The sequence below is a fragment of the Solanum dulcamara genome, chromosome 11, assembly GCF_947179165.1.
Source record: "Solanum dulcamara chromosome 11, daSolDulc1.2, whole genome shotgun sequence".
Classification (NCBI taxonomy): domain Eukaryota; kingdom Viridiplantae; phylum Streptophyta; class Magnoliopsida; order Solanales; family Solanaceae; genus Solanum; species Solanum dulcamara.
Window position 1 is genome coordinate 40,861,860 of NC_077247.1, and position 62,511 is coordinate 40,924,370.

The 62,511-nt window shown below is 33.3% G+C and overlaps 7 protein-coding genes and 7 non-coding genes across 15 annotated transcripts; 2 read left to right on the plus strand and 12 right to left on the minus strand.

The window, feature by feature from the left end:
* Positions 1 to 13,174: 13,174 nt before the first annotated feature.
* On the minus strand, positions 13,175 to 14,624 carry LOC129874498 (pectate lyase-like). Its single transcript, XM_055949791.1, has 3 exons — positions 14,318 to 14,624; positions 13,638 to 14,214; positions 13,175 to 13,549 (listed from the first exon to the last, which is right to left on the minus strand). The coding sequence occupies exons 1-3, from the start codon at positions 14,622 to 14,624 to the stop codon at positions 13,240 to 13,242; spliced, it is 1,194 nt and encodes a 397-aa protein (XP_055805766.1). The 3' UTR covers positions 13,175 to 13,239.
* Positions 14,625 to 17,302: 2,678 nt separating this feature from the next.
* On the minus strand, positions 17,303 to 21,371 carry LOC129874174 (probable pectate lyase P59). Its single transcript, XM_055949418.1, has 4 exons — positions 21,187 to 21,371; positions 18,981 to 19,384; positions 18,345 to 18,856; positions 17,303 to 17,530 (listed from the first exon to the last, which is right to left on the minus strand). The coding sequence occupies exons 1-4, from the start codon at positions 21,369 to 21,371 to the stop codon at positions 17,303 to 17,305; spliced, it is 1,329 nt and encodes a 442-aa protein (XP_055805393.1).
* A 5,868-nt stretch (positions 21,372 to 27,239) lies between these two features.
* On the plus strand, positions 27,240 to 29,960 carry LOC129874947 (mitochondrial outer membrane protein porin of 34 kDa). The gene is made up of 6 exons (XM_055950345.1): positions 27,240 to 27,394; positions 27,618 to 27,685; positions 28,207 to 28,317; positions 28,815 to 28,901; positions 29,001 to 29,209; positions 29,328 to 29,960. The coding sequence occupies exons 1-6, from the start codon at positions 27,346 to 27,348 to the stop codon at positions 29,632 to 29,634; spliced, it is 831 nt and encodes a 276-aa protein (XP_055806320.1). The 5' UTR covers positions 27,240 to 27,345; the 3' UTR covers positions 29,635 to 29,960.
* A 343-nt stretch (positions 29,961 to 30,303) lies between these two features.
* LOC129874946 (hypersensitive-induced response protein 1-like) lies at positions 30,304 to 34,866 on the minus strand. 2 transcript variants are annotated; one of them, XM_055950343.1, is made up of 6 exons: positions 34,758 to 34,866; positions 34,204 to 34,397; positions 32,034 to 32,154; positions 31,772 to 31,863; positions 31,582 to 31,678; positions 30,304 to 30,889 (listed from the first exon to the last, which is right to left on the minus strand). In XM_055950343.1, the coding sequence occupies exons 2-6, from the start codon at positions 34,390 to 34,392 to the stop codon at positions 30,516 to 30,518; spliced, it is 873 nt and encodes a 290-aa protein (XP_055806318.1). In that variant the 5' UTR covers positions 34,393 to 34,397; positions 34,758 to 34,866; the 3' UTR covers positions 30,304 to 30,515. The 2 variants fall into 2 exon arrangements, with proteins under 2 accessions (XP_055806318.1, XP_055806319.1); XM_055950344.1 differs by lacking the exon at positions 34,758 to 34,866 and having other exon boundaries at positions 34,204 to 34,710.
* A 1,469-nt stretch (positions 34,867 to 36,335) lies between these two features.
* LOC129874945 (uncharacterized) lies at positions 36,336 to 43,861 on the minus strand. Its single transcript, XM_055950342.1, has 16 exons — positions 43,613 to 43,861; positions 43,397 to 43,522; positions 43,254 to 43,313; positions 42,624 to 42,737; positions 42,459 to 42,546; positions 40,770 to 40,915; positions 40,595 to 40,696; positions 39,927 to 39,998; positions 39,755 to 39,854; positions 39,583 to 39,665; positions 38,870 to 38,947; positions 38,655 to 38,753; positions 38,503 to 38,553; positions 38,336 to 38,392; positions 38,181 to 38,222; positions 36,336 to 36,609 (listed from the first exon to the last, which is right to left on the minus strand). Exons 1-16 carry the CDS (start codon positions 43,745 to 43,747, stop codon positions 36,535 to 36,537), a joined length of 1,428 nt encoding a protein of 475 aa, XP_055806317.1. The 5' UTR covers positions 43,748 to 43,861; the 3' UTR covers positions 36,336 to 36,534.
* A 698-nt stretch (positions 43,862 to 44,559) lies between these two features.
* On the minus strand, positions 44,560 to 47,120 carry LOC129873343 (uncharacterized). The gene is made up of 3 exons (XM_055948421.1): positions 46,309 to 47,120; positions 45,402 to 45,669; positions 44,560 to 44,860 (listed from the first exon to the last, which is right to left on the minus strand). The coding sequence occupies exons 1-3, from the start codon at positions 46,852 to 46,854 to the stop codon at positions 44,796 to 44,798; spliced, it is 879 nt and encodes a 292-aa protein (XP_055804396.1). The 5' UTR covers positions 46,855 to 47,120; the 3' UTR covers positions 44,560 to 44,795.
* Positions 47,121 to 49,844: 2,724 nt separating this feature from the next.
* On the plus strand, positions 49,845 to 51,489 carry LOC129874938 (uncharacterized). The gene is made up of 2 exons (XM_055950332.1): positions 49,845 to 50,179; positions 51,100 to 51,489. The coding sequence occupies exons 1-2, from the start codon at positions 49,961 to 49,963 to the stop codon at positions 51,403 to 51,405; spliced, it is 525 nt and encodes a 174-aa protein (XP_055806307.1). The 5' UTR covers positions 49,845 to 49,960; the 3' UTR covers positions 51,406 to 51,489.
* A 199-nt stretch (positions 51,490 to 51,688) lies between these two features.
* LOC129875360 (small nucleolar RNA SNORD18) lies at positions 51,689 to 51,769 on the minus strand. Its single transcript, XR_008763157.1, has one exon. It is a non-coding gene; the product is annotated as a small nucleolar RNA SNORD18 (small nucleolar RNA).
* Positions 51,770 to 52,433: 664 nt separating this feature from the next.
* LOC129875383 (small nucleolar RNA Z199) lies at positions 52,434 to 52,511 on the minus strand. Its single transcript, XR_008763177.1, has one exon. It is a non-coding gene; the product is annotated as a small nucleolar RNA Z199 (small nucleolar RNA).
* A 1,275-nt stretch (positions 52,512 to 53,786) lies between these two features.
* LOC129875395 (small nucleolar RNA snoR74) lies at positions 53,787 to 53,922 on the minus strand. Its single transcript, XR_008763185.1, has one exon. It is a non-coding gene; the product is annotated as a small nucleolar RNA snoR74 (small nucleolar RNA).
* A 33-nt stretch (positions 53,923 to 53,955) lies between these two features.
* On the minus strand, positions 53,956 to 54,058 carry LOC129875371 (small nucleolar RNA R24). Its single transcript, XR_008763167.1, has one exon. It is a non-coding gene; the product is annotated as a small nucleolar RNA R24 (small nucleolar RNA).
* A 503-nt stretch (positions 54,059 to 54,561) lies between these two features.
* LOC129875385 (small nucleolar RNA R64/Z200 family) lies at positions 54,562 to 54,649 on the minus strand. Its single transcript, XR_008763179.1, has one exon. It is a non-coding gene; the product is annotated as a small nucleolar RNA R64/Z200 family (small nucleolar RNA).
* A 69-nt stretch (positions 54,650 to 54,718) lies between these two features.
* Positions 54,719 to 54,806, minus strand: LOC129875384 (small nucleolar RNA U54). The gene has a single exon (XR_008763178.1). It is a non-coding gene; the product is annotated as a small nucleolar RNA U54 (small nucleolar RNA).
* A 201-nt stretch (positions 54,807 to 55,007) lies between these two features.
* On the minus strand, positions 55,008 to 55,085 carry LOC129875382 (small nucleolar RNA Z199). Its single transcript, XR_008763176.1, has one exon. It is a non-coding gene; the product is annotated as a small nucleolar RNA Z199 (small nucleolar RNA).
* Between the last annotated feature and the right edge of the window lie 7,426 nt (positions 55,086 to 62,511).

The window sequence follows — 62,511 nt, forward strand, 5'->3', positions numbered from 1 at the left end:
TGTTTAAAGAGCTGGAAATTATAAACTACAAAACTTGTGCTCATACACCTCAACAAAATGAAGTGGCTGAGAGAAAGCACATGCATCTTCTTGAAGTGGCCAGGGCTCAAAGATTTTAGGGTCACATTCTACTTAAATTTTAAGGACGTTGTGTTCTTATAGCAGCTTACATCATTAGTAGGTTACCCTCACACACTCAAGAAGGTAAATCACCTTATGAGATCTTTTTTGAGAAAAAGCCTTACTTTATGCATTTGAGAACACTTCGTTGTTTATGTCTTGCAAGCACCTTGACTAGAACTGATAAATTTGCCCCAAGAGTTGTGAGATCAGTATTTATGGGGTATTCTAGCATTACCAAAGGCTATATTTATTTTGATCTTCAACATCATAAGTTAATTTTGAATAGGGATATAGTCTTTCTGGAAGATCACTTTCCCTTCATGAATAATTCTCCACATTCTGCATCTTCCTCTAAACTTCCCTCACTTGATACATGTGACCTTAATAATACACCATTTTGTAACCCTGAGCCTACTCCTGTTACACCATCTTCACCCTCTTTGATCACCACAGATTCACCTACATCAATCCCTGATCCTCCTAATGCTCAATTACCATCTAATTCTACACTTGTTCCCTCACCACTTCCTAATGTTCCACCTCAGTCACTTAGAAGGTCCACTAGAATCACTAAACAGGCACTCTGGTTATCAGAGTTTATTTCTAAACCTTCTGCCAGTAATATTCTATATTCACTTGCTACTAATCTCTCCTATGATAACTTGTCCCCTTCATATCTTAGATATTTGAAGGCATTTTATGTTGTCCATGAGCCTACCTCTTATCAGGAGGCTGCTTCAGATGTCAGGTGGTTGGAAGCTATGAAATCTGAATTGCAGGCTCTTTAGGATAAATATACATGATATTTGGTTTCACTTTCTAAAGGAAAGGTCCTCATTAGTTGTAAATAGGTTTACAAAGTCAAGTTGAAGGCTAATGGTGATGTTGAAAGATTTAAGGCTAGGTTGGTGGCTAAGGAATATACTCAGAGAGAGGGTCTTGACTTTTATGAGATTTTCTCTCCAGCGGTTAAGATAACCACTGTCAGGACTATCTTGTCTCTTGCTACCCAGCATAACTGGCATATTCATCAACTAGATGTTTATAATGTTTTTTTATAAGGTGACCTTCATGATGAGGTCTTTATGTAGTTGCTTGAGGGTTTTGCAATTCAGGGGGAGCAAGTCCTTGTATGCAAACTTGTCAAATTCCTCTATGGACTTAAACAAGTAAGCAGACAAAGAAATTTGGAATTGAGTGAAATATTGCTGAAGTCAGGTTTTGTATAGAGTAGCTTAGATCATTCCATATTCATTAAGAGGAAAGGATCAGACATGGTGGTGGTTTTTGTTTATGTAGATGACATGTTAGTCACAAGTAGCAGCTTGACTCTCATAGAGCATACTAAAGATATCATGCACAAGGCATTCAAAATCAAGGAAGCTATCATGCACAAGGCATTCAAAATCAAGGACTTTGGTGACTTAAAATTCTTCCTTGGGATGGAATTTAGTAGATCTGCTAAGGGAATCCTGATGAATCAAAGAAAGTATGCTTTGGAGATCATTTCAGACCTAAGATTAGGAAATTCCAAGCCATCTTGGACATTACTTGAGACCAATGTGAAGTTGAAAATTAAAGAATTGGATAGCATCATATGCAACTCAGATGATGAGCCATTTGGAGACAAAGAACAGTATCAAAGGTTGATAGGTAAGATATTGTATCTGACCCTAACAAGACCAGAAATTGCCTACTCAATCCAGACACTTAGTCATTTCTTACAGGAACTAAAGAGGTCCCATTGGGAAGCAGCTGTTAAAGTGATGAGATACATTAAAAGAGAACCAGGACTTGGAGTATTATTGAGCAGTAAAAAATCAAACAAACTGACTGTGTATTGTGATGCAGATTAGGCATCTTGTCCAAATACAAGAAGATCAGTATCAAGTTTTTTAGTTAGATATGGTGAGACATTATTGTCATGGAAGTCAAAGAAACAAAATATGGTCTCAAGAAGCACAACAGAAGCTGAGTATAGAAGTATGGCCAATTCAATCTCAGAATTAGTTTAGATAACTGCTTTATTGAAGGAACTGGGAAGTGAAGTTGAAGAACCGGCTATAGTATTCAGTGATAGCAAAGCAGCCTTGCAAATAACAGCCAATTCAGTGTTTCATGAGAGAACAAAACACATTGACATTGACTGTCACTTTATTAGACAGAAGATACAAGAAGGACTGATGAGAACAGAACATATAAGCTCCAAGGAACAACTTGCTAATATATTAACAAAAGGGTTGCCTAGATCACAACATGAATATTTGGTAGGCAAGCTTGATGTGTAATGTGTTTTCACCCACTATCTTGAGGGGAGTAATGAAATAGGAATCAGTTCACTGGATGTATAAATTCTGTTAAGAGGTGGTTAAGTAATTAGTTAGGTTGTTACATAAAGTAGTTAGTTAGTTGAGGAATTAACAATGTATAAATACACTTCATTGTTACATTGTAAAGGCACGATTATCATTTTCCAATTTACAGAATAACAGCTCCTCTTCTTACTCTCTACTTTGCTTCATTGATTGTCCATTAATAGTGAACTTGGATTGATCAAGTTGCATATAATTTCCACATCAACAATATAATTCTAAACACAATATTAATGATTAATTGCAACAATCTTCTCCAACACACTAAGTACATACCTAGTGACGTCTTTTTAGGAAATGTCATAAGTAAATAAGTAAAAAATTGATAAAATTAATTCATAAAAACATAATTGGAGTTAATAACTAATGCATTTATCAACTCAAGATATCTTGGCCAGTTCAAATTAAATCTTATAAGTTCAACTAAAAGTTGAGTTGATTTGAGCGAACTCTTGTCAAAATATATATTTTTTAAAAATTCTTTGATATGTACATTTATAAAAAAAAAATATTCTTTTACTTATTTTATTTAGTAATTAAATAAATTATTAAAAAAACAAATAAGAAATTTTTACTTTGTATAGGATTGATAAATGACTTATTTGTTGGTTCAATTTATTTAATCCACTTAAATTTTGTTCAAATTGCTCAATTTTCACCCTTACTTTAAGATATCAATCTATACATAGGGGTGTTTACGGGTCGGTTTGAGTCGATTATTTGTCAAAATCAAAATCAAACCAATTTAATCGGTTTTAAAATTATTAAAACCAAAGAAAATCAAATAAAATATACACCCATCGGTTTAGTTGTTATCGGTTTTGATTTGGTTTGATTCAGTTATTCGGTTATTAACCATAAACAAAAATAAAAGAAACGATTCATTCAAAAGAGAAAAAAAGATAATAATTCAAAAAATTATCTTTGTACCATTTTAAAACTTATTATTTTTATATCAAAACTTTAATTATATTTATTTAATCAATTTGATTTGATTTGATTTTTACCTAAACCGTAAACACCTCTATCTATACGTATGAGTGCCTTATTAATACTTCCATTGGTCCCAAAAGTATTCGTGCTAAACAAATTAAATTTATTTCAACATATATATTTTTACATTTATTTTTGAGTAAAGCTGTCTGGTAGCAACTTTCAGTTTTTTTACTTTGTTGATCCCAATAAATTAGGGACAAAATATAGAGAAAGATTCCCAAGAGTTTGAGTGTTACGTTGTTTATATATCTGTTTCTTGTCCCACATTGAAAATCCCACAGTGTACGCCCTTGGTTTACAATCCAAGGTTTTCTCACAAGCAAATTAGTCATTGTAATCTGGTGGTCGTTATTGCCCTCTCTAAAGAAATACCACCAACATTGCGTGAAATCTCAGCTGTGATGATAAACAGGTCAAGAAAATACAATTTGAACGAGTTAATGATTTATTTATTTATTTATAATAAATTTATAGAAATTATTATAGTTTGGTGGTTAATTAATCTCTCCGTTCTTATTTACTTGGTTAATATTTTTTAATTTGATTTTTTTTTTACTTGTCAATTTTGACAAATTAAGAAAAGATAATTTTTTTCTTTTTTATTAATGCCTTTAAAAAATGTAGTGAGTAAATATGTTTAAAATTCTATCAATTAATAAGATTAAAATGATAAACTCACTGTGTCAAGTCAAAATTTGACAAGTAAAAAGGAACAGGGAAAGTATCAAATATAACTCTATTGTTCATTATTTATCATTTGTAGCAAATTTGTCGTTTTGAGGCGCCTATATCCACGGTAGGGGTGCTTATCGGGCGGATCGGACGGATTATTATGCTTAACGGTTTAACTTAACGGTTATCGGCTTTTAAAAGTACTAATCCACTAGCCAACCTATAAGATATCGGTTGGTTCGGTATCGGATTAGCAATTATCGGACGATTATCGGGCGATGTATCGGTGGTATGGTAACATGTAAAGGAAAGACAAACAACAAAAAGTAGTCAAATGAAAATGACATACACAAGGGTTGCCAACAAATTCTTAAACAGTGAATGAAATCAATTCAAATAAATTAAGGAAAATTAACTGTGAACCAAGTGGAGCAGCAATACAAATCCAACGTTGTTAAAAAAAAATATCACATATATTCATATATCTTAAATGCAGAAACAAAAGCTAATCTAAATAGATCACCAACACGTGATTTTTAGAAGATGAAATGATAGAAAATAATATCATGAAATAATGGAGGACAAGATGAGTGAGAAACCAATAATAAAAGAATAAAGACAATTTAACAATGCATAACTTATTTGAAGATTAAAAAAAATTAGTAAACTAGTCACTGAAAATAGACTTGGACAAAAATAATAAAATTAAACTATAACAAATATAATCCAGAATATCTAGATAAACACAAATCTTAGAAAATAAATACATATTTATAATATCTACCAAACGAAAAAAAAAGAATTTAGAAAGAAGATACCTGACCCATCTGGTTGTTTTGTGGTGTAACAGGCACGGGTGGGCAGAAACGGCGCATAGCCTGTTGTTAGCCGGAGTTTGGAGCCACAACGTTTCTGTTGACATCTTGGAGACCAATCAATGCTCAAGCAACATCAAACTAGTTTAAATTATTTCAAGCCACCATGGCAGTCAAGAAGAGTACACAGTATACACAACTTAACACTACACTGAGCTTTGAGAGAGAATGAGAGAATAGAGATGAGTATACACAACTTAACACTACACTGAGCTTTGAGAGAGAATGAGAGAATAGAGATGAGACAGAGGGCAACTGGCAAAGTGGCACTCTGAATCTCTTATACTCTTATTTAGGTTTAGGGAAAATTATGTTTAGTAATTAGTTGTTGAGTATACTTTAAATGGGCTTGGCCTGTTTAATTAAATGAGTTTGGTCTATTGAGGCTTATTTTAGATTTATAAATTATAATTATCATACATATTTTATATGTTTAGGGATAAAAATATAGTAAAATATAATAAATTCTTAACGGGTTAACGGTTTACCCAATAACAAAATTGAGTAATCCATTCCCCACACCGATAAGCCGTTAATTATAAAATTTAAATCCATTCCCCACCCGTTAATCCGATAACTCAATACCAATAAGCCAATAAGCCAATTTTGCGGTTGGGTTATCGGTAGCGGACGGTTTTGAACAGCCCTAATCCACGGTGTTGGTTCACTCAACGAATACAATCAAGGTCAATTATATAGCAAAAATTAGCCCCCCCCCCTCCTCCCCCCCCCCCCCCCAAAAAAAAAAAGCCTTTACAAGTTTTTAAAAAACTTTTTTATTTATTAAATTAAAAAAATAAAATTAGAATTATGTTTGATATCCGTAACTCCTCCGTAATGAATTATTACAGAAATTTAAACATACAAAACATATGTTGGTGGGCGGAAAACTAATTTACAAAGGGTAATATACCATAGTGGATTTCACTTTATACAAATTCTCCGGACTCTTTATGAAACTCTTCTCATTAATCATAATTAACAACTTATCCTATGAATTAGTTGAAGCATACACAATTAAACGATGGCACACCAATAAAGATTATGATAGAATAGTAAGTATTTATGTATATTTAATTAGATGTATGTTTCAAAGTTAGGTTTTGGGTATGATTTATTTTTTTTTAGAAAGTACTAAATTATTCTTAATGAGAAATTTTTTAATATAATTTAAATATAGTCAAATCCAATATAAATACAGAATATCGGAGGAAAATAAATTAAACGAAGACACTAGCTACCATTGTCATAAGGAATTTTCTTGAGAAGAGTGAAGGCAAACGTGCTGCAATGTATCTCACCCATTGCTTGTCTCAATAGTTGCACCTGAAATGTTGATGCCTTTTCTATGCATTAGGATACAAGGATCATATATATATATATATATATATATATATATATATATATATATATCTTAACTGCTATGTTCCAAGTTTTAACTATAATTCATCGTCACGTGGAGGCCCATGCTTCTTCTTGACATGGCTGCACAATTGGATAAAGTTTCTTTTTAGAAAGAAAAAAAATCCATTACATTGGCTAGGTTTGATAAAAAAATAAAATAAAGGGAAAATCAAAGAGGATAATATGATTCGAAACGCACTTGCAAAATTTTGTATGAGAAGTACTTATATATCAATTTATACTTGGCCCAAATCAACATAACTTTTAGAAAGATGAATTTGAATCGATGGCTGCACAATTGGATAAAGTTTCTTTTTAGAAAAAAAAAATCCATTACATTGGCTAGGTTTGATAAAAAAATAAAATAAAGGGAAAATCAAAGAGGATAATATGATTCGAAATGCACTTGCAAAATTTTGTATGAGAAGTACTTATATATCAATTTATACTTAGCCCAAATCAACATAACTTTTAGAGAGATGAATTTGAATCGGTCAAAATATGATGAGGTCATAAAAAAATTTGTATATGTATAGTTGTCCATCAAAATAATAATAGAATATATATATATATATATATATATATATATATATATATATATATATATATATATATATATATATATATATAATACATAATTAGTGCCTATTTTTTATATTTACACCTACTAATATTACTGGGTTATATTATTATGTGAAAAGTCACTTCCGAGAAGGAGGAGAACACAATGTCCCACAGACAAAGTTAGGAAAAAACATGTTGCAAAAAAAAATAATGTAGAGCAAGCTGTGAGTTTGAGTTGATGCATAAGATTTTATTAATCGACTTATATATGCTCGACTTGATTTTAAAAAAACACGTTTGTGGAGGCAAATGCGTATGGCGGCTGGGTTAAATTTGAGCATATGAAGCAAATCAATTCAATGGATATGTCATAATTCAATTGGTCCAAAATCTGTTCGAATCAAAATTAATTGAATCGAGATCTATACCCCCCGCCCCCCATCCAACATGACAACCTCTCCTCATTTTTATGTTGTTGTTTTCTTTTTTAAAAAATACAACTGTGAAAGCGCGTATATATATATATATATATATGTGTGTAGAAGTAACCATTGGAAAGCTTCTAAGAGAATTGATTTCTAGAGAGAAGATTTTTGAGGAAGAAGAAGAAGCAGTATATTGAGTGAGAGAGAAAGAAATATCTATACAACCCTATCTTATATTTAGCTAATTACACTTAATCACCTAACTTTCTTAATTAGTGTGGGGCCATAGCTAACTAACACTGCTAACTAACATTACATTTACAACACATTATTTACACATGTTATCATCCAATACTCCCCCTCAAGTTGGAGGGTGTAGAATAGCCAACACTCCCAACTTGGCCATCAAGTATGAATGTTGCTGCCTGCTAAGCCCTTTCGTCAATAGGTCTGCTTGCTGATCACTTGTGCTTACGAACTCAGCTCTGATTGTTCCTTCTTTTATTTTATCCCTTATGAAGTGGTAGTCGATTTTTATGTGTTTAGTGCGTTCATGATACACTAGGTTCGCAGCCAACTGGATTGCTGCCTTACTATCACTCCAAATTTTTACTGGTTGATGTACTTGTACTCCCAGCTCCTTGAATAGTCCTAGCAGCCATGTGACTTCTGCTGCTACTGTTGCCATGCTCCTATACTCAGCTTCAGTTGAGCTCTTTGACACAGTTTGTTGTTTCTTTGATTTTCAGGAGATCAAAGATTCTCCAAACTTCACTGCATAGCCTGTAATGGACCTCCTTGTATTTGGGCATGCTGCCCAGTCTGAATCACACCAGCAAGTCAGCTTCTGTGTCTATATTGATCTGAAGATGAGGCCCTGTCCTGGTGCAGTTTTAAGATATTTGACCACTCTAATGGCTGCCTCCCAGTGTGACTATTTTGGTTCTTGCATAAATTGGCTCAATGTCTGGAGAGCAAAACTGATATCAGGTCTTGTAATGGTGATGTAGTTGAGCTTACCTATCAATCTTTGATATTTTGAAGCATCATCTAACACTTCATCATCTCTGGCTCCAACAATCCTGTCATACTCCACAATGGTCAGCTTGTTTCCAGTTTCTAATGGTGTGGCAGCTGGTCTTGTGCCTGTTAGGCCCATTTCTGATATGAGTTCCAATGTGTACTTCCTTTGATTGAGGATGATCCCAGGCTGTGATCTCATGATTTCAATCCCAAGGAATTATTTGAGTTCCCCCTGGTCCTTGACTTTAAAGTCATGATGCAGAATCCTCTTGGCTTCTTCTATGAGGCTATTGTTGTTTCCAGTGATTAGTAGATCATCTACATACACTAAAATAATCACAATATCAATACCTGATTTCTTTGTGAAGAGAGAATAATCATGTGCACTCTGTGTGAATCTTGTAGCTACCAAAGCATCAGTCAACTTTATGTTCCATTGCCTTGAAGCATGTTGCAGGCCATATAAGGACTTCTATAGCTTGCATACTTTGGTCTCCCCCTGTCTCTTGAAACCCTCTGGCAGCTCCATATATACTTCTTCATATAGGTCTCCCTGTAGAAATGCATTATATACATCCATTTAATGAAGGTTCCAGCCCTTTGATGCTGCTAGTGCAATCACAGACCTCACAGTGATCATCTTTGCCACTGGAGAAAAGGTTTCATGATAGTCGAGGCCTTCCTTTTGACTATACCCTTTTGCCACTAACCTTGTCTTGAATCTTTCAACATCTCCATTTGTTTTATACTTGATCTTGTACACCCATTTGGAGCCTACAACATTCTTCCCACTTGGGAGGTCAACAATCTTCCAAGTAAGGTTTTCTTCCAAAGCTTTGATTTCTTGCTTCATGGCTTCTATCCATCTGCTGTCTTTTGAGGCCTCCTTGAAGGTTTTTGGTTCAGCTAAATCTGAGAATTTAGCTAAATAACTCTTGTACTGATTTGTTGTTGTTGCATGTGACACATATCTACTTATGGGATAGTTGCTGGTTCCATCATGACTAGTATTGGAGATATAGTCATTCAACCATCCAAGCCTCTTAGTAATCTTAGCTGGCCTTGCATTCAGAACTGGAGGAGCAATAGCTTCAGCATCATCACCACCATCATCATCAATTGCAGGTGCATGTGCAGGTACAACATCATCACCACCATCATCATCATTAGCAGGTGCAGGTGCAGGTGCAGGTACAATATCAGCACCACCATCATCATCATTAGCAGGTGTTGATGGCCCCCTTGCTCCTACTGGTGTGAATATAGGAGGAAGAGGATTGACTTGAAATTCAGAGTATGTGGCAGCTTGAGCTGGTGGAAGAAACATGTCAGGATCTGATTCTGAGGTATTGAGAAAAGGAAACTCAGCCTCTCTGAAGACCACATCCCTGCTAACAAAGAACTTATTAGTAGTTAAATCAAGAACAATGTAACCCTTTTGTGTTTCAAAGAATCCCATGAGAGCAGTTGCTGTGGCTCTGGAGGCAAGTTTGTCAGATCTTGATAGTGTGGTTACAAAACACAAGCAACCAACAACTCTAAGATGATCAATATTAGGCTTCTTGTGAAACAGTAGTTCATAAGGGGCCTGACCTTGCAAAACAGCTAATGGTAATCTATTCATGAGATACACTGTAGCCTTGACACAAAACCCCCAATATTTAGTAGGGAAATGGGCCTAAAATTTAACTGCCCTGGCCATTTCTAGAATTTATGTTTGTTTCCTTTCAACTACTCCATTCTGTTGAGGAGTGTATGGACAACTGCTTTGATGAACTATCTCTAAGTTATGAAACAATTCATAGCATTGTGAGTTGAAGAATTCAGTACCATTATCAGATCTAATAATCTTGATCCTACAATTGAACTGAGTGTCAACATAAGCAATAAATTATTTTAAGACAACAATTACTTCAGTCTTCAACTGTAACAGATAGATCCAAGTGTACCTTGTGTGATCATCAACAATAGTGAGAAAATAGTTTTTTTTATCTAATGTAGGGGTTTTGTAAGGACCCCATAGGTCTAAATGTATCAACTCAAAAGGCTTATCAGCTCTAGAAGTACTTAAGGGAAACTGTAGTCTAGTTTGTTTTGCCATGGGACAAATCTTACAATGATTATGAGTATTGACATCTATCTTATTTCTGAATTCTGGCATGTGCTTCATGGTAGAAATAGAGGGATGACCCAGTCTCATATACCATAAGTTGCATCTCTCAACAACAGCTGCTAGGTAGGCCTACTTTACACTTCCTTTCTGCCCTGCATATTCATCTGATCCTTGAAAAATGTATAAACCTCCTTGCAATCTACCAATCTCCTTCACCCTACCACTGTACAGATCCTGAAAGACACAGTGATCAGGGAAGAAATTGACTGAACAGCATAGCTCCTTAGTCAATTTTGACACTGATAAAAGATTATATTTAAAATCTGGTACAAACAGCACATTTGAGATTTTTTTCCTTTCCAAATATCTCAATGCATCCTGTGTGTGTGATTGGTACTGTGTCTCCATTTGGCAAATACATCTTTAAACCTCTACTGGTATGTGTACTGAATATATTCTTTAGTAACTTCTCATTTGCAGTAACATGGTGGGATGCACCAGAGTCAACTATCCACTCACACTTGGCTAATTAAGATAGCAAACAAGTTATAGTACCTGTCATATGAGCTTGATACTCATCAGATTCCTTGCCATCTAAAGCATAGTGGCCACCCTTGCCATCTTCTCTTCTATTATTCTTAGCACATTGACTTCGGTTATCAGTTGTGTTTGAGTGTTTCTCTTGAGATAGACCTACATTGTTAGCAACTGTATTGTGTGTGTCTCTTCTCCAACCTTCACCATTGTCTCTTCTGTATCTATCCTTGTATGAGTCCTTCCTCCAACCCTCATAGTTACCTCTCATTCTTCTGTTGAACTTACCATCTCTTTCTGCAGGGTACCCAATGATCTTGTAGCAGTTATTCTTTGTGTGGTTTCTCATGTGACAGTGCTCACAGTACATAGAACTTCCCTTGTAATTGTCCCTTTTCTTAGACTGCATTGCCATTGGATTAGACTTCTAAGTGTTTGCCTGCTGACTCTCATCCTGTACTATCAAGGCATATGCCTGATTCACAGTTGGTGCAGTAGACTTCATCAAGATTTGCCTCTTGGCCTGATCATATGACTCATTCAATCCGCTTAAAAACTGCATTAGCCTTTGCTGTTGCAGGTACTCAATGTAGTCCTTTGATTTTGGACAGCCACAATTTGGAGAAGGGGCTATCACATCAGATTCATTCCATAGTTCCTTCAACCTTGAGAAATATACAGCCACTGGATCAGTTCCTTGCTTAAGATTCATCATTTCTGTGTGTATTTGATAGATTCTCACACGATTCACCTTATCAAAACTCTCCTTTAGGTCTTCCCAAACTAGATGTGCGTTTGACGCATAGACAATTCCACTGAGTAGATTTTCTGACACTGTGTTCATGATCCATGAGAGAACTATTGCATTGACCGTCTCCCACTGTTCATGAAGCGACTCATCAAATGAGTCCTTTGTGCATGTGCCTGTTACAAATCCTAATTTCTTCTTAGCCAACAGCGAGATTCTCATGGCCCTGCTCCAAACTCCATAGTTTTCAGATCCGGTGAGTTTCACCGGTGCAAGCACGCACCCCGAGGTGTTTGATGGGTGCACATATAAGGGATGCCCATGCTCTACAACCATCCTTTCACGCAAAGAGTGCGATTGCGAGGAGTCTCCTGGCGTTGCCAAGCGTTGACCTTCCACCATTGCTCTTTTCGATGTTCTTCAGCTCAAGCTCTGATTTAGCTTCGATCTTCTATTGTTGTTTCTCAGTTCGAACTTCAATAGTCAGTGAACTCCTCGCTCCTGCTCTGATACCATGTAGAAGTAGCCATTGGAAAGCTTCTAAGAGAATTGATTTCTAGAGAGAAGATTTTTGAGGAAGAAGAAGAAGTAGTATATTGAGTGAGAGAGAAAGAAATATCTACACACCCCTATCTTATATTTAGCTAATTACACTTAACCACCTAACTTCCTTAATTAGTGTGGGGCCCATAGCTAACTAACACTGCTAACTAACATCTAACTAACATTACATTTACAACACATTATTTACACATGTTATCATCCAATAGTGTGTTTTTTAAAATTAATAGTATAAGTTGTTCAAAATTTTATTAAACCCGATCTTCAAATTTGTGTGTGTTTGAATTCGGCTTGCATTTTGACCAGTTTGATTAGACTATACGTTCAAATGAGTCATTTCGTGTTCGATTAATTAGATCAAGTCAATAAATACAGTCATAACTCAATTCATTTAAATTTGGGATTGAACAGATTAGTTACTTATACAAAATGGTTCCTCTGAATTTTGCCATGGAAATGAGAGCATCTGTTATTAGATTGCACTCAGTAGTAGTTGGAAATTTAAATAAATTAATAAGATATGGAAGCTAGCGATGATCCATGAAGAGAAATTAAAATAGTATAGATATCAATACGAAGATACCAAAAACGAACCTTATTATAAACTTAAATCTACCAACAAAATTAAAATACGTTGCAGATAATCCTCTTGACCACCTCAAATCCTTCCACAAATTAAGGGACAAAAAGAAAACAGAGTTGATCTCTGTTGGGACATATCTCTTTTTTAATTTTTTTTTGTTTTTTTGGGTAAAATTGGGGTAAGCTGGAGTTTTATTTTGAAACAAAAATAAATAAATAAATGAAACATATATTTTTGATATATGGTCTAGCACGGGCGTCCTATTGTGCAACCAAGTGATCCTGCGAACTTTGTAAGAATTCCAACTCTGTATGATGGCTCTGCTGGCATCAAATTTAAGTTCTGTACTTTGGTTAGTGCTGTTTCATCACCAGATGTTCTAAAAAATGCACCATTTTGCATATCGTCATCTATTGATAGCCAAGTCCAATTCTTCCATTCTGATTCGACTGCCTTTTCTCTATGTGTCACCTCCTTAATTAAAGTACTCGCTTGTGCGATAAAACGGTTACCCTGACTTATAATTGTTGCTCCACTGCTTCCTCCAATAGCGTACCTATTTGAACAAAATAAATAAATTAGTTTCAGTCGATACGATTATAACCCTTGTAAATTTGTAATAAATTGTGAACGATCGTTATTACCTCATCCAATGTGTGTAATCGTTGTTGACAAGATGGAAGAATCCAAACCTGCACCTAGGCATCCTTTGATCTAACCTTTTACCGAAATGGTTGTAAGCCAAGGTAATTTGCATTTTCTTGTCTTCAACGTAGTTATCGTTAGCACCGAACAACATTACTTTATCGTGATCCGTGAAATGACAGTTGGAGATGGTGATACCGGTTGATCCTTGGACGGCATCAATGAGACCATCCGCGGCATGTGACATGGACACGTGATCAATCCAGACATCGTGTGTCGCGAAGATACTGATACCATCGCCTTCATCGGAACCTCTTATGCCAATGTGGTCTACTGAGTCCCTGATCATGCCACCAGATGTTACTCTAATGTTGTGAATGTGAAGGTTAGTGATGATAATGTTGCTCACACTTTGCATCTTAATTCCAGCTCCTTTTTCGATATGGATATTGAACCCACGGGCATCGATGGTTTTATGGCTTTCCATAAGTAGTTCCCTGCTTAGCTTAATATGCATGTGCCTTTCGAATATGATCCACAAGGGCTCCTTTTGGATCACCGCGTGCCTAAGGGTACCTATAAATATAAATTAGAAATGAAAATATAGTTTGATCATGTGAGACGATGACATAACTTCATGTATATATTGCAAACTATCTAGCTAATTAATAGTATGTACCAGGTTCGGGATTCTCAACGTTGTCGTCAGAATTATCAGTGACAACGTAAACGCGTCCACCTTTACCACCAATAGCCTTGCTTCCAAAGCCCATGGCACATTCAGCATATTTTTCGCGATGATCAGCCCAATGGGGGTCGCATCTCCAGCATTTGTCAATAAGATTAGCGGCCACGCATGGTCCTTTGTATTTTTTGGTCAAGTGCCTTCTTGTGCTGTTATCTGCCACTGCTGCTGCCCCTACAGTGAAAAATGTTGTGAACAATAGGACAAGAAGCCCATTGATTCTTGTTTTCGAGATCCCCATAGTTTTTTTTCTTCTTTTTCTTGTTTTTTGATTTTTTGGGGGGAAGTTGGAGTTTGGTCTATGGTCTTGGTAATGTTCGTAGGGCTGATGACTGATCTTCTTAGACCAAACTCAAAATGTTCCCTATAACATTATGATGTATTATTTTTCACGAATTGTTTATATTAACAAAGGGTTGCTTAAATATTGATTTTTATGACCCTATGCATCCGTAGCTTGAAATAAGGAATCGACAATTAAGGTGAATCATTTATCAAATTTGTGGATTAGTAGAAAGCTAGCGATGTGTCTTAAGACAAGTGTTAGAAAGGAAACAGGAAAAATAGAAAGAATATACGCCTTGTGAAATGAACAGAGACAGGAAATAAGAGTCATGGTATTGACTCATTCAAAATTATTGTATTTCTATTCCAATAAACAAAATCAAGTCTTTGAGTTTAAATTATTCTTCAAATTTTCAACTAATTTTATTAATAATCACCACACTAATATAATACATTTTGCACTTCTTCCTATGTTTGTTATGAATCAATTGGTGAAATCAGACATTTTAGAAATATTATCCTAATTTTTCTACTAATCTTTTTTGTATTGAACGTTCATGAATCATAATTTAACTTTTAATCCAATGTCCTAAGAGTGTCAACTTAGTGGAACTTTCGTTTGCCAAAGTAACTCAGAGGAAATAATAATATATAGCCCCTCTTTTTTTTTCAAAAAAAAAAAAAGAATTCTCGTTTTTCATTCTTCGTTGCCGTTCTATTGTGGCTTAGCAGTAAGGTTCTTCCAAGGGTGGCTAACGGGCCGAGCTGACCCGGAACTGGATCAAGCAAAAATTAAAGTTCTCTACAATACACTCCTTTCTAGCAATCTTCTTGTGTTCTCTTTATCATTTTTTTAGCGATTTTCAGTGTCTTAGGTTGACTTGATATAGCAAGATCGTGAGTAAGTTGTCGAGTGCCGCACATATGCGTAGTAGAAGACTAAGAATGCCCAGATTTTCTATCTCTGCCAGCTAAGAACGTCCTAAAATAGTGGGACAAATTATTTTGATGTAAGATAAAATAATCCTGTATTTTATCCCAAAATTATTCCTCCAATTCCTTATCCTCTGTAGCATTATTTTAATGAAACATAAGGCTCTTAAGCCTTTAAAGTTTTGATCTAAACATTGTTCTTAATATAATTATGTTTTACATTTTCATAATTTTATTTTAGAAAAAGTAATTGTTTAGATTTACGCAAGAATATCCACATTGAATTTTAAAGATTCACTTAATATAAACTATAAAGATATAAAAATTAATTATTTTAAAGACTTGTAAGTTTTAAAAACTTTACTCCTTAAAGCGTGATCTTTAATAGTTTAATTTGAACAATTTATAAATTACACGTTTCATAACTTTCAAATATTAAATAAATAAATTTTAATCGATTTTTATTATGTTAAAACCCGGCCCCATATAACACCGGCTCACACATACTAGATTTTGCTCATTTAAACTCAAACCGGTTAGAATCCAGACCCTAAATCGGCTGGATTGATTTGTTTTTGTACTGTCTGGCCTCTTGACACCTTTAGTTACTGTCGACCCCTATTTACCATCCATGCAACCCCTTCTTGTTAGACCAAATATCACTAGTTAGTCAGAGTCCAACTCTAATATTTTGGAAGTCCAATATTTAAATTTATTATTTCCATTACACGAGCTATCTCACAATGTTTCCACCCGTTATTTATATGACCCAAGCCACCCATGATACTATGCAACTAGTCATGTAGACCCATGAGCCATCTTAATCTATCTACTCACTTCAACATTACATTGATATCTTTTGTTACTTCCATTGCCATTCAACTTGAAGCTTTTGGTTACCTAGAACATTATTGTACTCTATTATTTGAGACTGTAATTATCGCGCTTGACGTACGATTTGACAATAAATTAAAATTGTTCTATTTCTATATTTACTTTGAGTTCATCATTTGTTGTTCAATTTCAATTACTACTTTGCTCTGATTAATTAGCTGCTAATGTCGTTGCATCTGTACACTACATGTTTTATTAATTCAGCTTTAAGATAATTATACGAGTTTATGCTAGATAACGAAGGTATTATCCTTCGTTAAATACCTAGGATTCATATCGAATTCACGATCTTGATACTTATTTCCAATAAAAATCATACTAACTATTTATTGTTGTCCATTAACATGTCGTTGTGTTTTAAAACTCGACATTACATTATTTGCTGCAGAGGTCCTATGTGTAATAAGTGTGAGAGCAACAAATTGTATTAGTACTTGACAAATCAATACATTCCTGATATGTGAAACTTCAATAGAATTTATACTAATTCGGTTTTTGATACTTCGATTTTATTATTCATAGAGCTAAAAATTCTTTACATTATTAGTATGTAAGTTACATCGAAAATTAAAGGTACGATATCACAAGCAAAGCTACAGAAAACTGTATAGACTGCTGAATTAAATAAAAAAGGATTTCTTTTCCATAATCGAAACATTGTGTACAAAACTAATAAAACTCAAAATTGTGAGGGTCTCGATTATGTACAAGTACAAAAATATAAAGTTATTAGAACAACAACAACAACATAATATAATCCCATGGTGGAGTAATAATTTTTATATTTTTTTGTATTCTGGCAGTTTTCTAACAAGCCTCTCCTACCTTGCAACTAAGTGCCCCTGCAAACCTTGTGATCCAAGTGACTTGATCTGCTGGGGCAGCTGAAATGCCATCGTAAAGATTTTGATGTTTCTTTGACCAATCAGGATCTCCACTTTGAATAAAGTATGCTCCATTCATGTATAAATCTCCCTCTGATCTCCATGTCCACTGCATCCATACTGATTCTGGGGAGTACTCCCTCTTTGTGATCTGTTTTTGTACATTCATAATCATAGAGGAAAAATTAGTAGGTGTTTCGACAATACTTGGTGATATTATAGGAAACACGAATACCTGATAATTCAGGTAGGAAACTTGCAAAAAAAAAATGATACTTCATGTGTGTTTTTGTCCACTTTTTTAAAAAAATCTAGTTAATTTCTTTAATTATCCGTGTGGAGTGCCATTTGGTACCATTTTAAAACAAATAAGGTAGTGTACACCCACACACCGTCAAATACTAATTGCGATGTATTTTGATAAATAGTTGATTGAAACTCAAATATCTGATAGTTTAGATTAAAAAACTCGCAAAAAATGATACTATATGTATGGTCTTGACCATTTTCTCAAAAAAAAAAAAATAGAGTACTTGAAAATTAAAACAGGGGCAAAAAGAAATTTTAACTAAAGATTCATTAGTTCAACTAATTTGGATACACACCATGTAGTCCCCTAAGGAAAATAAAGTGCTACCAACAACAGTGGAGTTGGAATGTTACCTAAGGATTCGACTCAATCCTGTAATTTTAGTCCAAACCTTATATTTATATTAAAAAATTAATTGAATATATAGGAAAATTAAATTAAGAACTATATTCAATTATGCTAACACTTGATATCATTATTCTAGAATTCATAAAATTTAAACTCTGGTTAAGCCTCTACCTATCAAGAAGTTCTCTATTCAAAATCTTTGATTAAGGATGTACGAATCTCATCCCTTCCACGCCACCTTATTACTTATTAGTGGTACGGACGAAAGTTTGAAAATGAACAATCAAAAGAAGGGGAGGAAATTTACCTGCTTCTTGAAGATGTCAGGAGGAGCAATGAAACGATTACCCTGGCTAATGATGGTGGGATTTTTACTACCACCAATAGCATACATATTCCAATGTGTATAGTCATTATTTACAACATGAACATAGCCCCATCTGCACCTAGGCATCCTCTGTACCAATCTCTTTCCAAAATGATTGAATGCTAGTGTAATTTGCATTTGTTGATCTATTGAAGAACTATCACTTGCACCAAACAACATAACTTCATTATGATCTGTGAAATGGCCATTAGAAATGGTGATACCAGTGGATCCCTCCACAGCATCAATGATCCCATCGTAACAATTCCACATCGACATATGATCGATCCAAATATTAGACGAACCAAATATTGAAATACCATCTCCGTCACTCATTCTCCGAATCCCAATGTGGTCCACTGCATCTCGTACCATACCACCACTCCCTTGGACTATATCGTGGATGTGTAATCCGTGGATGATCACGTTTTTCGTGTACTGAATCATAATACCTGTTTAAACGTAATATAAAAATAAGTGAATAATGAAAAGTGTGATAATCCATCTCTTTATCAATTACTACGTTTATATTTTTAAATGAGATAGTCAAACAAGTCAAAAGGTACAGGTACATACTAGCACCACCAGAAATGTGAACATTAGCACCACGACCATCGATAGTTTTGTCACCCTGCATGATCAACTCCTGGTGTAGCTTAATGTTCATGTTTCTGTCAAAAATGATCCACAATGGTTCCTTTTGGATAACAGCATGACGGAGGGTTCCGGGTTTTGGATTGCTATAATCATCTGAAGAGTCGGTGACGACGTAAAATCTGCCGTCCTTTCCACCGGTGGTCTTGTACCCAAAGCCCATAGCACACTCTACTAGCTTCTTCCTGTTGTCAGCCCAATTAGGGTCACATCTCCAGCATTTATCAATTGGATTTGTGACCGTGCAAGGTCCTTCATAGTGTTTGGTTCCTAGCTCTCTCCTTGTCTCATTCTTTGGTACTACTTCACTTAATTCCTTCACAGAACTGCATGAACAGGACAAATCTCAGTAGCATAAAGAATTAACGATAAGAAAATGGATATTGGGCCTAACTCAACCACAAAAATTAGCTCAAAAACTGAAACCTCAATTAATGTGGGACAATCTAGCTAACATCCCCCTCCGCACACCTAGTCTTGAAAAATTGGAGCGTGAATAACATAACATGAACTCAACATTAATTTGGCTTCGAAACCATGATTATGAAAATGGATATTAAATTTAACTCTGACGCCAAAAATTAGCTCGATCGTGAAGTGATCCGTATTGCCACGAACCATTTAAAAAGACAATTGTCCTAATGTGTGGGATATCTAACACAAAAGGATATGCTGGCTACCCTATTCTCTTTCTTTGCTTATTATGCATGGGTGAAAATAAAACATCATTAAAATCTTGATTTTTTGTAATACAAGAGAGCAGATTGAAAGTAATTAACTTGATAAATGTTTTTAAATTGCATCCTAATAATTTCGAATTCTCGTCTCCTCAAATCAACGTCAGTGGAATTTTTGAATTATATATGGTGTGTTTAGTATGAAGGAAAATGTTTTCTTGAAAATAAGTGGAATTTCTACTTATTTTCTTGTGTACGGTAGGTAAGCAAAAATTATTATCTTAAGATTATTTGTATATAATTTAGACAAATACTATGGAAGGCTTGCCACACAACCTATTCCCAAGACAGAAAACTTTAAGTATCTTGGGTCCGTAATCCAGGATAGTGAAGACATCGTTAGGGATGTCACACACCGCATTAAGGTACCATGGACGAAATGGAGGCTTGCATCTGGAGTCTTGTGCGATAAGAAGGTACCGCCCAAATTTAAAGGGAAGTTTTACGTACAGAGTGGTGGTTAGACCGTTCCTATTGTATGGGGTGGAATGTTGACCAGTCAAGAACTCTCATGTTCAGAAGATGAATGTTACGAAGGTGAGGATGTTGAGATGGATGTGTGGTCATACTAGGAGCGACAGGATTAGGAATGAGGTTATTCGAGAGAAGGTAGGAGTGGCCCCTGTGGCGGACAAGATGAAGGAAGCGAGGCTGAGATGGTTTGGACATGTGCGAAGGAGGTGCGTTGAGGCCCCAGTGAGGAGGTGCGAGAGGATGGTTGTAGGGGGGAATCGGAGGGGTAGAGATAGGCCGAAGAAGTATTGGGGAGAAGTGATTAGACAAGATTTGACACAACTCCATATTACCGAGGACTTGACCCTAGATAGGAAGGAGTGGATGACACGTATTAGGGTAGAAGGTTAGTAGGGGAAGGGAATTAGTGGAGGATCAACGTTTTGTATGTGTAGTGTATTTTATTATCACTTTTTTGCTGTGAGTTGTTTCTTCATTATAGACTTTCCTATTAATTGCTATGTTGTATTTACTGTTTATTATTCTGTTACCTGGGTTTGAGGCACTTGAGCCGAGGGTCTTTCGGAAAAAGTCTCTTTACTTCCTCGAGGTAGTGATAAGATCTGCATATACTCTACCCTCCTCAGACTCCACTTAGTGGGATTTCATTGGGTTGTTGTTGTTAGACAAATACTATGGAAGGTGAAGGAGCAGAGGTAGGGGTGGGGATGAGGGCTTTGGAGGTGTACTGGACGGTGGGGAGGATACAATCAATATAAAATGTCATCGGTAAAGCTTATTTTTCTTACTTTTATTAAGAAATTCATTTTCCTCATTTGTAAGAAACTTATTTTCCTATTTTTCAAACTATTTTGACTTATTGAACATAAAACCTTGAAAATGCACGAAAAAGAGAGAAAGAGAGGAACTTGACATACTCGCGAGTTTTCTTGTTAAATGCCAATGTGACATTGGTAGGTTCGCTCTCATAAGTCTGGAGAGCGAACTTTCTGGCTTCCTCGGCTCTCCTCCTCCACACTGCATCAAAATCGCCAATATGAGCGTTGAAGGTAGGAATTATTGCACCAAATACGAAAAATAGAATGAAGAGGGAATGCGTCATCTTAGGTTGATCTTTCATTATTTTTTATTGTTATTGGTGGGCTAGGAAGGGTCGAACCGTTGTCTCAAATAAGGGTCCAGACCCTCCAACCACAATTATTTTTAAAAAATCTTAATTAAGGCTCTGTCTTAACAGAGAAAAAGATAAAAGTTTCTCTTTGGATGCTGGTAAAATGTGGCTTAAATAGTAGTATTTGTCTTAACATTTGACATAGAATTATCGCAAGACGCGCATAACCATTATTTAGTGAAGTGAACCATTAATCACTAGTTCTTTTCTGAGTTTCCTAACTTAACTCTGGTCCAAAGATGCTGATAAGGCAATGACTGTTGACCAAAAGTTAATAATTTCAACATATTTTTACTAATTATTAATAATGCATAACAAGGGTGTGATTTGAAGCATTAAAAAAATACTCATGAATTATTCAAAATAAGTCAATTTCCCGCCTGTAAGGTTTGTGGCATAAAAATGTTTCATCGTCAATTAGATAAAAAAATATCTTCTACCTAGCCAAGTAATTCAAAAACACTCTTTCTGCTAAACATTGTTTCAAAACAATGGAAAAGTGACCATTTTCTTTACATATTTTCCCTTTATCTTCATAGTCCTCCATCGAGGCATCGACCATGTGACAAACAAAAGTCACTATAATTTTAAGGATGAACAACACAAATCCCACTAGTTTATGGCCTAATTATGTGGCTTTACATGAGTTTTTAAAATTACCATTAATGCTAGATTTCGATCTCCATATACATGTATCTGATGTTGTCTCCTATATCAATGCTAGCAAATCAGAAACAATAAAGATGAAAAGAAAAAAATAATATCCGAGTCCGTAGAATTCACTGTGTGTCCTAAAGAAATTTAATCCCCTCACTTTATCCAAGGTTATAGATTATTTTCTCCCAAGATAAAACAGATAAACTATTACAGAAATAACAGTACCTCAAACTTCTGTAATTTCGGCGAACTCAAGCTTCAGTAACGAGATCACACTATGATTGGCAGCGGAATCGGGACTTACCGGTATCGGTCCGTTCCGGTCCGGGTCCGGTTTCATCCCGATTCCGATAAAGGTAGGGTATGGTGGGACCGGTAGGGGTAACAAGATGGGTGGGTGGGGGTTTACCGATCTGTTTCGGTCCGGTATGTGCCGGTACCGATCTGGTCCGGTCCAAAATTTTCCTCCAGAATTTTTTTTAAAAAAAAATTAATTAAAATCTGTCCGTTATATAGCCGTTGGGAGGGCCCACCCCAACGGCTATCACCAAATCAGCCCCCTAAACACCCCCCTATCCCCCAATTTCTTATAATACCCTAAAGTTTATAAAAATACAATTAGGTCCTATTTTTTAACTATAAAAATTCCCCACCCCTTTACAATTTTTTCACACTACTTTCTACTCTCTCAACTCTCAACTCTCAACTCTCAACTCTTTCAAGTTTCATTAATTCTAAAATACTTTATTAAGTGTTCTTAAATTATATTAGTTGAAAAATTTTGGTGGATTATTTTGGAGCATCTTCAAGCTTCAAGTTCATCAATTTTCAGCTTTTACGTCTGCTTTTACGCAGACGTTCGGTACATTCGTTCCAACTTACAATTTTCATCTATTTAGTCTTTAATAATTTACTTAATTATTTATTTGTGTTTAATTTATATAATATATTTAATTTGCATATTTGTAAAATTTTAATAGTTCACTTATTTAGTATTCACTAGTTTACTTATTTAATTGTTTGTGTTTAATTTTTGTATCATATTTAATTTGCATATTTGTAAAATTTTAATATGGATTCCGGAGATAAATATTTCAAAAAAAGGTAAAAAATTTAATTTTGGGTAGTGTTGCTAATGTTTTAACCGAAAAAATCAAATTTGGTGGTAGTTCTTCTAAATCTAAAACTAGACAACCACCATTACGTATTGACACAGATGATTATACGCATGTAAATGATACTTGTTTTGATATTGATAGTAATACTCAATTAGACCGTGAATATTTAGATAGAAGATATGTTAATTTTGATGAATCACAAAAATGTGATGATAATGATAATGTAGATAATGACGATATTGATACTTTTGATGATGATGAACTGAGCCACTTACGGCTACTAGTCATTTTTGTGCTCCCACACCCCCTGTACATCCTAGTAGAGCTAAGCGTAAGCCTGAACGTAAAAAAAAATATTATTGTTTGATAATTTATGACTCAAAATAAAAATAAAACAAAAGCAATTTGTAATAAATGTAAGCATGTCATGAATCATAAAACTGCGGGAAAGGCTGGTGGTACAGGGCATTTACAAAATCATTTGATGGGTTGTTGTAAAAGAGAATTTTTGGAAGCTAACGCGATAGCGGATGCAATAAAAAATGGTACGCCCCTTCCTGATACATCTGTGGAGTAGGGGGCCCTAACATGGTACAGTCGACATTAAATCCTTCTAATGTTTCTGGCCCTAGTACACAACGTTCATATAGTAGAGAAAGAGATTTAGAAAAATTGGCTAAAATGATTATTGTTACTGGATTGCCTTTTAGTTTTAGTAAAAATCCTGATTTTATTTATTATATTAGATTAATGTATAATCCTTCGTTTAATGATTTTTCAAGAAACACTATTAAAAAGGCCATTTTTGATTATCAAGGCCAACATTTTCATTATCTTCATTGTTTATTTATTTATAATACTTGTAGAATAGCTATAAGTCTATAACTTCTGATATAGGTCATAGTGTATATGATAATGATTATTTTACAATTACCGATCATGGGATTGATGAAAATTTAAATTTACAAAAATTATTTTGGGTTACAAAAATTGTGAAGTTTCAAAAACAGATGCTTATATTGCTCAAACTATTTTAGGAGTTACCGAATTTTTTGAAATATCTAATAAAATAATGAGTGTCACTTTAGACAATGCTTCTAATAATACATTCGCTGGTGATATTTTAAAAGGTGTACTTAGCCCTATTTATGATGATGGTTTTTATATTAGATGTGCTGCACATATATATAATTTAATTGTTAGAGATGATATATCAATGTATAATAATGGTTGCATTAAATGTGAAACTGCATGTCATTTTATCTTTAAATGTCAAGTAAAATTTAGACGTAAAGAATTTAAAAATAGGTGTCATGAATTTAATCTCCCTTATAGAAAAATTTCAAAAACTGTTGCTACTAGGTGAAATTCTTTATATGAAATGCTTAAGGTAGCTTATGAATATAGAAAATCTTTGCAAATGGTTTGGAATGCTCATAACGCAGATATGAATTATAGACTTTCAGAAACAGACTGGAATGACGTAAAAGAACTTGTGGATTTTTTAACAGTTTTTTACTTAGTTACAAAATAAATTTCTGGACTTTATTATCCTACTATTTGTTCTGTTTTACCAAATATTTGTGCAATTTTGACTAAATTTTATGATTATCGAAATAAACAAAAATTTAAAGATTCTATTGCTAGGATGATTGAAAAATTTTAAAAATATTTTTTTTTCTATTCCTCAAATTTATTTAACTGCTTGTTTATTAAATCCAACATATAAAGAAGTTGGTGCATCACTAATGGTTGAAAAGATTTATTTAAATTTAGATATTAAAGAAGATGAAGAACCTAGTTTATCCACGGTTAAATATAGTATTAAAAATAAAGCTAGAAAATTATACAACTTGTATAATTATACTATTTTAAATGAAGTAGTACGTCAAGAAGAATCCCAAACATCTAAGTGTAATATTCTGAAGATAATATTGATGATATGTTAGAAAGTTATCTAGAACTTACTTCTAATGAAAAAAATAATTTTGATGAATTTCTTAATCAGAGAAGGGAAAGCATTAAGGATGCAGAAGGCAAATCCGATCTTTTGAATTGGTGGAGGACCCGCGGCAAGGCATTTTCAAAGCTTCAACGGGTTATTCGAGATTTGTTTGCTATTCAGGTATCCAAATACATGTATCTAGTGTGATTTACATGTATATGAGATACACTAACTCTCTCGCTCGCGTTCTTCCTCTTTCGCTCGCCTCTCTCCTTGTGTATCAATATTTCATAGTGTATCTGATAGCAAACATATATGTATCTAGGTGTATCTAACATGTAATCTGGTATGAAATTATTAATTAGTAAGATAATATATAATTATTTCTAATTATAAAAAGAATTAATAAATATGATAGAAATGTTTATGTAATTAGATAGTTAATTTTAGGCAGTAATTCTGGAAAGGGGAAAGACGTCAACGGTAATTCAATAAATAAGGCAAGGAATTTTCAGAAGAAAAAAAGGCTTTCTAAAACTTGCTACATAAATTAAGCACAAACAATAGACAATGTCGAGTACATAATTTTGGTCCAGATCACCTTATATTATTTGGGAAACTTACGTAAATATACTATATTATGAAAATATTTTTTTAATAGACATTTATAGTATATTTATAATATAATTTTAATATATATTAACGAAAATAATTTATAAAACTCATATAATACAAGTTTTATTCATGGATAGTTATCACACACTTTAATACACTTATAATCTATTGTGTCAATTTCTTATCAAACAATTATAATATATTTTTAAACACTTATAATACATTTATATTGCATGCCTAATTTATTTTTAATACATGACAGATAAATCAGTAATTATTTATTAAAAAATATTCTCTTAATATTTTTTTCTTTTATTTGCTTAGTCTAGACTTGTGATTAAATAAATTTTATTCTCTCCTTTATGCTGTCTTTTGGAAATAGCCGTCCTACCTTAATAAGAGTAAAATCTGTGTACACTTTACACTCTTTAAACCCCACATGTTGTTGTGGTGGTGGTCGTCGTCGTCTCTCCTTTATGCTGTATTTTAAATACACTTTTTTGGTGGACAAAATCCAGCTTTTCATATCTTTTTTACTTATTCGATACTAGAGGAAAAAAGTACCCACCACTCAATCGAGTGCATGAGGTACGCTTAGGGGTTGTTTGGTTGATAACAATTTATGTCGGGATTAATAATTTTAAGATAAGTTATTTCAGAATAGAATTATCTAATACCTTCAATCAAATATCGGATAAAATAATTTTGTATTTTATCTCAAAATTATTATGCCTTGTACCTCACACCTCTTGTTTTGCTTATTAATTTTTCGTTTCAATTTGTTTGGTCTATTTTGATTTGATATGGAGTTTTAAAAAATAAAAATGACTTTTTGAATTTTGTGATCTTAAATTAAAGTTTAGTCCAATATATCAACATGAATTTTAATTTTATAGTTTTAAACATGTTAGGTAAAAAATTAAAATTAAAAAGTTGTTAAAAAAGAAAAAAAATGACCATTCTTTTGAATACTTATTTTATGTTTCATATAGATATAACATTGTTGTATTTACTATAAAATTAAAGATAATATTTTAAATTTTACTAGTTCAAATTTGAATTTTATTACATTTCGTCTAGTTTACTAGTTCGAAATTCACAACTTATTAACTACATTCTTACCTTTATAAAACACTATAAAATGTAGCAAAAGCTTTATGATTAAGAAAATAAAAGTTAATTAAAGCAAATCAAACCAAACTCCAAATTGCTACAGTAAAACAAATTTAATGAAATTTAATCGCAGCAGACATTATATGCGACTATTTATTTTTTCTGGAAAAATTAAATTGTTTATAGTCTCAATATTTCATCAAAAAACCCTCCTCATACGTTCTGAGTTGGCATCTCGATGCATCAAATCGACGGTGTTAAGGGTGGTACATCCCTTTACAAGCCACAAATCTACGGTTGAGATTACCCTTCGTAATAGCACACCGTTCAAAAAGAGACCAAAGAATTAGGGCATTGCAGCATTTATAAACACAAAAAACACACTGTTGCTGCTCTACAACTACTAGAGCTTCCTTTGTATTTCTTCTTCTTCTTACTCCGATTTTGAGCTTCAATCATGGGGAAAGGTCCTGGACTTTACACTGAAATCGGAAAGAAGGCTCGAGGTACTTGTATTTTCTTTTGATTTCTGACGATTAAACATATATATATATATGTTTGTAGTTATCAAGTTATGATAATGCAAATGTGCAAATGATTTTGTTTTGTGTTATTGATTTAGAGTTTACTGTTTATGAGATGAAATGCGGCGTTGATTTGTTTTTTGTATTTTGGACTGTTTTGGTGTTGCTTCCGTTGGTAATTTTTGATGTTGGATTGAATAATCAGATCTGTTGTACAAGGACTACCAGAGTGACCACAAGTTCTCTATCACCACCTACTCTCCCACCGGAGTTGTGAGTTTCTCCTCTAATTTCATGCGGATCTGTTTATTTTTTGCTGATTTAACTCCTTTGATTTATAGGAGTATTATTTATGCCTCTTTCTGTATTCTGTAATTCATCATTATAGATTATGGCTGTTCACATGGAACTATTTTAGGAATAGTATTATCTCACACCTTATAAAAATTTAACTTCATTTAATTATCCATTTTCAACTTCGTAAGCATAACTTTGATATTTTCTTCCACTACTTGTAATATGACTCATAAGTCGTTAGCATCTCCGTGTTTGGCCTGGGACGAAGGCAGTACTAGTATGTTGCATCTACACTTGGACATTAGATTTGTGGATGGTTTAGTGCATATAGAAGTCGTCGCAGTTGGTTCCATTGGTATAGTTGTCAGGAACAGGGCTTATAAATGCCTTGCTTCAGGCTGATTGATATCTATACATTTTTTGTAGTAACAGAAGTTTGTTTGATTTTTTACGCTACTGCCTCGTGATTACAAATGCAAATTTATGCCCTTCTGCAGGTTATTACTTCATCAGGATCAAAGAAAGGTGATCTGTTTTTGGCTGATGTTAACACTCAGCTGAAGAACAAGAATGTTACAACAGACATTAAAGTTGACACAAACTCCAATGTGAGTACTTAATTTGCTCGTTTGCCATTTTTTTAAATTTCTTTTTCACTCACGCATGATGTTCTCCTAGTTTTCTTCTTTGTCTTTAAAATGTTGCCTATATTTTGTTTGTCAACTTCTTGGACACTGGGAAGCTTGCCCCGTTAGACTGGGTCCTTTCATTTTGAATTGTCCTTTTCCTTTCCAAAGTGGAATTCCTCCTTGCCTTCAACCTGTGCCAGACTCCATTTCTGCTGTTGCCAGGTGGAATGATTTATTCAATCTTGGTGTCAGCAAGCAAAAGACTGGGCCCTAGTAGTGTGGACATTAGGTCCACTGACCAGAGAGTATATGCATAACAGTATTTGATTAATTCAATATTGTTTTCATAGACTATTTCATTCTCTAATCTTCACTGTTTGGATGCATTATTTAAGCGTAATATATTAGTACTTTTCTTCTTGCGATATGCATTCTAACAAGGTAGTTTATTTGACTTAATGGTATATTTATGCTAGCTTTTCACAACCATTACGGTTGATGAAGCTGCTCCTGGGTTGAAGACAATTTTAAGCTTCAGAGTTCCTGATCAAAGGTCTGGAAAGGTAAATGGCAATATCATATGGCATCAAATATGTCTAAAGAAGAAATGGCAAATTGCGTACTACTACTGCTTGTTCTAATTTTTGTATTGGTCTTGACAGTTGGAAGTTCAATATCTACACGACTATGCTGGGATATGCACTAGCGTAGGGTTGACAGCAAACCCTATTGTTAACTTTTCTGGTGTCGTGGGTACCAACATTCTTGCTCTTGGAACTGATGTATCCTTTGACACCAAGACTGGAGATTTCACCAAATGCAATGCTGGTTTGAGCTTCACTAATGCCGACCTTGTTGCTTCGTTGAATCTGTGAGTGGTCACCTTACTTTAAGCATGTATTCACTTGAAATTTTAAAATGTTTTAAATATCAAGTTAGGTATACAAGTTGTGTTAGTTTTTTAATGTGCATGCGTTGTGACAACTCAGGAATAACAAGGGAGATAATCTGACTGCATCATACTACCACACAGTGAGCCCTCTCACAAGTACTGCTGTTGGGGCTGAGGTGAACCACAGCTTCTCCACCAATGAGAACATCATCACCGTGGGTACTCAGCACCGATTGGATCCTTTGACCAGTGTGAAGGCAAGGATTAATAACTTCGGCAAGGCCAGTGCTCTGCTTCAACATGAGTGGCGCCCAAAGTCTCTTTTCACAGTTTCAGGAGAAGTGGACACCAAATCTGTTGACAAGGGTGCCAAGTTTGGACTTGCTTTGGCTCTCAAGCCATAGGCTTTTCATCTTTAATCCATAGACATGAGGCATTACTGCAATTTGAAGACTTGGTTCTGTGGTGTTTTTTGCACTGTAAAAATAAATTTAGGTGGTTGCTTGAACCTATGCATCCTTGTTCGAAGTTCATACATTCTTATTCACCCTTTTCAAAAATGATGGGTGGTGCCCTATATTGATTCTGACCTTAAGAGGTTAAGCTTGAGATTTTGTCATAATCAACAGCCAATTTTGAATACTTTGGTCCATGTTTACAGCTCAGAAACTGTTGAGACTGTATATCATGTAATGGCTGGGTCGGTCAAATAAAGCTCATATAAATGCTATATGCTGTTCTCGATTCTGCTAAGCAATTGATGTTTACAACGTACTTAAAATACGAGGTAATAAATACCTCAGAGAAAAATGTGTTCTATTTTTGTTCTCTGGGTGCCATTCTAGGCGTTGCGTTTGTGTTGAATTGCATCATTCGTGTATTGGGAGAACTGAGTGGTATGAGGAGCTTGCATTTACATTAGAATTAACGCATTTATTAGTTTCTAGGTTACTTATGCGAAAGGAACTACATGTCATGTAGGACACTGTATTTTCTCTTTATATATGCTTTTACTATTTTTTCAATTTTTTGGGGCGGGGGAAACATAGAAAAGAAGAGGTGCAAGTTACAGATTCTCACAAAACTGAAAGTAAGTTCTCTGGTATGTATTATTATGTCAGTGAAACAATACATTGAACCTGACTATAAGACAACTAACATTTGACTTAAATAACTACATGTAATTACATTAGCAACACACATATGTAGAGAACAATAGTGGCCATCACAATCAAATCAAGAAACATTACTTAAAAACAGAACCACACGAGACACTGAAACACATTTATAAAAGATTTTTTTGCTCGACAGCTGAACCCTGGAGTAATCCTTGTCGAATCTGCCCTGCAATGTCACTAACAGCACCAGGTCCATGTGGGATAAAGACTGCTGAGGATTTGGAGCTGGCACCAATTTCCTTCATGGTGTCAAAATACTGAGTGATGAGGACCATGTCCAAGACGTCCTTGGCAGTAGTTCCTGGGACATTTACCGAGAAACCAAGAACACTGTCCCTTAAACCATCAACAATGGCCTGGCGTTGTCTAGCAACCCCTAGTCCTGCCAGGTACTTAGCCTCAGCATCACCTTCAGCTCGCTTAATCTGGACAATTTTTTCAGCTTCTGCTTTCTCATTGGTGGCTACTCTCAACCTTGCAGCTGACAAAAGTTTGATGTAAACCAACAATTATGTTAAAGCTTTAAAAATTACTTACGACCAGCTATATTCTGGATAAATTGAAACGAATTGCTTGACATAGTCCAATGTAGTTAACAGAACCTAGCTATAATGGAATTTATTCTCCTTTCAAGGAAATCTTTTCTTGAGAACCACAAGAGAAGACCTTTTTTTAGGAAATAGAATCATGATGCACTTTAGGGGCTACTGAAACCTCCGAGGTAGGGTAACACGAATAAAGAAAGACTAAGCTTGCTCATGCTCTCACGCTTCACATGAGAATATGAGCAAACTTGAGATATACATAAGCCAAGTATTTGATTCTCCCAAAGGAAAAAGACAGCCATGGTACAATTTGCACATTAAGTGGCCAAATCTTTCCTCTACTCTATTATCCATATCCTTATCTGCAGGGTTCACGTGGATACGTACCACCATATATGTTTTAGTCATTCCCAAGTCACTTTTTTATCTTCTTGTTTTATACATCCCCGTCCATCCATAATTCTGAAACAGCTATCTTTGTAGGTTCACGAACCTGATCACGCCTAATGTCATCAGTTTCATTTATAAATCACCAGAGAACTTTCCCGTGTGATTACTGCTATTAGACAGAGAGAAAGGATGTGTTGCCTACATTGGACTAGCTAAAGAAAAAGGTTATACACGATACCTGCATTAATTTCGTTCATAGCTCTCTTAACGTGTTCATCTGGCTCTATATCAACTATGAGTGTCTGAACAATCTCATACCCGTAAGCAGACATTGCCTACATATCATATAATCATACAAAGGAAGATAAGTACAATAATCATCATTGCTTGTCATTTGTCTTGCAACCGTGTATGATGGGATGAGTTACCTTTTCAAGTTCATCCTCCACTGCTTTAGCAATTTGATTCTTCTGCTCAAAGACATCATCCAGATTTAGCTTTGGAACACTCGCTCTGATAACTGTATAGTCATGAGAGAGGCCATCATTATTTGGGAGGAAATAGTAAGTTCAAAAAAGAGAACGTCAAACATTGTACTCATGCAATTGCAGTACGCAGAAACTTTAAATAGTATCACTTTTTATTTCATGTCACAAGAAAGAAAAATCTAAGAGATTTGTATTTTCATACCGTCAAACACATAGGCTTGGATCTGGGATCGAGTATTACTGAGCTTGTAAAAAGCATCAGTAGCTTTATCAGCCAGAGCACGATATTGAATTGAAGCAACGACAGTTACAAATACATTATCCTGCACGACAAATGAAATGTTTTACCAGTTAAATCAAGACAAAGGAAAAGGTCATGCCGTAGATTACTGTCATTGAGCAGAGTGAGATAGCCCCTATTAGCTATTTAGATTACCATGATTTATGAGGGTGGTTTACATGATGTCCTTTCATTTTGATTGAAACCAGAACGTAGATGTTTACAAAGGTGAACAAGGACAAACAAACATGTGCTACAAAATGTGAACTAGCAGTCTAGCAAGAACTATTTTCAATTCTGTCGCCATAGCAATTATCTGGACATAATCTACTGAGATCCAAGTTAAGTGAATTAGTTGCTTGTGCTCTTGAAGACTTCTTCGCACAGTAAACATGGTGCTGGAGACGGAGATGACGAGACAAGCATAAGGCTTATTATAGTAGTAGAACACCTCCACCTTCAATCACTAGGTTGCAAGGTTCAGGTCAGCAAGAGAAAAGTAGAAACCATTTTTCCCCAGTGGAAGGGATGGGGTAAAAAAAGTAACAAAATCAGAATGCCAAAAAAAAGAGTAATCAAGACAAGTAAAATTTATAACATAACATCATTTTTGCACTAATAGTTTCAATAATCTTTAATCTTTTTTATTTTGTTATGGTAGATCTCACCCCCACAACCACCTACCCAAGAGCCAACAGTGGCCTTTTCCAACTCTGTTCACTTGGTGACTCGAATTTCCAACCTCATAGTGTACTAGTCTTTTCTTGATTCCCATTAGTTGAAGAGAAAATAAACAAAAAAAGGTCACAAACTTGAAAACTTTGAAAAGCCATAGGCATATCCATCATGAGCCCGTTTGGATAGGCTTAAAAAAAGTAACTTTTATGTATGAAGTGCTTTTAGAATTTTGAAGTGCTGAAAGTTATTTTTATAAATAAGCAGTTGAGTGTTTGGATAAAAGTGCTTATGTTGAAAATAAGTGTTTGAATTTTAGGGTTAAAAGAATAAAAAGGGTAGTTTGGGAATTTAGTTAAAATATAAGAGATATAAAAGTAATTTCCATTGTCAAACAAAATGGCTTTAAACACTTAGAAAAAAAAGTTAGAAATCCTAACTTTTCATTTTTGACTGACTTTAAGAATTTTATGGCTTAAAGTTAGGATTAGGCAAACACGTTCAAAAACTAAAAATGGGCTTTAAGTTGGTTTTGACCAACTTAAAGCCCATCCAAACGGGCTCCATGTTATAACATGAACTAATTATCCACAAGAATTAAGGGAAAAGTGTTTTTTCAAGCAAATGCTATTATGAGTTCAACGTGTAAGGTTTTTCACATTGAACCCATTATATTTTCCAATTAATGAGTTCATATCTACTATTTGTTGCAATTTTAATGAATTTTTACACACAAATTTACGCTTCACATTAAAACCAGTGGTTCAGATGAACCCGACAACTAACACCTTGTTTTGATGGTTATTAGCCGTTGTATTGTATTGTTTGTTTAAATACAATGTTTTTTTATTGTTACAAACATTTTATTGTATCGTATTGTTTAATTCCATCATTAGGTAACGACGAAAAGACCCATTTGTTTAACGAGCGATGTGGTGTGATCGCGTCGTTACCTTAATATTTTATCCTCATTTTGTCTTTACTTATTATTTAATAATTCTATTTTGTCTTTTACCCTACCCTCTCATAGTAGCTCTACCCCGCTACCTTACTTTTTTTTGTAGATTTATCATTCAAATTATAGATGTGTCACATTTTGTACCGACAGAAAACAATAAAATCTATCCAAACATTGTATTCAGTAAAACAAGACAGTATGATTCAACACAACACAATATAATACAATATGATATATTATGAAACAATACGTAACAATCATCCAAACAAAGTATAAGAGTTGCATCCGTCCCTGTGTGGCAAAGTGGAGAACTTCCTCTCCATGTTATGATACTGAACTAATGAAAAAGTCATACATCTAGATGGAAAAACAACTAGCTTCCAAAAACAAGCTAACACCTTTGATAGTAAAATTTTATCCACGTCAACTGTTTACGCCAAATCATATTAATTTACGCACCTTGGACTTGGTCTCGCAGCGTACATCAAGCTGCTGCAGCCTTAAAGTTAGGTAACCAGCAATCTGACTCCCTATACACCATGGCAAGAAATGACATCCAGGCTCAAGCACATCATTAAACTTGCCAAATCTTTCCTTGATAGCTACTGTGGATTGGTCAACTTGTACACAGCAAAACAGATTCCCCATTGTCTCTGTTCCCCCAACAATTCCAAAAGAACATGGAAAAATTCAAGATTTCAAAACACAGAGAAATAAAAGAGCAATCTTTCCTCTCTTTTTTTAACGATAAAAGAACACCCAATTATCTTATGCCACATACAAGCAGTTTATAGGTTCATATAGTATCTTGAACCAAGTTACTATAAGAATCAAAAACCAAGAATCAATGGGAAAGTTTTTCCTTTCTGTTTTTCAGGGTACCCACAAAGGAAATAATGAAATTGCAAAAGTTATGCTAACATTTGGCACCAAACTTAATTGGGTATTGAATAAAGTAAATTTTTTCAAGAATGGCAGATTGAATTTCCAAGATTATCAGGATGGGACCATACCTTTGATTGTTATTTTGCAGAGATCAATTTGTTCGCTGCAGAGAGAGAGACACCATGTGGGGTGAGGCTGTGTGCTTAGGAAAGTGAAAATCTAATTTATGCATAAACAAAATTATAAAAAATCATTAATAATACTCTCGTGCTAAAAAAGATACTGATGAGGATGACATTATGATCAACACGTTTACTTTATTCTACATATAACTCTATCATAATATTTTAATTTGTTTAAGTATATTTTATTTATTTACTTAGGAAAATCATACTATGTAACATGTATTTACCGTCTCAATATGTATAGTAAGATTTTAAAGTGCAAAAGGATCTAATTATTGGTGTTACTTCTAACATCTACTATTGGTTAATCTTTTTCTTTGAAATAAATATTACTATTGAATATTTCGTATTACGTGACTCTTTCACTTTTGAAACATCTTTATATAATTAAAAATAATTGAACTGACCATAAATTTTAAAAAATATTTTTTCCTTAAATTTTATGCATAATCACGTGCAAAATAAATAAAAGAAAGGGAGTACTAGTTGATTAGACACTATAATATATCACAAGTTTTATACCTAAATTTATTTAGAAAATAGTTTTAAATTCTTAATAACAATAGCAATAAAACGACAAAGTGAAGGAGTACTATAAACCACAGTTTTCGATGGTTCAAACAATGTGCAAGAAAAACTTTGGTTGAAAGAAAATTTGTTTGACTATTTAGCGGGGTATAAAATATTTAAATGCTCATAGTAGAGATTGTATACCGTTATCATCGAAGGTTGTAATGAGATAATAATTACTTTTCTATCATTAATTAAAGATCTTGATTCGAATGCTAAAAATAAAATTGTTTTTGATAAGGAGCACTTTATTTATGAAGTGAAATTTTTCGATGCGAATCTGAAATAGTTATGCCCATTTAAAAATCAATAATGTAGTTGTTAGTTTTTAAAACGTTTTCGCCAACTGTAAATGATCTCACAGAGAAGTTGACATTCACTAAAATTCCTTATTAACTATGTGGAGCAAAAAAAGACAACAAAACTATGTCCTAACTTAAAATTCAATGTCATTGTTGGATCATTCCCTACATAATCAACTTTTAATTGTTTTTTAAAACAGTTTTGCATTACTTGAGCCTCGATAAAATCTTCATGTACTTTTCAACATTTAGAGAAATCAAACAAATCCAATTTGGAATTTTCAACAAGAAACTCAACACGTTACTGAAAATTGTGTCGCAATTACGTATGCATAATTTTATTAGGGGGAATATTAATAGGTGTAATCACAGTCCGGCAAATTTCTTTATTAACTTGGTCAATGAAGTTTCCTGGAAACTTAAAGGTCTATTATTTAATAATAGCATTTCACATGGACTTGTTGTGGCCATAGGTATCCATGTCTTGTTCAAACCGTTGACAAAACTATGTCAAGCAAATGAATTATTCAAGCGACATATATCACGAGGAAATGATTTCTTCTGACCACTCACAAATTGAATAGAAGAAAATGACTTTTTCAGATCTCTTATAAAATAGGTCAATGATGCAAGACGAGAGAGCTCATGCTATCAGTAACTATTTGTTAGCTCCCCAAAGGCTTTGAGCTTAACTTTCAGCATAGAACAAAACTTCAAAAACTTATACACAAGTCTTTTAATGCACTTCCCTTTTCCTTTTGGGGGGAAAAAAGGTTGACATAACTAGGGGAATCACTAGTTCAAAAAATTCCATCAGGCTCTTCAACATCTCCACATTACTGCATAACTTACTGATTTACTCTCTCATGTACAGCTAGGTTACCAATACTTGTTCCTGCAATGTATCCCCCTGTCCAAGCATTCTGCAAGTTGGCCGAGTGCTAAACAATCAGATGAAGAAAGTACCCAGATGAAATCGCATTATATATAGAGAGAAGGAATAGAATACGAAAATAGGAAACAAGACACATGGGCAAAGTAGGTTTCATTCAGACAGTGAATAGGTGTATTAGGAGCAAGACAACATATCATGGTTAAGAACTACGATATCAGATTTATCAATGTCTGGTTTCACATTTGCTAGAGTATCAGTCACAAATCCATACATCTTTAACTATGCAGAAGCTCAGGACTAAAGATAATCCCATAGAACAAGAAGTTTACAATAAATAAAATAGGCTGTACATCAAAATTAAATTTATAATACAGAATTGCTGTATCAAAACTTTGCTAAATGAAATTGCAAAATAGTTCGATATAAAATCTTAGAGAAAGGTAATATCGTGTAGGAGTAATCATTAGTAAATTACACGTTATACCATCAAATATCAAAATAAGTCATTTTTGGCAGAAAATAGCTATCCAACCAATTATTTATAAGTACCAATTATTTATAAGTACCCTAATAGGTCAAATTTATATCAGTACAACTTCCTTTCGATACAACATATTTGGTCTGTTATTTTCCTAAAGGATTAACTTAAGATTGTCTATCATGTCTTTTCGCCAAGGAAATTTTCTATCATGTCCTTTTTTAAAAATTATTGTTGAAGGTTACTTCATTGAAAACCAAGAAACAATAAAGTTCTGTAAAGGTAAATACAAATGGAGCAGATCATCACTGCTGTAAGTGTAAAGAGCCCAAGAAAAATCTCTATCCTGTTTCTATGCCTACTAGGACTAAAATTATCACAAATATCACAGGAAAACTGAAATTACAAAAAGATAAACCCCCTTTTTTTTTTTGATATAAGTTATTAAAGAAAATTTAAAACGGATTTCTTAAGACAATGACGACAACAGCCACTTTAAAAGTACAAAATCTACAGAAAAATGGCATTTCTAATCTATTGTTTGTAAGAAGAGGAAAAGATGAGCACCAATTTAGTTGTAGGTTGACCATAACTTTATTTTTACAAGGATTCCTACTGTATTTATCTCAAAATAAACCAACTACAGCACACTTTGACTATCCACCAACAACATCAGCAATATGATTTCCTTTTGGTGTGTCGTGGAATTGATACAACAACAGCTATTCCTCAATCTTAAGCTAGTTGTAATTGGCTTTATAACCCTCACTATCTCTCTATTTATTTGGACCCATTTCATTCCAATTTTATTTGTTACATACATTGATGATATTCACTTCTTCAGTTTTTGAATGGTACACCAAATAGTAATATGATATTATAAGATAAAGGTTTTGGATGAACAAATTGTTTACACAAAAAACTAAAAATAAAAATTGCACTTCTCTTTGTAGCGTGTGTGTATATATATATATATATATATGTATGTATATATATATATGTTTGTATGTATATATATATATGTTTGTATGTATGTATGCAGATTAAGTATATAATAAAGAGAACATGATGCACTTTTCCCCTTAATTCTACCCTATGGATTCAGATCGATCTCACATTACCTGAAAATTGAAGCCACCAGTAATACCATCAACATTGAGTACCTACAGTATTTTCAAAGGATCAAAAACAAATATGGAAAGCCGTAAATTGTGTCCTACATTTGCACTTAAAGCAAGAGAAGTAAACTAAAAATACATGTATTAGGTTAGACAACCTCTCCAGCAAAGTAGAGATGTGGATGGATCCTGCTCCCCATCGTATCAAGGTAGATCTGTTTGAAGAAATCGAAATATTGCAACTCTCCGAAATTAATTTAGCTAAATTGAAAGGGTCTCAGTATTGGAAGGCATATGTAGACGGGAAGAAAAGAAAAGGGAGCACCTCTGAAAGTGAAACACCTCCAGCTGTGACAAACTCATCCTTAAATTGGCCCTTCATTACCCCAAAAAAGATGCAACAGAAAGTTTCTTCTCAATCAAAGTAATGACATCAAGAGCAGAAATGAGTCTGAGAAATGGGAAGAGCCATGATACCTTTCCCTTCACGCTAAATGCACAATCTTTTAACAAAGAAGCAACAGATATTAACATATTATTGGAAATCGAAGACCATAGCATATCTCCGCATATGCCCTGCATTAATCGAAAAAGAAAAATAATAAAATAAGAAGTGAACGTCAAACATTCTGAGAAGATATTTATACATAGAAGCCAAAAGACATCCTTGCAACTGAAGTAAACATTTTGACCTCACGCTCTAATATATACTTCCAAAATCTTTTCACAACCGAAAGTTCTGAAGGATAAGAATTCAGCACCTTCTGCCTCTGTATTGAAGAAAACAAAAGGAAAGTGGTGAAGTAAGATCCAATACAAATTCAGAAATCATATGCTTTCATGTCATGATGAGATCTTATTTACAGGAGAGAACAATAAATAGTTTCAAAGCGTTTTTCTTTTGATAAGATCGATCAATAATTAAAGAACCCTAAGCATAAGTATATCTGGTACAACTCAGTTTATGTGGTTCAATCAATTAGTAGAACATTCTATTGCTGCTCAACTACCTTATACGGAGAATGAGACATATCTAATATCTTTAATGGGTGTGTGTAAGTAGAGGTTAGAGATATATACACCTTTTTGCTACTTTAAATATAATTCAAAGAACTCATACCCTGTCACATCACTGGTACTTCAAAACAAATGAAGGATCCATGGATATAGTTTCTCAATATATAAAGCAAATATCTTATGTAATTTTAAGTATTAGTTCCTGTAGCTTCTTTTTTTCTTTTTCTTTTTTTGATAAAGTAGTTCCTGTAATTTTTTTCTCATGGAAGACAACTTTCTTTTCTCTCTTCCAGACGTTTCCCATATTTGACAAAACTGGTCTATATGGACAATCAAATCAGATGATGAAAAGGTCATAAACTTCAATTCAGACCAACGAATGTATTACCAAAAATTGACTCTTATGACGAGTGAGTGCAGACTTTAGATCTTCAATATGGAGATCAGGAGTAAAATCCACGCAAAGCGTACCTGGATGTGTTTTGCAACTAAATTTAGCAAGAGAAAAGGTTGTAGTAAAGAGAAAATGACAACGTCAGAAAAAGGAAGACACGTTTTACCCTTATAGTCTGAACTGGATAGATAACGTGCCCCCCAAGCAGATAGCCTAAGAACCACAGGCCCACTGAGTCCCCAGTGGGTTACTAGCAAGGGTCCTACCTAAAAGATAGTATTATTGTTCTGCAGTACAAAAATTCTATCCAAGAAATGCAATCAATCAGAAACACATACCTGAGTTAGCTGTGGTATTTTCTTCTGTATGCCTTCCAACTGTAATTTTGCTTTTACTTTTGAGAATGTTACCTATGGATGACAAGCAAAATGGTTACTGTCAGTCATAGGCATGAATATCTTCACGTACTCAAATGAAGAAAGCAGAGATCATTATGTCATTAGACAAAAAGGTGCAATCAGTGCACATTGTCCCATAATATAAAACACCAAAGCATCATCGAAGATTTAATAAAGGTGAATTTACAGGGGAGACAAGACTATCATGTTCTTATATAGCAATTGCACATGCAAGGTAGTACAGGTAGAAGTCAAAAGGAATTAGATGTCTCATAAGACATATTAAATGCCAGAAGAGACGAAAGAATCAATTCTCAGAGCAGAAATTTACTGACGATCAGAGGTATGTCATCCTTAGTACTACTATTAATCAGGTTGTATTTGAAAACCAACAGGATCTGAATCCAAAACAATTATTAAAAAAACACTTATGAGACATGTAAATCATCTTCCCAAGTATATCCATGATTCAGGAAAGAAGGAACTATTGACAACACATAATTAACAAGCTATATCTTCATTGATGTGATATAAAACATAAGGAGTAGCAGGCAAACACCTCAAAGACTGAATTCACTCAATTGTCTGCAAATGGTAAAGTAACCTACACCAGACAGTTCTGCTAACTTCAAGTCATCAATCTTGAAAGTGAACAGGCTTGGAACAGGTTCCACAATCAAATGACCAAGTTGAGTGGCAAGATTATAACCCTGAACAGGAAAAGATGGAAATGAAGTGAAGGAATGGATGCAAAAAGTGCTACTAACTCATTACCAAACTGACCTGCTTACTACTCCCACTAGCAATAAGTAGATAATCAGCTTCAACATGCTCAACATAATCAAGGCTACGCTTCTCAAGCTTGACGGCAAACTTGCCATCAGCAGTGGAAGATGCACTAGTAACTAATTTTCCAGTCTGCAACAAGACTAAATGAGGAACTGGCATATCAGCATCTTGATAGGGAAAAGGGAAACGGAATAAAATTACAAATAAGTAATGTAATTGTTCAAGCCTAAACAGTCTGAGATCTTGTGGTCTGAACAAATCTCTCTTTTTTCTTTTCTTTTATTGAGAAATGAAAGAAATTTTAAATTTCATTCCTTTTACTTTAGCATAAGGGTATTTGGATTCATAATACAACACAACTAGGCAGATATTTTAACTCGCCACTGTAGATGATAGAGGAATTTAAGTCTAATGTCAAAGAAATATAGAAGGCTAATAGTTCCGAGCTGTTTAGATTAGGAGCATATTTCCTTCACAATTTTCAGCGATCTGCTTTTGGTTTAGCCCATGAAATATGTCATCTATAAGTTGCATATTTTGGATGACATAACTTGCTTATCATCACAAGTATGAAGTAAACGACACAGAAAATGCATAAAAATGCAGGAGACTTTCAAAATATTGCTATTTTAGCTTTTAGGCAGAACTTTTCCATCTCAAACTGGTGATTGAAACAGAATAAATACACTTGAGGATAATTGAGAAAACTTCAAATAAAGAAGGTAACATACTCTATGTACACACCAGGTGCAAGGAGTCTTAACATGGACCTTAACTTCCTGATTGTTCAACATCTAGCCTTGGTCTATAGTAGTTTTGACCCTAAAACTATTTCATACACATCTTGGCACTGAATGCTTTAGGCAGAATGATTATAAAGGGGGGAGTGTAGGGTTAATAGTTTTGAAGTGTGAATATAGATGAGCATCATACTTCCGTAGTCCAATTTGTTTAAGTTGCCAAGTTTAACATAGTCACTAGCTTCATGATTGTTCAACATCTGGCCTTGATATATAGTAGTTTTAACCCTGAAATGATTTCATAAACATCTTGGCAATGGATGCTTTAGGCAGAATGATTACAAGGGGGATAACGTCTCCCTACCCTCACAAGGTAGAGGTAAGGTCAGCGTACAACTTACCCTCCCCAGAACCCACCTTGTAGGATTATACTGGGTTGTTGTTGTTGTTGATTACAAAGGGGATAATGTTGGGCTAATAATTTTGCAGTCTGAATAGAGATGAGGTTCATCTTCCTTTGTTCCAATTTGTTTAACTTGTCACTCTGTCTCTGGTCTCCCATATTTTACAATAAGAAAGAAAATTAAAGGATCTCATGTCTCAAATCCCAAGATGTTCTTGGCATATACTTGGCTTCAAGTTGACCCATAAATGCCATATAAGCAAGTGTCAGTGTGTACGTGTAGAGAGAGATATGCAGACACACACAACTAACAGAAAACTTTTCCTTTGGGAAATGTGACCTTACAAGAGTAGAAAGTCCAAAGCTATTCAACAGACAATTTAGCTAATGGATGTAGTCACCTCTACCCCTGGAGAACTTCTAAGGATATGAATGTACAAGGAGTAATGTGAATAGAAGTAAAAGCTTATACAACCATACATGCTTCCAAATAATTATGAAAAATTATAAAATAAAATTGTGATAGAATAGTTTATCTACCTCCACTCCTCTTTGCCTCAGACATGAGGCAATCAATTATAGTAGATGAACTATCACTGGTCGGAAAGACCCTTCCGTCTTCCTCAATCTGAGGCAAAATCAGAAGCTACTTGTTAACATCAACAAGAATAAAAGGAACATCAAAAAGGTAGTTTTGGAGATTACTTTCAACGCCACACCATGATCAGAGAACCAGGACATTGTATCCATTGGACCATGAATATGGAAAAAGGAGCCTCTGAATTCCTTATGACCCCTTGGATAGTGTTCTGCCAAAATCTGCAAACGAGGTTGGTTTTGGTTGAGCTTGACTTACATGCTGCTAAAATACCACATATTTGAAGTTGAACGTAATACTCGATTATGAGCACCTTTTAGACAAGTACACGCTAATGCAAAATCTGGGTTGGCGGAGTTCAGACTTCAAACAGAAAATAGTACTAATCATTAGTTCAAACTCTATCATCTATTCATATGTTTGATTTGTCATGTGCAAAGTGCCTAGGCTAAAAGGCATTTATCTTCAAGTATACAATCTTAGGAATAATAAATCACAAGTATTTTCTGAAATGGCTTCCAATATTAAGTTTTAAAATGAGGAATCCAATGTCTGATAAACCAGAGAATCAAGCAAATACATTGAAATCCCCAACCATTGAGGAACAAATATTACATATAAACAAAAGTCACTCTTCCAGAAGTGCCATAATCTGAGAACTTTAAGCTTTGGGACACCGATTCTACAAATTAGTAAAGCATTAGAACATATCTTTAAATTGAAAAGAGAAATTTTACCTTATTGTCAGGACAATGCCCATTAGTGACATTGCAGCGGCCCCCTCCAGAAATTTTGACCTGCAAAAACAAAAGAACAAAACTTTCCTCATTAACAAACACAATATTAATATTCTCTACTTTGAGAATATTGTATCATTTACCTTTGATAAAGGTTTGGCTTTTTCAATTACAACAACTTTAAGATTGGGAGCGAGAGTTTTGGCCCTTATAGCACCGTATATTCCAGCTGCTCCGCCCCCTACTACTAACAAAAGCTCTTCACCAGACTACTTTACCAAAAAAACATTAAATGGGTGAGTATATATTTTGCAGAAATTGTTAAAAAGTGTTTGTACATTACTATCAATATTACCTACCTTTGGAGTAGCTAAGGAGAGAGTAATTGCACTGAATTTTCTTATTCCATGGCTAGGGATTGAGCATGGATTGAGTTTTGAAGTTTGAGAGCCAAATCCAAGACGAAAAATGAATCGCTGTGGTACCAAATTCATTGATGATAGTATCTCCTTAATCTTTTGTTGGTACGACAAGAAATATCAAGAAAATTATAATTTTGTGACGTTGGAATTTATAATTTTGACAAAGTGAAATTCCAAACGCTATATGTTGGAGTTCAAAAGTTTATTGTGTTTTAAGTGATATTGTGGAGTGACAATTATTAAGCTATAACTCTAATGACAATTATAAATTTCATTTGATTCTTGAAGAGCGATTAAGTAATTTTTAAAAAGTAAATATTTTGGATTATCACTCTGCTTCTTGTCTTAATTGTTAGAAGAATTGCTAGGCTGGCTGCTTAAGATGTTTTATTTTATTGATATGTCTAATGATATGTTAGTTTTTTATTTTGTTTTTAGAACTTCAGTTATTTGATGAATTTATTTTAGAGCAAAGAAGTCATGTTTCGTGCACGAGTCCGGAGAATAAAGTCATCTTTTGTAGGAAGCTTAAAACAGTTGACAATGTACTTTTTTTAGTGTGAAATCGAATTAATCGTGTCAGTCAGTCTAGACACTAATTGCTTGAAGCAACAAAAGGAAAGGCCTGTTAGGAGAGATTAGTACTAGAATACTAGTATTGCATCACTTGTTTTGTAGATCAAGATTATAAACCCCAAATCCTTGGGCTCCCTCTGTTCTGAAAATTTCTAAAAGTAAACTTCTATGTATCCAGTTTCTTGTTTAATTATCCAAGGATATCTTATTGTAAAATGCTAATCTAATCTGCCTTAGTATTATGTTTCTCAGTTATTTACAAGTTAGAGGTTCAAAATGAAAGAACAGAAAATCATAAGGACAATTACTGCAAGAAAAAAGTGGATATTTCAACTTGATATGCAACCAAAATATACAGGCAAAGTGCAAAGAGAGTTGCATTTGTCAAACTCTCAACAAATAAATAATGCTCTCAACTGGAATCTGCATAGTTACTATATTAACTTGAGGTCGTTATATGAACCCATACACTTCAAATCCTGGATCGGCCTCTGCTCTGGGGGGAAGATTATGAATCTACTATCTATTTGGCAGGCATAATGTTTCACGATAGAGTCTTCAACACCGACCATTTGGACGTGGGAACATCTGCCATCAGTTCTCTTGCCACTGTCCAGCAGCACAATGTCAATGTTGTCAACAAAGAAACAAGATGCAGGATTACAAAATCACAGAAGAGAATAGCAACAGACAAGAGTCGAAGCAAGGAAGCTCCTTGATTAGATCTACATATATGCTAAAGCAAGTACAAGAAGATTCATTTGAGGACTACTGTGTTCTCGGTCAAAAAAAAAATGACAAAGCAACCAACTCTAAAATATATTTGTTTCAATCTTTCGTTCCTGAGTCATAGCATTCCGTACTCTCCAAATGACTGTCCCTTACTGCACATTGTAAGTGTCTTAGGCACGAAAACATATAATCTGGCAGTACTCAAAGATAGACAAGGGATCTGAACTTCATGATTTAGCTTCAAGATGAAAATGCTAGTTCTTTCATAGACTTGTTATCTTACATGAAAAGACCAAGTAACAAATTTACAATGCAATTGTCATTGTAGAATCACATTTCTGTTTAAAAAATCGTGTGTGAATTAATGAAAATGAACAGGGAGGGTACATTCTTCAAAAGAGGATTAAAGTATACTGACCGTTAGACGATGCAGGTACTACAACAACTTGCATAGTTGCATTGTTTGGAGGTAATGCTAAACGGAGAGGATATAAATTCCCATTAAATTTGTTCCGCGAACAAACAATAACCTTCTCTAGCCCTGTTTCTTCTTCCAACTTTTGAGTCAGTTCCTCTAATCCATGCCCTTTAAACTGAAAAGAAGGCCCTTCCACGGAATCATTCACATTTCCATTTTCATTCGCCACATGATAATAGATTAGCCTACCTTCAGACTTCATCGAGGACTGCACATTTCATAAAAATCTAGGAGATCAGCTTTATTCATTACAGTGTAAATACAGATTTACATTATGAGAACACTTAAAAGTCAATTACAAGTTGTACATTTCCAATATCAAGCATAGACAGATAACCTACAAAAGATGGTAAGTGCTCCATTTACTTATCCAATTTAGAAAATCAAAAGAGTTTTATTATATTTTTTCCTTTCTACCTTAGTATTAAATAACTACATAAAGTATCATTAGTCAAATTTAGAGTTTCAAAGTATCATTAACAAGATTAGTTTAATAAATAAAGCCCTAATAAAAGCTTTCTTAAGAGTTGTGTCAAGTAAACATGAACCAAGCAATATGAGACGGAGAGAGTAAATGACAAAGTTACAATTCTGCCAAAGTCCTTTTCTTAAGTAAAGGTTAAAGTTGGAAACAAAAGGTCATCCAAATTTATCTAGCTTAAACCAAACACCTGTTTTAGATTAGCTTTGATCTCATGAACCAAATAAATCATAAGTTCTATACAATCCAGGGATTATTAATCCTACTGTTACAATTCCAAACATAATTTTATCCGCGAACCAAACAACGACCCCTAAATCTTAGCATCAAAATGTACAAACAGCAGAGCTTATGCAGAAGACAAACCTGAGTCCTGGAAAATTTAGCAGTTGTAAGACGAAAAGATGAACTTAAATCACCATCACCCACTGATTCCGATTGTGAAATGCTTCCATCAGGCAATTCTGGCAGTACCTCAACAGTATCAACTGCCCATAAGATCCACTCTTGATGTCTATGAGGTATATCATGTGTAACTGAATTCCTCCAAGGAGGTAATCCACTATTTGCCCTTAAATAATTCCCATATCTAGTTTTCAGCTTCACCATGGATCCTTCTTTTATAGGTTCCCATTCAACTAATGAATCCAATTTACTGGGCAAACTTTGAACAACTTTTTGACCCGTTACCCCGAACAGATGTTGTTCGTCTAAGGCCGTTAGATATTTTCCGTAACAACTTTTCAATCGGATCACATTGTCGAATCCTTCGGGGAATTCGACAGTCCATTTAACGGTTCTTGAAGATCCACTGCGACCTTGGTATACAGATTCTTGATCAGGATCAGCATGTAAGAATTTGTCATGGTTGCTTTTTAGCCTAACGGATTTGTCTTTCTGGAAAAATTCCATTCAAAATTGAAGAAATAAAAATTTGATGTGAATTTTCAAGAATCAAATACTCAAAAAGAATGATGTTTTTGATGTGATAAAAGATGAGCAAATTGAGGGAGAAAGTATACATGCTAAGGATGGAAGAGTGTATATTTGTGAAACAGCTATTATGAATGCACCTAAGATTGTCCTAATTGTGTAACGGGCAGATAGGTAGGTAATATTTTGTCTGTGTGAAATCTTTGACTTAACGTCCTTTTTCTTTTTCTTTTTCTTTTTTGATATATGTTGTGTCTCGGTTAATTTTATGGCAGTATTTGTTGGTTTGCACTAATATGATAATACCTAACTCTCTTGATAGTGACAGCAAAGGATGTGGTGCTCGGATTGTTATTTCTCTAATTAGAGGTCTCGGGTTTGAATTTTGGATATGAAAAAAATCTTGATAGGAAGACTTCTCCTTAATGGGGCCCTACGCGATATAAATTTGAATATAGTTCGACTTCAATATGAATATCGAACACCAAATTGAGAATGGAAAAAAAAACTGTCATTTATTTGTACTGGCCACAAGTCAAATATTTCTATTAGGTGGAGGCCTCCTGTGTGATAGATGAATAAAAACATCAACCCTTATTAAACATTAGTATAAATCAACCCTTATAAAACATTAGCATCATATTACAAGAATCCAGCGTGCCCCACTCTGGGGCTCACAGGGGGCATGAAATGGTAAGGGAGATAAAAAAAAAATAGTTTTGAAATAAAATATAAAATTATTTTATTTTATGTTTAGTTAGAATACTAGTTAGCTTCAAAATTATTTATTTCACATTTATATTATAATGATGAGACAAAAAAATTATTCATATATGATGGATAACTAAATCAATGGAATATCTCAATTCATGAGATAACTTTGTCTATCCCATTCTTCATATTAAAAAATCTTACTCATTGATAAGCCTTAGGTTTATCCAATGAGTAAACTTTGAACATGTTTGCGCTTAGATTATGTATATGTGTTAATAAATTTATTAAATATATGTAAATATTAGATCATGAACTTAGTAAAATATATTTGTTGAAAGTAGTAGAATTACAAATCCAAACTCATAAAATTCAAATTTTAAATTTTTTTCTAAATCAATATATTATATTGTTCTTTTACTTACTTTGTTTCCTTTTAATCAGTCTCCTAACTCAAGTATTTACTCTTTTCGTTTCATAATTTGTCATTTTCACTTTTCTAAGAGATAAAGTTACTTAAACTTTGATTAATATTTTCTTTTTTTTATATTAATATTAAAAGAAATTATAATTTATAGTGTATTCATATAGTTATTAACTATAAAAATTGATCAATAATTCTCAAAAAACAGAAGGTGACAATTATTAGAGAACAGGGGGTCGCGTCGGTGGACCTATTATAAGTCGGGTTTCATTTATTTGCCGTTTGGTCTGGTTAATTAATCAGCACATGTTCATACTGATCATCAGCCCAACTGCCAAGTGCCACAGCTAGCTAGCACAGATGCTTCTGACAGTGGGGTGGGCATATAAAGTCAAGTTCCATATTTCCTAATTCTCATGTGAAATTGTCGGCTAGTTTGACGAGGCAGACTACACGGTCTTGAACTTATGAACAATTTTCGTTTAGATACTTATACAACAATTCCTTTCAATTAAGGAGCTAAACACGTTAAAAGGGTTCCTATAGGACATTTTGAAATTTTAAAAATAAAATAATACGTATTTTCAAGTGTCTATTAGTTAAATTAATTACATAAAACATATCATGTCTTGTAATTATACACATGAGCTTTAATTAGAAAACATTTGAGATTTTAAGGCTAATTGAAGCAAATGCAAAAAAATTTAAAGTGGTTAACTTATCTACGTACTTGGAATTTAAGAAAACACGCAAAAAGAGATACAAAATTTGAATTATATGCGTCAAATATAAGATAGCGTTTGGCCCCAAATTTTTAAATATTTTTGGCAAGTTATTTTTGGGTAAAATTTTGGTGAAGTTTCACCATGCGTTTGGCCACAAATTTTTCCAATAATATTTAACTGTTTCAAAAATATTATTTTGTAACCATAAGTTCTAAAAATTATTTAAAATATCCATAAGTTTGTATTATCATTTTATAATGAATATGTTATGTTAAAAAAAAAATCTTATAATATAATTGATAACAATCAACAACAACAAAATAGCAATATGTGCAAAAACAGTATATTAATCGCATTTAAAACAAATTGTTTTTTTTTTCAATCTTATCACTCAAACTATTCTTTTTCTGAGGGGTAGATAGAGATGTTATTTAATGGTGTTGGTTGGCCACGTTAATGGAGTAAGTTGTTAGATAAATATTAATTGAAATTAATAAATGATGAGTGTTTTTATAAAATATAAAAGTTTGGGGTAATTTTTAAATTTTTAAAATTTTTCAAGTTCTCAAGTTCTAATTTTTTCTAGAACTTGGGAACTTGAATGTTTGTCAAATATATTTGTCGAGTAATAACAAATTATATGGCCAAATACTAACTCACAATTTTTTTTCAAGTTTTTTTCCCAAAAACTATTTAGGCTCAAACCGCACCTAAGAATATTTTATCACAGATGCTCAATGTCTTGTCTTTCCTTCCCAAACTAAATATACAATAAGGAAATTCTCCCCCACATATGTCTGACCGCACTTTCGAAATTCTCTCCTAGAATGTATCTTGTCCAAACAATGAAAGACTGGTGAAACAAAAGAAGTTGCGTTGCATCACAAGAACAAAATGGTATTTTGCAATAAGATTTGAATTAGCTTCACTTAAGACTTTGGCTTCTCCCAATATTAATTTTAAAAGACCCTTTCAAATATAAGTGCACATCTTTCAATCCTCCAACGATCAATTCTATTATGCATTTATACAAAAGGGTCTTTTGAAGGTCATTAGTCATCATCATCATAGATTTGTATATAAGAGTTTGACTTTTTCCTAATTAAATTTCTCCCCAAGATTTGTTCTATAGTTTTTGCTAAATTAAGTAACATATTCTTCAACATTGTAATTAATCCAAGTGATTTTGAATCAACTAGAATTAAGGCTTGGAATTAACTAGCATATGGAGTACTTGGAGAAGGCAAAAACCATTCGTCTCAAAACGCACAATGGCAAATACCTCATAGCAAGCAATGATGAGAAATATATACGCCAAAACCGTGATGGCTCAACAGTAAATGCACTTTGGTCTGTCGAGTTCTTGGATGGTCAACACTATCTGCGCCTTAAAAGTTGTTATGGAAAGTACTTGACAGCTTCAAATGTTCCATTACTTCCTAAGGTAATTCAAAATTCAAAGGATTCATTTCTGGATCATCATTTCCGTCACAAATTTGTAACTGGATTGAAACAAATCATCATATTTGTCTCAAATTTCATGCAGTGAGATAAATTTGCTCTTAAGAAAAGGCATTTCGTTTAAAAGTTTAATTAAATTGTTACTACAACGTGAAAATTTCACAAATAGCTATTATAAAAATCTTAATAGACTGAAATAACTACAAGTTTAGATAATTACATTTCGTAATTATAGCTATAGCAGTTGTTTGTATAATTCGCATACCCGTTTGTATAATTCATTACGAATATATCTGTTTATATAATTCGCTGGCAATATACAAATAGGGTAAGTATATATAAATTCTATATTTACACATTTTAGAATTTTTTCAAAATCTATACAAATCAAATATATCAATATTATAATTATATACATGCTAGGGTAACCATATACAAATTTTGGATTTATTCCATTAGGAAATTCTGCATTTATACAAACAAATTCTGAATTTATACAATGGGGAGCTTAATTATACAAATTTTGGATAACTCTATCTATGTATATTAATTATTGAGAAAGATTTGCCGTGGGTGAAAATTAACTTAAACTAAAGGGGCAGCCCGGTGCACTAAAGCTCCCGCTATGCGCGGGGTCCGGGGAAGGGCCTGACCACAAGGGTCTATTGTACGCAGCCTTGCCTTGCATTGCATTTCTGCCAGAAGCTGTTTCCAAGGCTTGTACCCGTGACCTCCTGGTCACATGGCAGCAACTTTACCAGTTACTCCATGACAGCAAATTAACTTAAACTATAGTTATATATATAAATTAACTAGTATATATTTGTTAATTAGTGTCATTTTCCGTATACCCGATAGTACACTTTGAATAACTATCTCCATACTTATATTATGTCCTAACAGGTAACAGCATCAAGAAAAGTCATGCAAACTTTGCCTAAAAAACTCTGTTCCGCAACAGAATGGGAGGCTGAACAAGATGGATCGTCATACCAAATTCGCCTAAAGACGCGATATGGCCATTTCCTGAGACCCTTTGGAGGAATACCACCATGGAGGAACATTGTCATCCATGATGTTCCTCATAGGAAAAAAGCAACTCTATGGGAAATCGAAATTATGGAGACTCATAAAATTGTTCAACCTGCACCTTCAAATTTCGCCCAAATTACCAAAGCATTCTCTTGTAACTTTACTGAGCCCATATGAACGAATGAGATATATATATATAATTCAAATTTCTGGGAAATTTTCATTTCATCAATAACTTAAAAATCAATGCAGGGTTTTGGTACCGACATGTCTATCTATATTTTCTCAGAAATTTGACTAAAGCATTCAAAAGAAAATAAAGATCGAGGTGGTGTATATATGCTTAATTTACATTTCATTTTTTGAAGTGTATACCACCAACATTAATTATGGGAATTTAGGTTAGTACTCGTTAGCTTTTCATTTTATTTAGTTACGAACATAAGACAAGATCAAGTGGGAGATCAGAAGAGTAAACAAGAAAGGTGTTATCTGTCACTGTTGAATCAGAAACACGGACCAATTTCGTTCATCATATCTCCCGAATGATATAAGCAAAATATCAAGACTACAGTTAGGGCTATACAAGGCAAACAGATAAACCGCACCAAACAGATAAACCGAACCAAATCAGGAAAAAAAAACGACTAGTGATTTGGTTTAACTTGGTTTGGTGTTTGGAAAAAAAACTCAACCATGTTGATTAGGTTTTAACTAAAAAAGTCAAACCGACCCGATTATAGATATACTACTTTTAAATTATGTTATACATAAAAATATTTATTAAAATGTAATTTATAAATATTTTTTTAAAATTTTTCATAATTTTTGTTTTCTTTCTTACATTTAGATTTGGACTTGAGAAGTACATCTAAATAATATACAAAAAAAAACATCTTATAAAGTTAAAATATGCTGCCTCCATCTTATATATTGATATTTTGTACTAGAAACTCTTTTTAAGAAACACTGTTCTGTGCTTTTTATTAGATACTATGAAAAAAACCAGAAACCCGAAAAATCCGAGAAAAATTGATATCGAAAAACCCGACTTTTATTAGTTTGATTTATAGATTTAATAACCCGACACAAATAGTTTGGTTTAGTTTGTAAAAAATCTGAACCAACCCGATCCATGTATATTACATCCCTAACTACAGTAGTTAATCCAACACAAACGGTAATTCTGTTACAGAGAAACAAGAACTCATCAGAGACTTAAATACTACGAATCATGGAATTTGCCATCATATTGTTGCACTTTTTTTCTCATCATCTGATTTCGACGAAAAATTCTTCATTGCACCAGTTAAATTGGTTGTAAACCTCAAATGGTTACACAACAAACATATCGATAGATAACTCCATTAAGATCTTCAGGAATTACTGTTAATATTGCCCGTCAATTGTGGAACTTTGCAGGTCTAAGCCAGTAAGCATTTCGGTAGTTGTAGGATTTGAACTACTTTCTCTCATCAAAGATCATATTATCAATTTGCCTATTAAACTTGGATAGACCTTTGTCAAGGAATGATACTGACTATTTATCAACATATGATTCATTGCAATATTCCAAAGAATTTATGTCACTGCCTATGGCTAGATGAGTGGCATGTCAGTTAATTATCAAACATTGTACCAAGTCTCATACTGCAGAATTGAACCAAAGCAATCACAATATAATCAACAGCACATATAATAACACCCCCTAAAACATATTTAGTGATCCAATTCTCAACAAAAATAATATTGCAATGATATTTTGGACATAACTTTTCATAGGATGGTCCAAATTAAACTGAAGAACCCCAACATCATTCTCTACAACTTTAGTGAAGACTTAAGATGATCCAATTCAATTGATTTTTGAACATGAAAAAAAACCTCTAAAGCTATAATTCATAGGAAGACATCAAATTCTAATTAGCAGTTATTTTATTCAAATATAGCTCCAAAAAAAATATTAAAAAATCTAGATCAATGACATCAACCATAATATCACAATACTCAAATATTTTATTTATTATTAAGTCTTTCTTTCACACTGATAAATAAATTAATTATAAAAAATAATATTAAAAATTTAATGAAAGATTGTGATATATATGATGTTGTTATGTCATTAGTCTAAATCCTTATTGATGAAATGAATGTTCTTTTTATAGAATACACTTTTTCAAAGCTACGAACAAAATAACTTCCTAATAAAGATTGTCTCATATAAATTGTAGCTCTAAAAGTTTGATTTAATGTCATTCAAAAATCAACTAAATTAGACCATGAAATATGATTTTTCTTTCAAAAATACTCCATTTTGTCAAAGCACGAAATCTTGCAAAATTAAGTTATTTGACTAATTTACCTCCAAATCCTAAGCAATGGTATTTACAAAAGTTATAAGAATGATGTCAAGGTCATCTAATTTGAACAAATTCTACAAAGAGTTATTACCAAAATACAAAAACAGTATCAATTTCATCAAAAATTCTAACACCACATAAAAGGTGTGTTACTGAGATCAGATGGAGAAAATTTCAATATTGATCAAGCAAAAACTATAATGTATCATCGTTTACTGAACCATTCAATCATGAATTAAGTCAAGTGGTTCACCCAATAACAATGCAATTTTTGATATCCCTGAAGTTTACGAGAGACCCATTCACAAAAAAGACAATAGGTCCCTGCTTTTTTCATCAGGTTTTATAAAAAGTAAATTTAAGAGATAGAGCTCAGAAGCCAAGCGTAACAAGAAAATTTCATTGAAGATCCAAGCTGATCCAAGCTTAAAATAGATCTCCTTACATGTTAGCTATCTCATCACTGCTTAATATAATTTGACTACTATTAATTTGAAGGAATGCTGGGGATAAACAAGAACATCCTTCAATCGTGATAAGTAGCATTGTATAGGCACCGTGCAAAAGGTAATTTCTCATGGAAACAAGAAAATACCCGTTGTCTGAGATATGCCCTTGAATAAATGATATATAAATATATCCAAGATATTGTGTCAAGAGAGTACAATTAACTCTAATGGATCTTCATCTTGGATTCATTTAGGCTTCATGCGGCAGACGGGTTACCATTAATAAGCACCTGCTGCAGACTCTTTTGTGAAGCCATTATTAAAATCATTCATTCAAATCAAACACAAAGGGATTTCATTGTGCAGATGTTTTTACACAAATTTTCACACAATTATATTTTCTTTGAATCATATTCATTAGCACAAATTGAAATCATTTAAAAATGTTACAAACAATCAATATTAGTGTTGTGATTTGAACTAACACTTTCTAAACAGTCAAATTGAACACAACTATTCTGAAAATTCTGCTCAGGATACATGAATATCTTCTCATAGATTTCTCTCTGAAGTCTGACATGTGAAATTTTCATGAATTCATCACAGCAGAAGATTCAAACATCACAAAATCAAATTAAAACAATTTCAACAGATCATATGGCAATATAAGAAAATAGAAATAGCTCTCATAATTGAAAAAAAAATTCATCTACTCATGCTTTAGATCGGTATAGCGTATATTGCCTATAAGGCATACAATCATTGAGCTACTTCTCCCAAATCAAACAATAGAAAATAAAAAAATTACAAAAAGAATAGTGGGAGATCAGTAGAGTAAAAAAAGAAAGGTGTTATCTGTCACTGTTCAATCAGAAACACGGACCAATTTCGTTCATCACATCTCCCAAATACTATAAGCAAAACATCAAAAGTCGAGGAATTAACGAATTCTGTAACTGACATATTAAGAAATCATCAGAGACTTAAATACTACGAATCATGGAATTTACCATCATATTGTTGCAGTTTTTTTCTCATCACCTGATTTTGATGAACAAAAATCTCAAACAAAAATTCAAATCAAAATTTAGTGCAAAGGACTCATGGATAAATTGACTGAAGGAAAATATAAGAAGAAGATTGCAATCAAATAGAAGCGGCGGCTAAGCAACCAGTAAACTAGTATACTTTCATTACGCAACCACATGGTTATATATAGCTACTAATACTCTACTAGGTTTGGTGATTCTGGAACCCTAATTTCGTATCCTTTCAAAGTGGGCTGGGCTATGGCATCGAATCTTCTGGAACCTCAAAGTTGGGCTGGTTCTGATGAGGCCTAGTCTGACGCAGCTCATAAACGCAATTCTCAACTACGTTACCTTTCATTATCAATTTCGTTTACATTTTTCTATTTATTTATGGAAAAATCACACCCACATATTTAATTAAGAATTAATATTACATTCTTTAAATTTATTTTTTTATAATTATTACTTATAAAATTTTAATTACAAATCTTAACAGATTTGTATTAATTTATAAATTAATTATTTTTAAAATATTAAATTTGATCACAATTACTAAGAGACAAATTCCCTTTTTGATAACAAGGCAGAAATCCCTGACCACATTTATTGTGATTATCAATCACTATAATTAAGGGATTTTTTAACTTACACACGTCACTCCATTCCCCCCACGATTTCTCTTAGAATCATTTCCATCACTTTCTCTTTCTCCATTATTCTTCAACATCATTTAAACAAATCTTCTCCGAGATTTCACGACATCATAGTTATTAGTGTATAAAAGAAAATTATATTATGTAGAAAAAATAAAAAGTTGATCTTACACCTAGAAAGAATCTCAGATTTATTGAAGATCAAACTAATGTCGAGATTGAACCATTAAACTTTCAAATTTCAACTCAAACACCTATCAAGGAGAATGTTATTTCCGCGAAGAAGAATGTTACTCCTTTGAAGAGGAATCAAAACTAGGTGAAGAAAAATCATATCCCAGCCAAGAAGAAAGAATCAATGATGATGAAAATCTCAAATTCTTCAAATCCAAAAGGATTAAAAAAAAAGGCAAGATGGTCGAATCTCCTTCGTCTGATTATTTGGATTCTGATTTCGATTTTTTAAGTCAAAATAAACCAAAAAAAAGGCAAAAAATGTTATTAGGGGAGAGTGTTACTAGGGGAGAGTCTCCAAACCCTTCAATTCTCAAGTTAAAAAATGTCAAACCTGTTGTGAAGATTTTTTTAATAAATTTAATTTTATATATTTATTTTAATTTTTTATGCATATCATTATATGAAACATGCATGAAATGACTATGAAATTGACATAGTTATGTATTGACTGCAATTTATGTGTTAGGATGAAAAATGGTATGATTTCAATATGCTTTGTATTTATTTAGTATAGTTGTTATAATGTGCAAATATTTGACATGAAATTGTTGTAATTTTGGTACATATTATAGTTGTCATAAATTAATATGTAAAGTGTATTTTTGATATAAATTTGATATTTTTTCTAGTTGTCATCAAACTGGTATAAGTTTGATATTTTTATAGTTATCGTAAATTTGATATAGTTGTTATAAATTGGTATGCAAATGTGTTCGTTTTGTTTATAAGTGACATGAAATTGTATATCTATTTTTATACTCATTAACATAATGAGATGTGATCTGATGAAAAGTGTAATTTGTGTTTATAGTTAGCATGAAGTTAGTATGAAATTGATATGCTGTGTTTAATACATAGTTTGTATATAAGTTTGTATAATGTATAAATAATTAGCATGAAATTGGTATAAATTTATTAAATAATCATGTTATAATCTGTTAGTATTTTACAGGACTTGAATGTTAAACAATCATGTTATAATTAATAATATAATATCTTATAAATGTCATTTCAAAATTTTTCACTTTATTTATTAAGATGCTTTTTTGGAGGGATTAAAAAGATAGACTTATACTAATTTAGGGATTTGGTACATGGGAGCAAAAAAATGGGCGAATGTTATACAAGATAGCTTTAATATTAGGGTTTAATATTAGGGTTGTGTATTGGTCAATTCGGTTTGGTCTTGAAATTTATCGATTTAATTTATCGGTTATCGATTTGTAGACATGATAAACCGTTATAGAACCATTAAGATGTTGGTTTATCGATTATCGATTTATCAACTATTGATCGTTATCAGTTCGATTAATGATTTAACCGTTAAGATTTAATTAAACAAATTAAAAATCACTTAGAAACAAGGTGAGAAATTTCAAATGAACCATGCATATGAGTTGACAGATTGCATCTTGCTAAAAATTAAACAATGGCAAATTATAGAATAAACAAAAATTTGACACAATCAGAAATAAAAGTATGAAATTAAACCGTTAAAAATATGATAACCTGATAATACAAAAAATCAAAAACATTATCAAAACCGCTAAATCTTACTAATAAGCCAACAATCTTTTTCAGTTTGTATTATCGATTTCGGTCCGATTTTGAACAACCTTACTCAATAGTATTTATTTTATTGTTAGTACTACAAATACTATTACTGTTGCTATCAACTTTCGATAAGCTTTCATAAAAGTTGAGATTACAAAAAAAATATGATGTTCCATGTCTTGACGTCGTAGCTTTGATTAATAGCTCTTATTTGTAATGCACCATCTTGATCTGCTTTCATGAATTCTTTGACAAAAACAGGAGGTTGCTCAATGATTTTAATGACATTGCCTATCAATTATGTATCAAAACGCGCAAATTGATCAACAATTAAGTTTTGTTCCCTATATTCTCATGTTGCATATAGGGTAAGTATTGATAGGCAAAAAATTAATTTTATTTTAATATGATGGTTGTGGACACAAAGCCATATAAATAATTTTATTTTAGAGGAACTCGAAGACACCAAATCCATTTATAATTTCAAAAATTTTGATCATCAACGGTAAGGAAACAATAGCATAGCTTAACAGTAAATATGTCATTATTTATAAGATCCCAAGTTAAATAATTTCGAAAATTTTGATCATCAATGGTAAGGAAATCATAGCACGACTTAACAGTAAATATATCATTATTTGTAAGATCCCAAGTTAATTTATCTCAAAGGTGAGGAATAGCATGAAGATAAAGTCTATGAATTGTCTGTATAATGTAATCTGAAAGTGTAAATGAACAATTAGAAAGAGACCATGAACAATAGTCAATGAGTGAGGAGAGAGTCGTCTATTCTTCACATATTTGAAAGGGCTCTGAATTTGATTTCGTAACCTAAGATCGGAGCAATCCAAGGATCAGTCTAAAGGTTTATGTATTTATTTAGATGCTAATTTAAATGAGATGTAATTCTTATGAGATTAGCGTAAAATTGAAAGAACTACTTTGCCCCACTATTCGTATTCATAACTTGCTTCTTAAAAACACAGTAAACAACAAACAACGGAATTAACAAGACACAAATATATCGTGGAAAACTCTTTGCTTAAGGGAGTAAAAAATTACGACATACAACTTGCACGTAGGCTTTTAACCACTAATCTCCACTAACTTCTCAAGAGCAATGTTTTAGATTACAACTCAGCAATCTAAGGAACTAACTCGGGTACATCAACTCATCAGTTCACTCAAACTATTTTAACTACTCTCTAAGAAGTCAAACTCGCTTCTTGTTACAAACCTCACCCACACAACTATTCTCTTTAATCTAGGAATTACTATAACTCAATAATAACCTTAGAACAATATTACCTACAATCTTAATAATGAATAAAAGCTATTACAACTCAGTAAATACTCATATTACAAGAACTAACTTTGATACCAAACAATCACCATGTAATAGATTAAGTTTCAATCTCAGATCTTCGCCTTCTTTCCCTTTTTGGCCTTTGTGATTGCTCTATTTGTGCGGGCAAAAAATATGTAGCTTTTTGGATTCTTTTGACGCATATATAGTCCAGCAAATTTACACTAATTTGCAGCCTTCTTTTCCTTGAAACAAACTCTCTTAAGAAAATCTTATCAAAATAGACTTCTTCCAATAATTAGCAAAAGCCCCTTTGGATTAGAATTTCTATTGCATTCAGCTTCTTCTCAATGAGTTATTATGCATTCCTATATGCGACGAATGCATAAGTAAACTCATCAACTTGTAATCATATCAAATTATCAATGGTCTCAATATGATTCACTGCAGTAAGAACCTTGTTCACAAATCCGTTAACCTGATTTACAAGTCAGTCAACAAAACTAAAATATATGTTCTCCTATTTCCCAACAAAAATCCTATTAGTCTGCAATTTTTCCATATTATACCATGATGAAGTTGAACTTACTACTTTGAAAAATATTGTCTTGCTCTATAATGTTGGTCTAACTAAGTGAATATCGTAGTAACTAAGGATAACCAATTTTAGGACAGTTCGTGCTTAACTCATTTATTTATTGCTAGACTCATCTCATGTCAATGGGTACATGTTTTTTTTTTTTTGAAATTCGATGAATATTATTATTAGATACTATGTTTTAGTTAAGAAGATAATGAATGTTAATTCTATTTATTTAGCTCAATAAAGGAAAAAAGTCATTTTCAAGAAAAGTCTTCAAATAACTTACTGTAATTTTTGTCTTTGCATTAGATATCTTATTATTATTTCTAGTTTTTTCTTTTAGAACATTGAAATTATTTGATTGTCCTATTAATTTCTTTTGAGATTAATTAGCAAAATATATTAGGTATAGAAAAAGGGTAAATAACAAGGTCACAATACCAATATTTCTTCAACGATACACATTTTCTGGTTTTGTTACTTTTGGTGGGAAGTGAGAAAGTTTAGGCTTGGATCATAAATGTATAAGAAAATCTTTCATAGTTAGTTTTAACTATTTTTATACAAGTCTTCAACATCTAATTCGCCATATTTCTTTTTCATTTTATTCTTGCAATTTTTTTTATTAATTTGTGAATATATATATAATAGCACGAATATAAATGTTGATTGACTTGATTTACTTATTTGCCCTTTTAAGTTAAAATTTTTTCAATTTAAAAAAATTACTAATGGTTATAAATGTAATTTTGTACTAGGACTAAACAAAACATATTTCTATTAGGACTAAGTTTATTGTAGGCTACATATTATCCTATTAAAACTAGGAGCTTAACATTAAATCTATTTCAAGTACACTATGAGTAGGGAATTTCTACATGTTTAATTATATTGGTCAACCAAAATATCCATTAAATATTGAACGACTTTTATATCCTTAAGGAATAAATATTTAATAGTTATAACTTTAATTAATTTCAAAGTCCTACATATTTGCATAATAATTAAATAACAATTATTTAAAGAAAATAATAAATAACAATTGTGCCAATTGTAGAAAAATAGTAAATAATAATTTTATCTATTATAGAATTTTCAATAAAGGCAATGTTCAATCAACAATTCAATGAGATACAATCTTTTCTCATTAACCTTTTTTACTAAATTCAAGATGATCCATGATCCAAGACCCAACTCTTGGAACCCGGGCCGGATCTGAGTCAGACTTCAATTTGAGTGTCGGATCCAGAGTTAGAATCGAGGTAAGATTCTGGGGTGTCAGGGTTGGGTCCCAAGTTAGGTGTCAGTGTGGGGTTTCTTATCGGGTATCGGAGTCGGGTTTCAGATCGAGAGTCGAAGTCGAGTTCCAAATCAAGTATCGTAGTGGGTCCTTAATCGATAGTCGGGATAAGATCCCAATTTAAAAGTCGAATCTCGTGGTTAGATCCTGATTCAGAAGCGGGTACCAAATCAAAAGTGGGAATCGGGTCCTAGGTTAGATTTAGGGTCAGATCTCGATTCGCAAGTCAGATCCAGGGTCTGCTATCGGGGTCAGATCTCAAGTCGAAAGTTGGGTCGGGACAAGAGTCGGGGTCGATCTCGTGCCGTATCTTAAGGTCGGGTGGGGTCAAATCTCGATTTGAAAGTCGGATGCAAGGTCGGATCTCAGGTCCCAATCCGGCATTCAGATCGGGTCCTAGATCGAGAATTGGTGTCGAAAGTGTGGTCTTGAATTAGTGTCAGCTGTAGAGGTCGAAGGTCGAGATCAAATTTTAAGTCGGGTCCAGAGTCGAATATCGAGTCAGAAGTCGGTCTCAGGTCGAGTCCTGAAAATAGTATTGGATCAAAAAATGGGTTGGGAGTTAGGGTCAAGTCTTGGTTCAAAATTAGATTCCCGTTTCAAGTATTGGATGTCAAGGTCGGATCTCAAGGTTGAGTCCCGAATCAGATGTCCGTATGGGACTCCGAATTAGTCATCAGAGTTCTTTTTTGTATGATAATTGATAGGGAGTAACATGCAAAGCAAGTTCATAGACACTAATATACTATAAAAGCATGAATATAAATGTTGATTGACCAAAATATTCATTAAAAGTTGATTTACGTATTTGCCCTTTTGAGTTAAAATTTCCTCCATCTAAAAAATTACTAATGAGTATAAATATAATTTTATACTAGGACTAAATAAAACATATTTCTATTAGAACTGAGTTTATTGTAGGATACATATTATCCTATTAATACTAGGTATTTAACATTAAATCTATTTCAAGTAAATTATGAATATGAAATTTATACACATTTTATAATATTGATTGACCAAAATATCTATTAAATGTTGAACGATTTTTATATCCTTAATGAGTAAATATTTAATAGTTATAACTTTAATTAATTTTAAAGTCCTACATATTTGCATAATAATTAAATAATAATTAATTAAAGAAAAATAGAAAATGACAATTTTGTCAATTGTAGAAAAACAGTAAATAATAACTTTATCTATTATATTATAGAGTATTTCAATAAAGGGTAAAATATTCAATCAACAATTCAATGAGCTAGATACAACCTCCCGTCATTAACCTTTTTTTCCTAAATTCAATACGATTCGAGATCCAACTCCTGGATCCAAGATCAGAAGGGGTCGATCTCAATTTAAGTGTCGAATTCCAAGTCAGAAATTGAGGTAATATTTTGGGTGAGGTGTCAGGGTTGGGTCCTGAGTTAGGTGTTAGGGTGGGACTTCGTATTGAGTGTCGGAGTAAGGTTTTAGATTGAGAGTCGAGGTCAGGTTCCAGGTCAAGTATCAGAATGGATTCTTAATCGATCGTTGGGATCGAGTATTGGGATCAGATTCCTATTTAAAATTTGGATGTCGCGGTCGGGTCTGATTTGAAAGTCAGGTCCAGAATTGAGAGTTGGGATCAGGTCCTAGGTTTAAAAGTGGGATCAAGTCCTAGGTCAGAATCAGGATCGAGTGTTAGGATCAGATTTAGATTCATAAGTCAGGTCCAAGGTCTAATGTCGAGGTCGGGTCTCAGATCGAGCTAGGTCAAAAGTTAAAAGTCGGGGTCGGGTCTTATGTCGGATGTCAAGATCTGATTGGA

Excerpts from the sequence above, each read along its gene's own strand:
- LOC129874498 (XM_055949791.1), bottom strand. The coding sequence starts at position 14,624 with ATGGGGATCTCGAAAACAAGAATCAATGGGCTTCTTGTCCTATTGTTC. Across the intron at positions 14,215-14,317 it reads CGTTGAGAATCCCGAACCTG|GTACCCTTAGGCACGCGGTG; the intron begins GTACATACTATT and ends TTATATTTATAG. Across the intron at positions 13,550-13,637 it reads GATTACACACATTGGATGAG|GTACGCTATTGGAGGAAGCA; the intron begins GTAATAACGATC and ends TTGTTCAAATAG.
- LOC129874174 (XM_055949418.1), bottom strand. The coding sequence starts at position 21,371 with ATGACGCATTCCCTCTTCATTCTATTTTTCGTATTTGGTGCAATAATT. Across the intron at positions 18,857-18,980 it reads TCACATTTCTGGTGGTGCTA|GTATTATGATTCAGTACACG; the intron begins GTATGTACCTGT and ends ACGTTTAAACAG. Across the intron at positions 17,531-18,344 it reads CTGACATCTTCAAGAAGCAG|ATCACAAAGAGGGAGTACTC; the intron begins GTAAATTTCCTC and ends GTACAAAAACAG.
- LOC129874947 (XM_055950345.1), top strand. The coding sequence starts at position 27,346 with ATGGGGAAAGGTCCTGGACTTTACACTGAAATCGGAAAGAAGGCTCGA. Across the intron at positions 28,902-29,000 it reads CTGATCAAAGGTCTGGAAAG|TTGGAAGTTCAATATCTACA; the intron begins GTAAATGGCAAT and ends TGGTCTTGACAG. Across the intron at positions 29,210-29,327 it reads CTTGTTGCTTCGTTGAATCT|GAATAACAAGGGAGATAATC; the intron begins GTGAGTGGTCAC and ends GTGACAACTCAG.
- LOC129874946 (XM_055950343.1), bottom strand. The coding sequence starts at position 34,392 with ATGGGGAATCTGTTTTGCTGTGTACAAGTTGACCAATCCACAGTAGCT. Across the intron at positions 32,155-34,203 it reads GCTGCGAGACCAAGTCCAAG|GATAATGTATTTGTAACTGT; the intron begins GTGCGTAAATTA and ends TTTGTCGTGCAG. Across the intron at positions 30,890-31,581 it reads TATGAACGAAATTAATGCAG|CTGCAAGGTTGAGAGTAGCC; the intron begins GTATCGTGTATA and ends AACTTTTGTCAG.
- LOC129874945 (XM_055950342.1), bottom strand. The coding sequence starts at position 43,747 with ATGAATTTGGTACCACAGCGATTCATTTTTCGTCTTGGATTTGGCTCT. Across the intron at positions 40,916-42,458 it reads TGAGGCAAAGAGGAGTGGAG|TCTTGTTGCAGACTGGAAAA; the intron begins GTAGATAAACTA and ends TTCCTCATTTAG. Across the intron at positions 38,948-39,582 it reads GTCATAAGAGTCAATTTTTG|AGGCAGAAGGTGCTGAATTC; the intron begins GTAATACATTCG and ends TCTTCAATACAG.
- LOC129873343 (XM_055948421.1), bottom strand. The coding sequence starts at position 46,854 with ATGGAATTTTTCCAGAAAGACAAATCCGTTAGGCTAAAAAGCAACCAT. Across the intron at positions 45,670-46,308 it reads CTAAATTTTCCAGGACTCAG|TCCTCGATGAAGTCTGAAGG; the intron begins GTTTGTCTTCTG and ends TGAAATGTGCAG. Across the intron at positions 44,861-45,401 it reads AGTACCTGCATCGTCTAACG|TGGCAAGAGAACTGATGGCA; the intron begins GTCAGTATACTT and ends GCTGCTGGACAG.
- LOC129874938 (XM_055950332.1), top strand. The coding sequence starts at position 49,961 with ATGGAGTACTTGGAGAAGGCAAAAACCATTCGTCTCAAAACGCACAAT. Across the intron at positions 50,180-51,099 it reads ATGTTCCATTACTTCCTAAG|GTAACAGCATCAAGAAAAGT; the intron begins GTAATTCAAAAT and ends ATGTCCTAACAG.